Below are 71,842 nucleotides of genomic sequence, written 5' to 3' on the forward strand. Positions count from 1 at the left end.
GGGTGGGGCTTACCTGCGCGGCGCAGACCCCACCCCTATCCCCCAGTATTTTATTCAAGTTTGCACCCCGCTGCCAGAAATTCTTTTAAGATCTACTGACAGGGCAGTAATGCCACTTGTGTGTAGCATACGTAGGGACGGGCGAAATTTGTCCATTTCGGTTCATCTGAGTTTCCAGTATTAAATCATTTCTACATCTTCTTGAAGTGCTTCTAAATGGAATGTGTGTGTGTGTGTGTATACAAACAAAATTAATTTGTGCGCGTGTGTTTGTGCGCGTGTGTGCGCATTCCCACGTTACGCGCGTTTCAGTCTCGGCCAACACGTTTCGCTGCCGGGAGAGGGAGACTTTGAGGTTGTTGTTGTGTTTTTTTTTACCTAAGCCTGACTCTTTTTATCTTTACCGCGTTAGGCCCCGCCCCTCCATCTAGGTGGCCGACCGAGAGGCCCTATCGGCGCTTGTGGCAGCAGCAGCCGCCTCAGCAGCAGAAGGAACCGGAGCAGAGCGAACTACGACCGCCGCGCGAGAGGCGGACGCCCGGCTCCTATCGTAGCCGCTGCCGCCGCCGCAGCCGCCGCCAACAACATGGTGAAGATCTCTTTCCAGCCGCCCTTCGCCGGCAAAGACCAGTCCAAGAAGGAGGCGGCCGAGGTGCTGGTGGCCGACAAGGTGAGCGCGGGTCGAAGCTGCGACGTCGGCCCGTAACCGGCCGCCCTTTAATTTCCCTTCCCCCACCGGCGCCATTTTGTGGTGGCGGCGGCAGCGGAACGGGAATTAGAAGGGAAGTAAAAACACACGACGGAGAGTGCGGGGGGGGGGCGCGCATCGGGAGCGCTCCCTCCACCAGCACTAGCACCCCAATAACGCACCTTCGGGGAGCAAAATAATGGCGCCGCTGCCTTGGCGAAGGCCTCTTTAACCCCAAAGACATCCCCATTCCTAAGCCTCCCTTGGCCACTTCAGAGACCGGGTCCTGTCATCTCTAGCCGGACAGCTCTTTCGCCTTTTCAGACACACACCCATCTGCCCCCCCCTTATTTAAACCCATTTCGCAATCGGCAGGTGCCTTGGATCCATAGCTGTCAACTTTTCCCTTTTCTTGCGAGGAATCCTATTCAGAATAAGGTGATTTCCCTTTAAAAAAAAGGGAAACGTTGACAGCTATGCTTGGATCAGGCCGCGGACCCCTAGCTTTTCTAGCCCGCACCTGCATTAGGCGCGTATAACGTGTGTGATAATAATAATAATAATAATACACGACAGCCCCTGCCTGCAGACTCATACTCCCAAAAAAGACGACACCAAAAAAGAGAGAGGAAGTGATAGTAACAGTGGTGGTTTTAAGGGTAAGGGGAGAATTAATGCTGCTGCTGCTGCTTGTGATTTGGATTGCAAAGCTGCCTTGAGTGTATGTGAAATTTAAGTAATAGTTGCTGGGGTTTTTTAATAACAACAATAGCATTAAAACATATTTTCTCCTGCGTTTGACTGGGTGTAGTGTGCTGGTTTGTGACTCCCTTAGTCCAACACTTGCAACCCAGCAGTGGTTTAGTTGTGGAGTAGCCTGCTGCAAGCATCCCAGACATTGCACCTTATAAAAGGATGCTGGTGTTCCATAACACAATTGTATGGCAGATGCTTTGCATGAAGAGGCTGCCAGGTTTTAATCCCTTGCCTCTCCAGCTACATAAAGGATCTCTACTAGCATGTGCAAGACATTTGTCTGAGATCCCAGGACACTGTAGTTTAAGCTGACATTGATTCTAAGTCCACCGGTTAAAAGTGCAGAAGTAGGTCACACTCATGCATGTAAGGGGGGGGGGGGCGTTGCACCTGTTCATTATGGGGGTTTCTACTTTGCCTTTTAATCAGTGTGACTAACCAAAATATATACATCAGAGTACACATATGAGTAGTGTTGAATGAGCCCTAGGCAAGTGAGGGTAGGATTTCAGCATAAGTCTTCCACTTCTTTCAGGTTCTGGAGCCCTCTCAAATGCATTAGGGGACCACTTCTATTCTTCTTTTAAACCACCCTTGTCCCAATGTTTTCTATATGTTCCCTGAGAACTTTTCATAGCTCTATATAGGGGCTGGGAGTTGAACCTGGAACTCGCTGCATGCAAAGCAACAATGCAACTTTTTGCATTGATTTTCCTGGTATTATTATTAGTGCAAACCTGCATGGAAAGTGTGCAGTTTTCTTTAACACATTAATATCACTCTGCCTCTGTTCTGAGCCATCTTCCCTTAGTATCTCCAAGGACCTAAAGGTGGCATACATGTTATCCGACCCCCATTTTACCCTCACAACAACCCTGTGATAGAGGTTAGGCTGGGAGATGGTGACTACTCCATTGTCACCAAATGAACATCATGACTCGGGGGGATTGAAATCCAAGTTATCCTAGGTCCAACATTCTAACCACTACACAACACAGCTGAGGCTTAACACACAGGTAGTGCTTTGCCTGTTTCATAGTTGCCCTAAGTGTTGTGTTGGTGGGTTTTGCTTATTTACATTAGGATAGCTAGTGTCTGTCTTTTTCTGGCCAAATGCTCTTTTTTGTGTTTTCCTGCACAAAAGTTGTGACTCATTCTCAATTTAAAGAAGTGGCTGATTGACAGTGCATATGTTTGTGCATGATTGCATTTGGAAACGGTTGCAAACATGTACTGGGGAGCTGCAGGCAGTTGAAGAACACCACATTGTGACACAAATACTTGCTTCACGTGTGATAGCTGTGTGCCATCTCTTACTTTGTAGCACGTAAAGCAACCTTAATTGCTTCAGTGCCAATAGATCTCTGCTTTATCCTCATGTTGGAAATAGCTACACTGCCATTGCAGGATAGATCCAGGTAGTGGAAAGCTAGTTGATTGTAGCTCCCATGTGATCACTGAATATTTTAAATCCTTATTTTTCAGTAAAATCCACAATGCATTATAAACTAAATGTAAGCTCTTAATAACATAATTTTAAATTTGGCCTTCTATCCCTGCCCATTTTTACCTGGGAGAAAGCTCACTAAATGCAATGTGGCTTGTTTCTCATGAAAGATGTACATTTGATTGGTTTGCAGATATGTCTTGACTCTGATGGAGAGTTCATGCCTAAATTTGAGGCATGTGAAGGCCTAGTTCCAAAACTTTGAGTTTTGATTTATACAAAAGTGTCTCAAAATTACAGGTGATTCATATTTTATGGTTCTAAGCATATTTACATGGAAACAAAATCTACATAAGGCCCGGTATGTCCCTTAGCAAAACAAAATAAAGATAACCATCACATGCATCCTCCTCACCCAAGAGGAGTCTGATTAGACAGCCTTGCCTAGTTTCCTGTCTAGCAGTAAAAAAACCAGGTACGAGTGGTGCATAAATAGAATCCTTTCAAACATAAAATGGAAATGTTGCTTTGTTTTCACAGATGTTTCCTCTCTTCTTACTTTCATTTTAGGTGAAATAATTGAACTGAAATGTGCCTGAACCCTTATTTCCTACAAATTTCCAACAAGTGGCAGACCTGCTTTTTCTAGTGTTACAGTTCACTTTTGAGATTGTGCAAGTAAAAGCATTATGAGAAATTTGTTTTGCAATTCAGCATTTGTATTGGCATAATGATTCAGAGGGTGGAGGCTACTGATGACTAGCAAAGTTTATGCAACATTCCTGGTTTGATTCCTGATAACCAGCCAAAGAACCTCTTGGAGCAGAGAGTCTGGGAAAGATTTCTTTGTGAGCCTTTAGGAGATGCTGCTAGGCAGACATGATAGGTACAGACCTGTCTTCAAATGCTGGGTTACTATGTAATCTCTGTAAAGCAGTGGTACAATGTAATGTGCCAAAAGGATGCAATGTGCCAAAAGGTACTCTTAATCCTCTCCGCCCCCACATTCAATCCCTCAAAAGTTTCCCAGTCAGGTTATAGACTATGAATAACTAATTTTCATGTCTTTCTCTAATGATATAAATCACATATTCTACTCCCACCTCTAGACAGGACCGCAGCAGACATCCACTTGGTCTGGATCTGCCACTGATTTGTGTAGCTGAACCAATAGTCTGCTGAATAGACAATATTGGGCAAGTTATAAGGCAGCTTCATATGTTTAAACATGCAGCTATTAGTACTATAATGAAATTTTGCAGGTAGTTACTTGAAAAGAATGAATTGCTGTTTGCGATTGTGATATTAGCCAATTAATGTGCAGGCTCACTTGTTGTTAAGCATCAAGAAGACATGCATGACAGTTCTTTGGGCAGAAAGGAAATACTGTTGTGGCTGTTACATTCTAATACTAAGTTTGCTATTTACTGCAGAATACTATTTTATTATCTGCAGTCTTGCAAAACTTATACTTGAACATACAGTTTTAACATTTTGAACTGTCTATAACATTGCATAAGAGTCTAAGGTAGAGTTTATTGCTTTCTGAATTTTTTTCTGGTGGGCTAGAGGCGCAACTGTTTGTGTATTATCCTGTGTCTGGCACATTCGGAAGAATGTTTAGCTTTCCAGCTTCAGGGTTGTCCTCCACCCAGCAATTCACTGAGTTCCTTGCAAAAAGGGATGGGCTAAAAAGAGATGATTGTAAATATTTTGGCCTTGGTGTTCCTAATATTGGGATTTTCGGTAATACATGAAGTTGAATTAAACCAGGCTTTGACTGGACTAAAATATATATTTGTGCATGAAATTAAATTGTCTTGATCTTTGCAATAGTACATGAGTAGTTGTCCCAAAAGCTGATGTGGAAATAACCAGTGTTGCTAGTAATTCCTTGTGAACTGTGCAGGAGCTGTACATTTTATGATTGTACAGGTAGCACATTGGTGCCTGCTCTTTTCTTCATTTACACTGGCACAGTTAAAAGGCAGGTTACAACTTGACCACGGTGCCTGACTCTGGATTTTTGAAGATGCTTGGCTTCAACTAAATGACATAATTGAAGCTGGAAAAAGCATATTTAATTTTAACATGCTAGCATCAGATTTCAAGATGCTTGAGCAAACTAGTGAAGAAATCTTCCTGGCTTGTATATACACAGCTGAAGTTAACTAACTGTAGAGCAGAACTGAGATTATATTAGACAATTATATGGATTCTGAAACTTTAGAACCCAAGCTACTTGCTTACTAAAAGTGCAAATATGTTTTGGCTGTTAGTATTGCCCCCCCTTTTTTAAAAAAAGCCACATATCTAGCATTGTTAACTGGCAAAATTGCTTCAACAGCATATTAGGTTCTCAGAGAACTAGAATATTATTTGCATAGTAGAAGTTCAGAATCTGCTGATGCTTCTTTTTTGATAGTTTATAACTTGCTGTTCCTCTTCTAAATCTGAGGGTGGAGAGGTAAGGAGGAGGAATGTCTCATCGTGCCAACCCTTTGAATACTTTTATAGTCCTACTATACTGATGATTTGAGTGGACAAAGATCCTTGAAATCAATTTAACATCTGAATTTCCTGTTTTAAAACTCATTATTTTTTAAAAATGAGCTTAGCTGAATGTTAAAAGCAAATGCCACACTGAAACCTCTCAGCTGATAATGCTCTTGAACAAACAAGGCTAAATATGCATGTCATTGAGTCATACTGCTTTTGTTTTTAGAATTATGGAAATAATCTTCCTTTTGAAGTCACACACCTCATAAATATGATCTTGATGTTAGCAACTATGGATTGGAAGGTCATCACAATTTTGTGGTTTTGTGTATGTTTGCAGTTAACCACAACCCCTTTAAATGTTCTTTGCCATAAATATGAGCAAGGAGCAAATGCTGTTGAATAGATAAATTGATTTTTTATAACTTTAAAGAGTTATAGAAGTTATAACTGACAGATGCTGCTGAGAAACAGCTCCAATCACCCCTGACCATTGGCCATGATGTCAGGAACTGATGGGAATTGGAGTTCAACATTTAGAATGTCACAGGTTCCCCATCCCTGCCTAACACTTAAGGAAGGATTGTCTTGGGAGGGGAAGGGAACAATGAGCTGAATTATGTTAAGGGAAGTTTAAAATGTGAAACCTTTATTTTTGCAGCCTAGTAGGCAAAATTCACTGTAGCACCGTTATGTAATTTAACAGGAGGCACAAATCCATCTGTAGTTTTTTAAAGGCTATTCACTGTTTGTGTTTAAAGCAGATGCTATGGCATCCTTGTTTTAAACACAAACAAAGGGCTCAAAACACATTCCATTCTCCCATGAATGAAATATAGGTGTACTATGGCATCCTTGGGTCAAACATTTCTCAAGGGTGTTGTCTGGCACTGTTGGCTTTCACCTTGAAGTGTGGTATCATCCTGCTGAGTCAAGGTAAGGTGTAATTAGTTAAAGAAAATATTGTCTCCAAGACAACAAAGAACTTAAGTTCTCTCTCTCTCTCTCTCTCCTGAAGGATCCAGAAGTTGCAACACATGGGCACGAAAGTTCATCTGGAAGATGTCTGCTGATTCTTTTGGGTCTTGCGCTTATATTAGCAGGAGTGGTGGTTGGTGGAGCCTGCCTCTATAAGTACTTCATGCCAAGGGTAATGGAAATACAACTCTTCCCCCCCCTTTTTTTTCCTTTGCAGATAAAATTGACAAAGCAAATATAAACATACAAAATAAGCAAAATATTCCACACAGTGTAAGCATGATATGTAACTGAATTGGAATATGGGTCTAAACTTAGATCTGCACCTCAAAGCTGTGGCACTGAGGAAGCTAAGAACTTAAAAAGTGAATATTCCTGGATTCCTCTCATGTTTGTGACTGGGACAGCCAGAGTTATCTTGCTGAACTGAGGCCTCAGTCCTGGGAGCCGCCATCTTGGCTTTCCCTCTCCTTGTCCTTGTACTGTGACAGGCCCCATGTGGTCCTGTGAGATCCTTGCGTCTTGCAGGATCTCGGATGCATCCTTCCCTGAAGCTTCCATGTCTGCCTTAGTAGGACTGGCATTCTTGGCAGTTCTGCTGCTTGCCATGATTTGTGTGCCAGACTCTGCACTGAAGCATCCTGAGATGGTAAGCTGGTTTTGGACATCTTAGTGGTGTTGGGGACCAAGTCTTGTCTTCCTGCCCCCCACCAAAATATTTTTTTAAAAATATGCAGAAAAGTTCAGAACTTTTAACTGTGTGATTGTGGCAGATCTGCTATTTTCTTGAAGGACTTTGCAAACACAACTCAAACTGCTGTGAGCTTATACATTAACAGAATATATATTGGCCACATGTTCTGAACAAAGTTTAATAGACAAAACATTGAGTCAGGAGGAATTTGTGGAAATGTTTAATACAAGTATTTGTTACAACAGTACCATCACACAATTCACACATAGAAAGTCACCTTTTCCACTTGTCTGCACCAGTCTTGCACATATATTTTACAAGGGGTTAGGTACAATTGGAATGCCATTTATTACAGTTCTCTCATGCATCCAATGCAATGGAGAAATGCCTTCCTCTAATAAACTGAAAAGACTTAAACAAATGTGAAACAGTATCCTGTACATTTGTTCCACATTAACTTAAAAAATTACAGCATCTTTGCTGGAAAACAACAAACTTGGAAGTAATTTGTATTTCTTTGCATATACCTCTTACGCACCTCTGATTTTTTGTTGTTTTTGAACTGTAATTAAATGACTTTATTGCAACTAACAGAACCACAAAAACACTTGCCCTCATTAGATTTTTTTTTTTGCCCAATATTGATTTTATTTCAGGTGACACTACAGAAGTGGAAAGTCTGCTAAAATGCATTATGATTGTGGCAAAACAATGCTGGGTTATACCCAGCTAAGTTATACTTGGAGTAGACCCATTGCAATTAACAGACCCAAGTTAATAATTTTAAATGGGCCTGCTCTAAATAGCACTGGATAATCTGTTCCTAAAAGAAGTCTCATAATTGATTACTGTGATTTATTTTTAGCGTGCAATGATGCGTGGGCAAATGTGTTACGCGGGAGAGGATCAGCAAGAGCAGGCAGCTGAACCCTACTTCTTGCCCATTGCTGAAGAAGCTGACATTCGTGAGGATGATAATATTGCCATCATTCAGGTTCCTGTTCCAAAATTCTCTGACAGTGATCCTGCGGCTATTGTTCATGACTTTGAAAGGGTGAGTTGTGACATAGAATCATAGAATCATAGAATCATAGAATCATAGAGTTGGAAGAGACCACAAGGGCCATCGAGTCCAACTCCCTGCCAAGCAGGAAACACCATCAGAGCACTCCTGACATATGGTTGTCAAGCCTCTGCTTAAAGACCTCCAAAGAAGGAGACTCCACCACACTCCTTGGCAGCAAATTCCACTGTCGAACAGCTCTTACTGTCAGGAAGTTCTTCCTAATGTTTAGGTGGAATCTTCTTTCTTGTAGTTTGGATCCATTGCTCCGTGTCCGCTTCTCTGGAAGTCTAGAACTTTTTGAAAATTACATCATTTGTTAAGTTTTCATAACTGGCAACACAAAAAACAAACACCCTCATCCTTCTACATCAAATAACAGAAATGATGATAATAACAGCTAGCCTTGTTGCTTGCTTTAATTTTGGTTCACCTGGTGCAAGTTAGTACAAGCACATAATTCACAGCTTCAGCTTACTGGCCACTAGTCTTGCCTTAAAAAAATCAGAAATGTTTCTCCCTTTTTGAGTCCTAATTTTGTGTGTTAAATTGTCCATTATTAGTCCCCCGCCCCGTTTAAAATGCAGTCTCTTTACATTTCAGGTAGCAGCTCCTGAGTGTGTATACTTGTGTTAGGAAAAGTTGTGGTGGGCAGTTTGGGAGCTACCATTTCAAGGAAGAGGGAAACAAAAGACTGAGGTGGAGAGTGTGGGTCACATGTGGATGTATCACAGGCTGGCAGTTCCCACCCCTGCTGTAGACTGTCCACTGGTAGCAGTTATTCATTATCATGTATAGGTTTAAGAAAGTGCCTTAATCCAGGGTGAAAATAGGTTGAAACTTTGTGCTGAAAGACTGAATGCAATAGTAATGGTGATCCTGGAAACGGGCTGGTGCCTTACATTCCACAACAGTAGTGTTCTGGCTCTAACTGTGTTTTGAGATACATAGGTCTTGCCATGCTTTGCAGTCTATAATTCTATGTATTTTTTAAGAGTATGAATGTAACTATGCAAAGCTGCTATTTATAAAATTTTCCAATAAGGTTGGTATTCAACATAGACTTAACACATATTTTCAGATAATAAATCTCCTTTTTTATTCTTGATTCTGTTGTCACTGTGTCATCTTCTCTCTGCCACCTTAAACTTGTTACATGAGTTGTAAGTGATTTATGTGCAAATTGCTTATCTTCAAAATGGATGTCAATAATGTATTACTCTAAGACCTATGGTTAGAATGGCTGTTTTAAAAAGTTATTAGCATCTTTGCTTGCCAAAATAGATTCTCTTATTCCATTGGAAAGGACTCTTTCTCTGTGTTGGAAAGGAACCTTTTGATAAATCCCAATACTTGAAACTTTATTGCTTCTCTTCAAATCGGTTACATAATTTCATTGATTTAATTTGTAAAGCTCTTGGAACATTTTTATAAGAACTAATTTGAAAACAATGACTTGGGTCGTAAGATGACTTAAGGAAGTTAAGTGAAGGAAAGTTTTCTGCCCCCTCTTCCCACCTATACTCGCTCATTAAGACTCCTAAACTGCCTCTATAGAGGGTTGGGGAACCCTCTTGAAAAATGTGGAACTGATCACATGGAGCTGCTAGAAAAAGGAGGAGATGGAAAAATTTCCTTCTCTTGAGATTCCTTCCGTTATCTTAGAGACCAAGACAACGGGCGTATTAAAGTATGTATTCAGATTACTGAGATTTCTTGTTTCTTCTTGCAGCTCCTGACTGCCTACCTTGATCTGCAGCTGGGTAACTGCTATGTGATCCCTCTGAACACATCCATTGTTATGCCACCACGGAATCTGATGGACCTCTTTTCAAAATTAACGGTTTGCATTGTTATATTTCAGTGTAACATGGGGAAGAGTTTTCTTTTTCTATGAAGACAGTGAAATGTATTCTTGCTTATAGATGGTATCTTTTCTTCAGCGATATCTTTCTTTAGCTGGCACGTAGCTTGCTTACGAAAAGTCTGTTGATGGCCACTGTTGGTTGACTGATGGCTTATTGAGAGCATCTGTATCACTGATGCCGAAAGTATAAACACTGTTTTCAGTATGATGCACGTAATGTTTTTATTCGCGTCACTCAGAATTTATAGGCAGAGATAAGACAAGCCTAACTATGTCTAGACCTTTTTACTTGCATTTAGAAGCGGGCAGCTGGTGAAACTGAATAGATCTTTACTTAACTTTGTTACAAGCCCGGGCAGGGGCTGCTTCCTAAATCAAGCATACTTAAATAGTAAACTACATTAAAATGAGACTTCCAAGTGGATTGGTGCGGGGAGCCTTTTTCAGTCTAAGGTTCACATTCACTTCTGGGCAGCCTGGAAGCCAAATGCCAACAGGGGGTGGAGTAATGGATTTAACTACTACCTTTGTACAGGAGGCTACATTCTAGCCATGCAAAAGCCAGAGGTTTACACACACACACACACACCATACTAGGAAGCAAGAGAAATTATCATTATTCATGGACAAATCCTTTTTCAGAAATTTTTATCAAGTGCATTTGGTAAGAACTCCTAGAAACATGACCCCAAGGAATAACCTTTTGTGATCAAGGTCTGGGCACACTATCTGCAATAAATCTTGCTTTAATCATCTGAAGTTTTCACCTTTTCTCATAGATTCCACATGTATAGTTGCTCCCTTTATTTAAAGTTCCTTTGCAAATGTGAATCTTCTTCTTTGAGTATTGAAAAAAAAGAATTGCAAATATTCATATTGGTGATATTTGTGTTTTTCCACAGACTGGTTCCTATTTGCCTCAGACTTACCTTGTTCGTGAAGAAATGGTTGTGACAGAAAAGATTGATAATGTGTCGGATCTGGGCATTTTCATTTACCAGCTCTGTGTAGGGAAGGAAACTTTCAGGCTTCAGCACAGAGATAAGACCAATGGTGAGTATTTCAACTGAGAATGTAAACTTAGCTTTCTTATCTTAAGCAGAAAAAAATAAAATCTAAAAATCTTCTGTAAGCTTCCAGAAAGAGCTTTACTTGACAAATCTATCTAGTTTTTTCTTTTTTAATTTTCCTTTAATAGAAAAGGCTTTTTCTTTCTAAGGTTACATATGGGAAAGTGGAGGTACATGGTGAGACTAAATCATTAAATTAAACTGGTGAAAGGTCAATGTTAACACCTCTAGCAGTAGTTCAAGCATGAATATTCTGATAAAGTCAGAAATTTAAGATTTTGTTTAGAATCTAAAAATGTTTGAACAGTTAGCTGCATTGGTGTCTTGCTTGATGGTATTTTGGAAGTATTTGGTTCAGTATTTAGCTAGTGAAATGTGGGAAACTTCACACAGTGGCTCATTTCCAGGGTAGGAAAAGTGTTTGTACCCAACCTGCACATCACTATCCCTAACACTCCTTCCAGAATTGCATTTCCCTGGTTTTAAATCAAGATACATTCAGCTTGGCACATGCAGCCATAAACAGACTAACCAGGAAATAAATCTTCTATCTGAAATCTTCATATACTGTTTAGCATTAATTGTTGTGTTCTCTTATTTAGGCCTCCAGAAACGCTCAGCTGAAAAGTGTCATTCAATCCGGCACTTTGAAAACTTGTTTGTTGTGGAAACCAAGATCTGTCAGCAGTGAAAAGTACAGGGTAGAAAGTGACAATCACACATCTTCATTAAGAAGTCGAAGCTTTATATCTTTATTTTCAGAATTAAAACATGCAGTGATAATCAAAACCTTATGCTTTTTTGTGGGTTGCTTAAATTTAAAAACAAAAGAAGGAAATTCCAAATTTACCATGATTTTTTCTTTGTGTCCCTGGTGTGGCTAAATTTTCTAGCTTTCATTCGCACTTGCTAACACAAAAGTGAATACCCTATACCCACCTGATTATCTGTTTCACAGCATAGTCTTACACATCTACTTGGAAGTCTTATTTTGTTAAGAGACTTACTCCAAATTAAGTATGTAGGATTGCAGCCTCAAACTAATTTAAAAAAGGACTGCAAGTAGCAAATTCCTACATAGAAATGTAGTCCAGTCAACACCTGACTCTTTACAGAATGATGAAAGTAACACATTAATATCTGGTTTGCACATTTATATGTAGCTCTGTAGGATTGCTCTACGTTAAGTCTGGTAAGAAACTACATCAAGACTTCTAAGGTTTATTTGAACTTCATAGGAGAAGCATGTAAACTAACCTTGGTAATCATAAACATTTTTTTCCATTTTGTGCAATTACTGTATTGAACTTGTATGTATATTTGGAACCTTCCCTGAGTTGACTTTAGTACTTCTTTATTTTGGTTCTTTGGTGATATTTAGTTATATGTTCAGGAGCAGTTACTCTTTAAAAGCTTTTATGTTAGTATTTTGGCGCTGGACTGGTTTCAACATCTTTATTGCAAGCTTATGTAATTACAACCTGATTTGGCCCAATTGTCATTGTTTCTGTAGCTGTGAATTCCAACCTCCCAAGCCTATGTTTCAGAGAATAACTTCTTATAAGCACAGTAGCACTAAGACTGCAGTTGAAAGTATTATCTTTGCTTAAGACTGTGGTACACGATGGTAAAGGGATTGTTAGTGAGCTGCTAAGTTGAGTGTTTTGTATAAGGGACTTTATATTTCTCACAAATCCTGCAGCCCTCCAATAAATGTTTCTTTAAGACAATGGTGGTGGTTTCACTTTGTTGGCAATAAAAGTAATTGTGAGAGGGAATATTAATGCTGTCAAAATATTGGTAGCGTATCACTCCTGCGCTGAAACTGCTATAGTCAAGAACCATGTATTCTACAGTACTTCAGAATGTTATATTAGGTGCAGAATCTAGTTTCCTGAGAAGCTTAGGCTTTCAGGTTTGTGTTTTGCCATCATTGTTCTGAATTATAGGCAAAGATTTGTGTATCTCTAGAGCTAAAGGCGTGGAGGAATTGATCACAGGGTTTCCTTTTCTCTCACAGACTAACAAAGAATAAAGTATGTAACTTGTATATAGTTGGAGAATAAAGTATGCACCTGAGAGAGGCATAATTTAGCCTGCTGAATTCATTTATTCATGGGTGGGGTGGGAGGTGCTTGTGAATCCTGTTTACTGAAAACCTTCCCATACACCAAATAAAGAAGCTGTCAGATAGGCTACTTTGTCCTTCATCCTTTAATACAAATGCAAGTCCATCTTAAAATTTGATCTAGTGCACTGGACTTTTGCTGTCTGAAGTCTTGTGGTACTTTTCATTTAAATATGGAAAGTGGTGCTCTTTAGTTACCTTTTGCCATGCAAGACAAGTTAATAACTTACAGACCTTAGGTGATTCTGATAGGAGCTTTAATTATATATCCCAGCCTGCCTCAGAGAATAAACACTTTCTAGTTCCAGAAACAGGTCCACTTTTTATTTTTGCAGGCTTTAGTGTTACTATTTTTTAGTTTGTTATAGACTATGGGGGCCTTCCTTCTACCTGGTGGAGATAAGTACCCTTTCAAAAGCTGTTCATGGTTGTCACTGCCTGCCTATAGAATATTGGGTCATGGAGCCATTCTGTCTACAGGAACTACCTTTGTCTTTCCACAATCAGTAGGTGCTCAAGAAGTGCTGCGCTTTTTAATTACTTGATCCCCTTACCTACAACCTTTTCTTTAGGTGCTCCATGGTTGTGGGGGAGGAACAGGTATCTACTGCTACAAGTGGTGGCTTGTTGGTAAAAATTAGCTAACTATTTACTCTCTTTCCAAAAGCTGACATCTGCAAACAAATACACATGCTGGAACTGGAATGTTAACATTTGCACCTGTTGTATGTCAGGACTGTTCCTTGCAAAACACTCAAGGATGCATCCTTGAGTTAGTGCTTGTTATCCCTTACAAAATAGATATGTCACTTATCCACTAGATGGCGAAGTTGGCAAGCTAAAGGTATTTTTGTTTTAAGCCTTCTAGCCTTTTAATGTTCTTGATGAGAGCAGCATGCTTATGCTTCACACCAACTAATCTGGAAATAAGTTTGATACTCCAGGGAAGCAACATATGATTCAGAATCATGCCTTTTGGAAGGGCAGTGAAGGCTTATCACCTTCATAACATTTGGTGTAGATCCGGACATTTTACACCCATTTGTGCCCATTAATACTGGGAGGGCTACAGTTTACATGTAAACTTTTCAGACTGCCATCTGGAATGCTGCATGCCCAAGACAAGCCAGGCTCTTATGCACATTGTGGTGCACTTGGGCATACAGGAACTGGAGCAAACAACTTGCAGAGAATATTCCAAAAGCAGTCTGGATTTCTTCATGTTAGGTTCTTGCAGCAGGGAGGGGGAGTAGCCTTTTATACCAAATCCAATTAACTCATGTTCTGCACAGCCTTATCCCACCATGGGGTGCTCCAGCTGTTTTGAACTGCAACTTAAATCAACCAGCCACCAGGGCAAACGGGTTTGTGATCCAAAATACCTGAAGGGCACCCAGGCAGGTCTGACCTGACTGGCAGAGGCTCTCCAGCATTTTGTGCAGCACCCCATTGCCAGTCTTACCTGGAGAGGCCAGGGATTAAACCTGGGACCCTCTGTGTGCAAAGCATGTGCTCTACCACTGAGCTAATATGGCTCTTTCTAACACCACTTCCTTCAAAGCAATATCTCTTGGTTCTGTAGTTTGCTCATGAAACCATCACACACACACCCCTGGCCAGTTCAACTAGCCTTGCTGCAAACCATTTTGCCTGTCTGTTGCAAGTAGCTCATCAGACCTGCTCGAATGTGAGTTTAAATTTACTTGTCCTTTTTATACTTGTGGGGGATAAATCAGGCCACATCCCCCTATTTAAGGTTTCAAGTTAGCAGCTCTTGACTTTTGTAGGTAACACATTCAGCATTTATAAGAATTTCCTGAGTCACTGAGCTACTTCTATACTTCCTTTCTACCAACCACTGTACAAACACAATTTCCTCACCACTAAAAGTGATCTCTGCTGGGGAGGGGGGAGGACAGGAGTGCTTCATTGCAGGGGGTTGGGCCAGATTACCCTCAGCATCCTTTCCAAATCTACAATTATATGAAAATATCTCAGGCACTCTGGTGTTTAAGTAAAGAGAGTTAAAGTTGTTTCAAGGTATTCACACAATCCCTATAATTCTGTTTTTTTATAATAATATTTATTAACATTTCAAAAAATTACAAACATATGAGAAAAAACAAAAAACAAAAACAAAAAAATGATAAAACAAAAAATTACAATAAACTGAAAAATAGAAAAATTAAAAACAAATCAATTTTTCCATAGCTTATCTTTCATTTACTTGTTTCCTTGACCTCCTCACACCTTCCTTTTTTGTATTCTAGTTCAATACTTAATTCAGCAAATCCTTTCCATCTTTGTTTTTATCTTAATCATTTATCTTAATATGTTGTGACTTTACATTCTCACCTATTAACAACCCATTTTTACATACTCCTTTATAACATTACTGCTAAAACCACATAACTTCATTCCAGCATCCTTCTAACATTCCTTAATTTTGCAATGTTTCTGTAAATAGTCTTTAAACTTCTTCCAACCTTCATCTACCGATTCTTCTCCCTGGTCTTGGATTCTGCCAGTCATTTCCGCCAATTCCATGTAATCCATCACCTTCATCTGCCATTCTTCCTTGGTGGGTAAGTCTTGTGTCTTCCAATACTTTGCGTTGAGTATTCTTGCTGCTGCTGTAGCGTACATAAAGAAAGTTCTGTCCTCCTTTAACACCATTTGGCCGACCATGCCCAGGAGAAAGGCCTCTGGTTTCTTCAAAAAGGTATATTTAAATACCTTCTTCATTTCATTATAGATCATCTCCCAGAAAGCCTTAATCCTTGGGCACGTCCACCAAAGGTGAAAGAATGTACCATCAATCTCTTTACATTTCCAACATTCATTATCAGGCAAATGATATATTTTTGCAAGCTTGACTGGTGTCATGTACCACCTGTATATCATTTTCATAATATTCTTTCTTAAGGCATTACATGCCGTAAATTTCATACCTGTGGTCCATAACTGTTCCCAGTCAGCCAACATAATGTTATGTCCAAGATCTTGTGCCCATTTAATCATAGCAGATTTCACCGTTTCATCCTGAGTGTTCCATTTTAACAGCAAGTTATACATTCTTGATAAAATCTTAGTTTTGGGATCTAACAGTTCTGTTTCCAATTTTGATTTTTCCACCTGGAAGCCAATTTTCCTATCCAAATTGTAAGCCTCCATTATTTGATAATAATGAAGCCAATCTCGCACTTTATCTTTTAATTTCTCAAAGCTCTGCAATTTCAATTTGTCTCCTTCTTGTTCCAAAATTTCCCAATATTTCGGCCATTTGGCCTCCATATTGAGCTTTTTCTGAGCCTTCACTTCCATCGGTGACAACCACCTTGGGGTTTTGTTTTCAAGTAAGTCTTTATATCTTATCCAGACATTAAACAATGCTTTCCTGACAATATCGTTTTTAAATGCTTTATGTGCTTTGACCTTATCATACCACAAATATGCATGCCATCCAAATACATTGTTGAAGCCTTCTAAGTCCAAAAATGTCTGTGTTTTCAAGAAGCAGCCATTCTCTCAGCCAGCAAAATGCGGCTGATTCATAATAAAGTTTAAGGTCTGGCAGGGCAAATCCACCTCTTTCTTTTACATCAGTTAGTATTTTAAATTTTATTCTAGGCTTCTTGCCCTGCCAGACGAATCTAGAAATATCTCTCTGCCACTTCTTGAAGCAGTCCATTTTATCCAAAATTTGCAATGTTTGAAACAAAAACAACATTCTTGGCAATACATTCATTTTTATCACAGCAATACGGCCTAGCAATGAAAGCTTCAAATTTGACCATATTTCTAAGTCCTTTTTCACTTCCATCCAACATTTTTCATAATTATCTTTAAATAAATTCACATTCTTAGCAGTCATATTGACCCCCCGGGTATTTCACTTTTTTGACCAATGTTAATCATGTCTCCTTCTGAAACCTTTTTCTCTCAATCTCTGTTAGATTTTTCTCTAAAACCTTAGTTTTTATCTTATTCAACTTAAAACCCGCAACCTGACCAAATTCTTGAATCAGTTCCAATACTCTTTTAGTGCTAGATTCTGGCTCCTGTAATGTCAATACTAGGTCATCAGCAAATGCTTTCAATTTGTACTGTTTAGCTCTGACTTGTATTCCCTTAACCAATTGGTCCCTTCTAATCATATTTAAAAGAACCTCCAGGACCGATATAAAAAGCAATGGGGAAATTGGGCACCCTTGTCGTGTTCCTTTCTCTATCTTAAATTCCTCCGTCACTACATTGTTAACAATTAATTTAGCCTTTTGTTCTGAATATATTGCACCTATACCATTTCCAAAACCTTGACCAACCCCCATCCCCTGTAGGTTCTTCTTCATAAAACTCCAAGAAATATTGTCAAAAGCTTTCTCCGCGTCCATCACAAATAATCCCTATAATTCTGTGAGGGAGGGCAATGTCTGCAAAATGCTCTGTGATCTTGTGATGGAGGAATGTATATAAATCTAATAAATAATAATAATGTTACTGTACCTATTTTGCAGACAGAAGGCTCAAGGTTATAATGAAATGCTTTTTTAGTTTTTAAAATTCCTAACAATGGAGTTGCCTCCTACTTATGGATTTGGGCAACCTTTTTTTCTTTGCCATTCAGAATCTGAAATGTGAAATTTGGATTTCCAAGCTAAATTTTGAATGGGGTTTACTTCAAAAGTACATATGTATTTTTGGCATCTCTTTGAATTTGACAGGCACCAGTTCTCCTGTACTGTCCAATCTTAAATACTGTTGCGTGCCATCTATCAACCAATTGTCTATTTCAGAGGTTCGCAATCTGGTCCATGAAAAGGGTGTGGAATAGTGGAGATTATCAGTACTGAGAGAGAATTGCTGAATAAGCGATTTAGACTTCCTGCCATCACAAGTTACCTGCAGTTACACAACAAATAACCCCTTCATTGTGGTCTTTTGAGATGAGACCTTTTTTTTGCAGTAAACAGTTAACTCTAAAAGGAAATATTCTGCAGAAAGCAACACACTCATTATGAAATGGTCTCAGAAGGTGCACTAATCTATGTTAGTCCTAAGAAAACCCAGTATTGCATAATACATTTGGAGATCAAAATAGACTGGTTAAAAACAAAATAGAGAGCCCTGCCTAATCAGAGTGAAAAGCTTGTCTGCTTCAGCATCTACAACTATTCGCAATGGCCAACCAGATGCTTCTGGGAAGCCTACAAATGCAACTACCAGTTGAGAAGGAGACTTATGATCACATGTACTCTGGCTCACAAAGACTTGTTCCACACACAACTATTGCGAACAGGTTTAAGAAATCTGTTTGGACCAGTGTGCCATGTTTTATATAGAAGACATATAATATGTGCATGGAGTCACAAACTAATAAGAATCAAATAAATGTTCCATGAACAGGAATGGTAGGAGTGGCAAGTCACTGTCAAAGATCACTGAAATGGAGGCAAAGTGCCTTTCCACAGTCAATATCCTACAAATGTGAGATGTGTGCTCCAAACGTCAGAATAGGGTGCTCCAAGCGCGGCACCAGACAGTACAGTTCTTCCTCCTTTATCAGCTGGTTTAATTATGATGTTAGTATCATTAGACAAGTCATTAAGGCAGGCATGTTGGGACTTGGTTAAATTTTCCTGTGTCCTAGGGCCCCTCTTTTCGAGTTTGTCCAAATCACAGATCATCAACTGATGGAATGAAGTGATGGAAGGATTAGAACTGGGTGGGATAAAGGATTATTTAGGTCTAAAAAGCTATGTTTGTTGATCTCTGAAACCAAACATGTCACGTAACTTAATATTACGCACAAATTTATGTAAATCTACACTGGTGCAAAAAGTGTTACAGCGAGGCTTAGGAACAAAACCGAGTCCCAATTGTAGGACCTGCTTTTCCTCTGTATACCTTTTACAGGTGTGTAAGCAGGGCCATCCAACTATCAATCACCCAATGTCATAATGAGTTCAGGTGACTGATTAGGTGGGCGGTCCTGCCTGCCTGCTGAAGTTGACCCACAAGTATGGCAGTAAGGGGGTCTGTTTCACCAGCACACTCCACACCAGGAATGTGTTGGCACCCAGCAGGATTGAATTCCATGCTCATTAGCTGATGAGTGGAGGGTTCAGTTCTGCTCTCTGCAGGGGCAGAGGAAGTGGGGGTACGGTGGGTGCGGGCTGCTCTGGATGTCATCACTCAGGGGGGTGACAAAATGCCGGGCGGCACTCACCGCGGGGCCTACAGCACACCTAAGCCACGCGTCTCTCCTGGGAGAGACGCAGTGGCTTGGGCGCGTGCAGGCTCTGCGCTGTCCACACTGTCCACCCGCTGCCCACCCCCCAGCTGTAGGGCGGCAGACTCCGGAGGCCCCACGGTGCGCCCTACCCCTATGGGCAGCTCACCTCGCCCCTGGGTGCTGCCCCAGGCACCCAAGCGGCTTCCTCTGCTGCTGTCTGCAGGGGTTTGCTTCACTACAATAAAGCAGCACCAACAGCACCAGCTGATTGACAGGCAGGTGTGGTTTTGGAGAAACTGTACTGTGGGCCAAATTGAACTCTATGAAGGGCCAAGGGCAGAGGTTCCCCACCCCTGCTTTTAGGCATCACACGATGAGCTAATACAGCCACCTGTCAACTGTAACTGTAATTAGCACTGTAGTAAGCTCTTGACAACCCTGGGATAGCATATCTAGAAAGCTAGTGCTGACATGCGGACAAGCCCTCTTCAGAAGGACATGATCCATCTTCTCCTACTTGTGCACAGGGATATTATTGCTTGGCCTCCCCCTACATGCCCACTCAATTCCTTTGCAATATCTTCAGTCATTTCTTTTGACAAAGGAATTATTCCAAACATTACATATCTGGGGGCCTATCATGCAGGCTGAGAGAAGGGAGAGCCCAATCCACTACCTATGAGCAAACCCTGCTCATGGTAGGCACATGCAATGGGATCCCTAAAAGGTCTGAGCCTTGGGTTGTGCTGGTGGATTTAAAATACCTGCAACCAATGGCTAAAAAAAATCATCTGTGTAGCGAGCAGACTGGCTGGTGCCTTTGCTGGGTTGACTGCCTTTCTTTGTAATGCACAGCATCTATCACTTATCTGAGCCATCACAGTGTGCTCCATCTTGCCTCTTTCCCTTTTTTCATCTTCAGGTGGCACGTTTCATCTGAGCTTCCTGTAGCAGTGTTCCTTTTCACTTTTTCTTTCTTTCTTATTTCGCTGTGGTTTCCGCTCACTGTTACTGGGGCGGCAGCAGGGAGCTAGGTGTTGGCAGAATGAAGCGAGAGCTATTTGTGACATCATTGTGGCAGATTGAAACAGGTGTTTTTGGTCCGAGACTTAGGTGTTGTAGTAAGCTGGGGCAGGGAAACGTTGCTGAACAATTAATATACCTTCCAGTAGTGCTCACATTACAGTTTAAAAAACCCCAAATGGTTTAGCCTCAGACACCTGGAAGACCACAGAAAACCTCTCAGATACGAAGTCCAGCAGCCGTTCCTCCACTGTCAGAAATTTGAGGGGTGGCATCCCAGGAGAGGATTTTTTTTGCAGCAGCCCCTAAGCAGTAGAATTCCCTCCTCGCAGAGGTCCATCTGGCAGCTTCATTGTATAGCTTTCAACATATGCTGAAGCCCAGCTTTGACACCATATCTATCTATCTGTCTGTCTATCTATCTATCTATCTATCTATCTATCTATCTATCTATCTGAACCCACCGTATTCTTCTGAGTGTAGATTGTCTAAACTGGTTTTAACCTTGCATTTTCATACTGTAACCCACCCTGGAATCTTATGTTGAAGGGTAGGTAAGAAACAACAACAACATATCCACTTCTAGTCCTACTCAATACACTCATTGAAATTGATAGACATAACTAAGGTTCATGAGTAAAACTTAGTTGGATACAATATAATAATAATAATAATAATAATAATAATAATAATAATAATAATAGGTAATTATTATTGTGTTGGTTATTATTGTTGTTGTTGTTGTTGTTGTCGTCAGAAAAGGGCAATCCAAATGTTCAGTGGGATGGAGCAACTCCCCTATGAGGAAAGGATGCAGCATTTGGGACTTTTTAGAAAAAGCAGATCAGAGGGGGCATAATACAAGTTTACAAAATTATGCATGGCATGGAGAAAGTAGATAGCAGAAGGCTTTTTGCCCCCTCATAAAACACTGGAACCTGCAGACATCCAAAGAAGCTGAATGTTGGAAGATTCAGGACAGATAAAATACTTCTTCAAGCAGCGCAAAGTTAAACTATGGAACTCAATCCCTTAGAAGGCAGTGGTGGCTTCAAAACAAGACATACCCTCTAACATTTCTTCAGTGAAAATAGGGACATCCTAAGGAAAGTAGGACATTCTGGGATCAAACAGAAACCGGGGCAGCTTCTGTAAATCTAGGACTGTTCTGGAAAATAGGGACACTTGGAGAGTCTGGGAGGATTAGACAAAAGGCTATCAACAGCTACTAGCCGTGCTGGATTTATGTATAAGCTAAACAAGCTATAGCTCTCTTGGGGGCCCCCTAAAAATTAAAGGGGAAAAAACCTGGATGTACGTACATTTCCAAAATTCAACAATTACTTTGATAAAATACATATTTTGTTATGTGCAAATGGCTTTAGATACCTATTAGGTCCATAAATTACCATATAGCATATATTCAACACAAAAAACAGTGATAATTTGTTGTTGACAATGGACAGCTGGACATATAAAGAGCCCCATTACCTTCAGTAGCTTAGGGCCTCATTAAACCTAAATCCAGCCCTGGCTATTAGTCATATTGGCTCTGCCCTGCCTCCAAGTTTAGAGACGGTACGCTTCTAGATACCAGTTGCTGAAAACTGTGGAAGGGGTTATGCTCAGGTCCTGCATCTGTGCTTCTTGTGGGCTTCTGGTTGGCCACTGTGAGAACAGGATGCTGGACTAGATGTGCCCTTGGCCTGATCCAGCAGGCTCTATGTAACGGTGTTGTTCCTTAGTGAGCAATCGGGTAGCATATTGAGCTGCACACTTTCATTTTTTTTTAATCATTCACTTAAGACATTTCTATTCCACCTTGGAAACCAAACCCTATGAGGAAAGGTTTCGAGTGCTGGGTATGTTTATAGGCTGGAAAAGAGACCATGAGATGACATAATGGTACTCATCAAATATTTGAAGTGTTGTCACATGAAAGATTGTTCTCTGTTGCTCTTGTGGGCAGCCAGCCATCCAGAGGTCACATACCAGTGGTGGGTGGTGTTAGATGGAAAAGTGGATGGAAAATCGATGTGATGCTTACCTTTGTACTTTGCAAAAGTTGAAGGTTTCTACATGCACACCCACACACCAAGCATCTTTCCATCTTCCTTCCAGGCAAGCAAGAGTTCAAGGAGGCATTCCATGTAGACAAAAATGTTCAAGGAGGGCATGGCCTGTGGGAGGGGGTGTGGTCTGGGAATAGCCCTGAGAGCCAAACTGAGAACCCCAGAGGGCCATATTTGGCCCAAGGCCTAAGGTTCCAGATAGCCCCACCCCTCTCTCTGAAGACATTCTTTTAAAACTATATTTCACTGAGACTTTACAGCATTGCAGTACTACACAGATCAGATTTATTACAGTACAAAAAATAGATGCTTTTAAAAAATAAATTACTTCCACCAAACATATTAAATTAACAGTTCACAGTATTTTTCTGCTTGTACAAAAACAACAACAAAAAAACAACCTACCAACCCCTCAAGCAAATATGAAACTTCATTAGGGGAAGGTAGGAAGAGCATGTCCCCCTCTCCCACTTGCACCAGTGTTCCAGGACATACATGATTATTTTCAGGAACACCTATCCCTCTAACACAGCCTTTGCCAAGAGGGTCTGGGGTCCTCCAGATGTTTCAGAATAGAATCCCCACCAGCCCCAGCCTGATTCTATAGGCATCTGCTTAGCCACAGTGAGAAGTGTTTGTTGGACTCAGTGGGTTTTTGGCCTGATCGAGAAGGCCTCTTCTTATGTTCTTACATCTGATCCAGCACATGGGGATGCCACAAAGCCACCCTTGAGAGCTGAGGAATCATTGGCAACTTCGGATGTTGTTGGAACCCAGTTCCCCTCAGCCTCAGCCAGCACAGCCAGTGGCCAGGGATGATGGGAGCCGTAGTCTAACTAAACTTGGAGGACTGCAAGCTCCATATCCCATTGTTGTAAACAGTGAAATGGATCCACATCCTAAATCATGAATGCAGATGGAACTAATCTCTAATAAGCGTGTTGGTAATCTTGTTGTGTATCATAATAAAAAGTACCACAATCGCAAACAACAAAGGCTCTTAACATTATACTGCTGTGTGTACGGATTTACACGGATTGTTCCAGAGAACATAATGGAACTTATAACAACAACAACAACAACAACAACAACAACAATAACAACATATTGACTGTTTAGGGCTTTAAAGGCCCAACACTTTGAATTGTGCTCGGAAACATACTGGGAGCCAATGTAGGTCTTTCAAGACCGGTGCTATATGGTCTCGGTGGCCACTCCCAGTCATTAGTTTAGCTGCCGCATTCTGGATTAATTGTGGTTTCTGAGTCACCTTCAAAGGTAGCCCCACAGAGAGCACATTGCAGTAGTCCAAGTGGGAGAGAACCAGTGAGACAGTCTGTGGGCAGTTAGGGTCTCAGCCTGCGTACCAGATGGAGCTGGTAGACAGCCATCCTTGACACTGAATTAACCTGTGACTCCATGGATAGCTGTGAGTTTTAAAAGTACTTTGTAACATTCCTCAGCACTGCTTGCCAATGCAGGCAGCTAGTATTTCCTAGTGAATATCAGCAGTTCACTGCTATAGGACGTGAGGGTGGCCACTACCTTAGATGGCTTTTTAAAAAAGATTAAACCAGTTCATGGAGGAGAAGTCAGCCAGTGACTATTGGACATAATGGGGTTTAGGGTTGTATCTATCAAAGTTATGTAAGAATTAGCACTAGCACAATGCTATTTCCTCCTCCCCTCATGTGTACCCTATACCAAACCCAAATCTGCTCTGGAGGGATGGGAGGAAACCAAGAATAGATTTAGGGGGCATGCAGGGGAAGAAGAGGTGGATAGGGCTCCATTGCACAAGAATAAATCACTGAGCCAATGAAATGAGCTGCTGAACGCTATGTTGAATACAATCCCATATCTCCTTGCAAGACCCCAAGCACCAGCACTGTGTCACTTCTGGATAAGCAAAAATGTCTATTTAGTCAAATGCTAATGTTCCAGTATGCAATTAAATACAAGTGTTGGTATAATTTTGAATATTATTTAAAATCAGTAGTATCAGTGGAAGTGCAGGCAAAACACAAAAGTTCCATTGGTCAAAGCATGAAAGCCAACTAGTCCACAGATTGCAAAGGAGACCAGACCATTGCCTTGCCACGCCAGTAGAGTTTTAAGCCCATAGAGTCAGGTTAATCCACTTCAAACAGTATGACTTGGATTTTCTGCCACATACCCAAGTGAGGTCTGCTGCTCTGGGCCATTTGTATTTTCATAGCGTGTGTTATGGAGCTGAATGCTGTCCTGCAAATCTTGCCTTGAAAGCCGTCTTCGGAACTCATCTGTGGTAAAATAATAAATGACAGGGTCTGCACAAGAGTTTAAGCTGGCAAGGCACAAGGCCACCGTGTGGAATATCAAAATCACTTTTCGGGCATAGCAGTCTTTTATCTTGTTGGCTTTCACAAAGTAATCCAACGGGAAGCTGATGTGGTAAGGTGCAAAGCAAATCAGAAAGACCACGGCACAAGTCAGGATCATCTTCAGAGCTTTCCGTTTCTCTCCAAGGTCTTGGGAAATTGAATTTTTTTCTTTTAGAGATAAGATGGTCTTCCACGAACAATAGACGATGATCAGCAGAGGAGTTACAAATCCAACTAGTTCACCAAAGGACATCATTACTATAGAGATGGTACCATCAACAGCCTTCACTGGAAGATCCACAAAGCATTTATTACTAATGTGTGTCTCATTAGAGGTGAGTCGTAGAAGGGGGAAAGGCAAGCAGCCAACACAGACTAGAATCCACCCAGCAATGCAAACGTACACATCGTAGATGCGTTTGCAGTCGCTGAACCTAAAGGGATACATGAGGAATAAGAACCGCCTCACACTGATGCAAACCAAGAAGTAGATGCTTGCATACATGTTGACATATTTCAGGTAGAAGCAAAACATGCACAGCTCCTTCCCAAGGTGCCAGCTTTCTGACAGGTAGTAGAAAATCCTCAGCGGCAAAGACAAAACTTGTGCCAAGTCTGCAATTGCAAGGTTGATCATGAAAATCACAGCCCGCTTTGTTTCTTTCATGTACCCATAAAATACCCAGAGGGCTAAAATGTTCCCAATCAGCCCAGGAACCAAGATGATGGTGTACATGACTGCATAGAAACGCTTTGAGAAATCGTTCTCCCCATTGCAATCCGGGCCATCAGCCACCATGGTGCTTTTCAGGAGGGAGCAGAGATGCTGGTGCAAATGTAAGGTAACCACCTAAAGATTTACCCCCCTTGAAACCTTGTGAAAAGGAAATGAGGATATAAGGCAACTGGAGAAGCTGCAGAGGTGGAATCCATGAATTGTCTGTTTTCTTGGCATTCTCTCCAATGTAAAAAATGTATTCCAGAAATCTTACGAAGATTCTTTTGGAGGCTTGCTAGGATTTATTTCTCCAAATCTTAGAGATTTATGTATAGGGCCTTCTTCAGTTACTTTTATCATATTTTATGAGTTGGTCTTTTCATTGGCCATGGCATCCATTGGATTTTGATAGAAACAGATAACAAACTCATGTCCATGTCCTTTCTCAAATGAATTTTACATCAAGGGAGAGGGTGGTTTCCCATCTGGATACACCAAAGCTGTGCATGGTGACGAGTCAGACTGAAGCAAGTATCATCTGAAGTGTTGCAGCTACCGTAATGAAATGATCTTCTATTTGATTTTGAGTGACACCCTCAAAAGGCACCTCGTGGCCGGAGCTCTGCTGCAAATGATAACTCTACACCTACAGCTGAAGAAAACACAAAAAATGAATTACTCTATTGTTTGTTTGTTTTTTATTTCACTTAACAGTATCTATATATGTAACAACACCTCTAAGCTGTTTCCAAGAAATATTAAAATTATAAATGAAAACAGCTAAAAACAAGTAATTAAAATCAATTTTATAAACAGAACCTGCTGTAAAGAGATTTAAATCAGCATCTACATGGCTGGGAAGCTGTCCTAAAGAAAAAATGTTCTAAGCAGGCACTGGAAGGAATGCAGTGAAGGCACCTGCCTGCCCGATGTCAATAGGCAGGGAGTTCCAAAGTATAGGTGCTTTTCTTACAAGTGTGAACAAGTATCATGTGGCATCTGTAAAAGTGCCAGTTCTGCAGACTGAAGCAGTTGAGTGGGCACATATGGGGTGAGGTGATTCCTGTCCCAAGCCAGTTAGGGCTTTATATACCAATAAAAACACCTAGAACTTGGCCTGGAAACAAATCAGTAACCAGTGCAGATCTCCAAGCAGAAGTGTATTACACAGTCAATGCTGAAATGGTTATCCACTTCCAAAACTACAATGGGGTGAAGAACCTGTGGCCTGTGACCAAGAAGTCACCCTCTCGGTCTCTCTATTCAGCCCTTGGTACTCTTCCCACATTCCTTCTCCCCATGCATGCTACACTTTCACCAGCCTTGCTCTGCACTCTCCTCAAGTCCCTTTGCCTGGCTGAAATGTGTTATTGAACTGTGACAGTGTCTTTTGCTTTCATGGATGGAGAGATTTGGAGAGGCAGGGGATTGTTACCTGTTAGTGATTCAAACTGGCTTATAGAAACGTCTGTTGCGTGGCTGGAATGTAGCCACCTTGACAAACATAAGAGTCCTATCCAATGGTCCACCCATTTTTGCATTTGGCACCACCCACCAATGGCACGTGGTTCCTTTCATCCAATACAAAGAAGCACCACCAATCAAATGCGCCAACAACCACACGTTAAGTTAGTGACATGTGCTCATGATACTCATCGCTGAGCTCGGCCAAAGTCTTGTTGGCTTTCATGGGTCTTTCACAGCTCACTTTGTTCCTCAAGGAGATTCAGAAGAACAGGATTTCCTTCACCCCCCGCCCCCCCCCCGCGACGCTTATTGACTTTTCGTAAACTCCAGGAACATTTCAAATTAGTATAAGTGAAGGTACAGGATTTGGAGCGATGAAATGAAATACAGCTTACATAAATAGAACTGTGTCTTCCAGACACGGTAATGAAAATTCAGGGAAGCTTTGCCCTCCATCTGATCAATCCTGCACAGCGTAAATACAATCTGGCTGTATTTCTTATTCTGCTTTATTGCACAAGTCAGAATACATGATATATTGCTGCCTTAACAGCATGGAATGTTTTATAGTCCAGTGCTATTAGTAACAAAATGTATACACTTAACATGGATTTGATAGTGATGGATAAAGCACATTACTTAATGTTAAACCATGTTTTAAAAACAGCCTCTTGTCTCCTGCGATACACAGACTGCTAAGCAGAAATGAAGTCCAAGATGCCTTGTAGGGCCCTTCAGGCCTTGAATACTCATCACTGTTAAAACAAAAAAGAAATCTCCCAGCAAGCTGAAAAGCTATGACATCTGAGGGAAAGGGACTGGCTGTTGTGATGATTTTCTATTTACAGGAAAGCATTTTTGTTCATTTGTTGTTGTTAAATTTTTATACTGTCCTTTGTCTTAGGATCACAGCGTAGTTTACAATACATTAGAGAACATTCAAATATGTGAGTCTCCACCTGCTATGGTACATAGTCCATTCTGCCATTACAAAATTTTATGTACCTGTAGACCAGGCCTAAATTCTGTAACCACAGAATACTGGCAACATCTGGGAACTAGCCAACTGGCCAACCAGACCTGTAGAGATGGACCAGAACTTTGGCACAGATGGGTCAGATTTGATCAGGATGCAAGCCTTTAACATCACTGCCCCAGTCAATCCAGAGTTCGGCCCCATGGCTTTGCAGGAGGTGAGTACAGGTGACTCCCCACTTATGTGGGGGCTATATTCCTGGGAACTGCATATAGTGAGGAACACCATCTAATAAGCCAAACTCCTTTGTGGAAGGGGGTGTTGATCAAGGGGAGGGAAGTTAACAGAGTGAGTAGTGGTCACTCCAAAATCCAAATGCGTCCACAGACCTAAAAAAAGATCAGTGACCCTAAATTTAATCTTTAGCATGTATTTTTTTAAAAATCTATGCCTGTCTATGAGCATATGAACATTTCAATGCAAATCTGTGTCCCCTTTTTATTTGTGGGGGCGGCATGTGTCTCCTCTGTTTTGGCACCATGAATGTTCCACCCTGCTTAGGCTGACAGCACAAGGTCACCCAGTTTACTTCATAGCTGAGTGAGGGTTGGAACCTAGTCTCCCAGGCCCTAGTCCATGGGTAGGCAAACTAAGGCCCGGGGGCCAGATCCGGCCCAATCACCTTCTAAATTTGGCCCACAGATGGTCCAGGAATCAGCGTGTTTTTACATGAGTGGAATGTGTCCTTTAATTTAAAATGCATTTCTGGGTTATTTGTGGGGCCTGCCTGGTGTTTTTACATGAGTAGAATGTGTGCTTTTATTTAAAATGCATCTCTGGGTTATTTGTGGGGCATAGGAATTCATTCTTTTTTCTTCTTCAAAATATAGTCCAGCCCCCCACAAGGTCTGAAGGGCAGTGGACCAGCCCCCTGTTGAAAAAGTTTGCTGACCCCTGCCCTAGTCCAATACTCTAACCACTTCAGCACACTGTGAAGCAACCAACCAAAGTAGTAGTGTACCTCAGATTACATACGCTTCAGGTTACATACGGCACGGCGGCAGCAGGAGGCCCCATTAGCTAAAGTGGTGCTTCAGGTTAAGAACAGTTTCAGGTTAAGAACGGACCTCTGGAACGAATTACCGTAAGTATTTAACCTGCGGTACCACTGTAGTAGTAGTAGTAGTAGTAGTAGTAGTAATAATAATAATAATAATAATAATAATAATAATAATTACTTACACCTTGCCCATCTGGCTGGGTCTCCCCAGCCACTCTGGGCAGCTCCCAACAGAATATTAAAAACACGATAAAACATCAAACATTAAAAACTTCCCTAGACAGGGCTGCCTTCAGATATTTCCTAAAAGTCAGGTGCAGTGGTTCCTCAGGTTAACTTACTGTAATTCATTCTGGAGGTCCGTTCTTAACCTGAAATTGCGCCACTGCTGTGTGATTTCTGTTCTCATCCTGAAGCAAAGTTCTTAACCCGAGGTACTATTTCTGGGTTAGCAGAGTCTGTAACCTGAAGCGTCTGTAACCTGAAGCGTATGTAACCCAAGGTACCACTGTAGTTGTTTATTTCCTTGACATCTGATGGTCTAAGCTCACAAGTGTGAACCATCCCTATGTCTTATGAAGTCTGACTAACCATCTTCTTACCACTATACTTAACTGGCAGCCTGGAAATTTCAAGCAGTGTTGCCTGAAGTTAAAAATAAATGTGGGCATTTTAGTCTGCGAGACAATGGAAAAACCAGCAATGTGCTATAAAAAGTATGTAAGGGGGATTTTTATTTATGGGTTTCTTTCAAGTTCTACTTCCTGCACCCATTTGCTAAGAGTCTTCTACATAACCTCCCCCTCCTCCACTCTTTGCTTTCTACTTAAGCAGTAGTAGTCAAACCTCCACATATTTGCCACCAGGTATATATAATACCTGACTGTAATGCACATTTTTTGTGTATGCCATCTTGCCAAATGGGTATTGACATTTGCCTGTTAGAGTTTAACAGAAGCAGGGAGATGAGAGCAGTTTGGCCCTTAAAGAAAAAAAGAAAAAGAAAGAAAATAAGACAAACTCATAATTTATAGCTGCTTGTTCCATGAGTCACTAAAGGACGGTGGCTTAATAATTCATGGTTATTTCTCTCTTAACATACAGAGGTGAACCCAAGGTGAAGCCTCCTATGCAGGAACAAAGAGGCTTGAAGAGAGAGATGGGTTGCCTTTAACAAGTGCACAATAAGCAAGACAGTTTCTTCCAATATGGTGATTCTATGATATCCAGCTTTTAACCAGATTGTTTCTTTATTTTAAAAAGCACTCTGAAGCCTGTTCCTCATGACGTTTCTGCAGGTTAGAGCATTACTGAGGACGTGCCTGTCTTCATATTGCAACTTACACCTATTTCAAGCTTGCTTAATTGCCATGACTTTGCCCCCTAAGGATTGTAGGAACTTGTATTACTGTGAAGGAACTGGGACTAGCTAGAAAAATCGAAGACAATATATTCAGCATTCACACAAAATTCTGGGAATTATAATTTTGTGTGAATGCTGAATATACTTCATCTTCCCCCTGGATCTCAGGTGGCCTATCTGGCACACCAAAATCACATACAGAAATACCGTATGTGCAGATGATCTCAAAGCCTGCTGCTTGTAGAGCCTGTGTTTTCTGAATGATTCCTCATATTAACCCACACAATGCCTGGCAGCTTTTGTGACCCCCCCCCCAAGAACTGTGATGGGGTATTTAATTTTTTATTTCTATTTTAAAGACCCAGCACAAGAGAGTACTTTAAACATTTACAGCCCCTGTGAGGCAGCTATAAAGAAAACACAGGAAGATGTCCAATGCTAAGTCAGACCATCTCACAGCCCTACCTGGAAATGCTGAGACTGAACCTGAGACCTTCTGCATGTAAAGCAGATGCTCTACTGTTCAGCTACTCTTAGGAGACATAGGAACCAGGAAACTGCCTTATAGAAAGTCTAACTCAGTATTGCCAACACTGACTGTCTGCTGTTCCCCAGGGCTTCAGGGTCCTTTTCAAATACTACCCGGAGCTTTCAGGGATTGAGCCTGGGACCTTCTGCATGGAAAGCAACTGCTTTATCAGTGAGCTTCATTGAGCTTTGGCCCTTCTCAGTGGCAGCGCTCCACACAGCAGGGGGCACATGGAAATGTCTCTCTTTGCAACTGCTGAAATGCACACTGTTAACTTCAGGCTGGTAGTACACAGCTACAGTGACTACTGACACTGATGCAGAACTGAGGCTTGAGTGTGGTCTGGTATACACTGGTACCTCGGGTTACATACGCTTCAGGTTACGGACTCCGCTAACCCAGAAATAGTACCTCAGGTTAAGAACTTTGCTTCAGGATGAGAACAGAAATCAGGCTCTGGCGGCGCAGCGGCAGCAGGAGACCCCATTAGCTAAAGTGGTGCTTCAGGTTAAGAACAGTTTCAGGTTAAGAACGGACCTCCAGAACGAATTAAGTACTTAACCCGAGGTACCACTGTACTGCTTAGATCAGCAAAGCCTAGTTTAGGAACATAGGAAGCTGTTTAAGTCTCCATTGATCCATCTAGCTCAGTGCTGTTATCATTGGCTGGAAGTGGCTCTTCAAGGTTTCAGACAGGAAACACTCCCAACCATACTTGGGATATGCCTTAGATTGAACCTGGGGCATTCTACATGGAAAAAAAAGAAGCAGCTCAAAGGCCCTTCTTCGCATATCCCTTCTCAGTCATGAAGTTCACTGAAGCATTTTAGGTAAGTTACTACCTCTGTCCCTAACGTACTACACAGGGCCACTATGGTAATAAAAATCAGGTGGGTGGGTGAACTGCTTTGAGTTCCCTAGAGGAAAGATAGGCTATAAATGTAACTGATGAGCACATGAGGCAATATAAGGACCTTTTACACATCATGACTGCCACATGGATGCTTTCATGCAGCCACTGTCAGCCTCACGTCCTGCAGATTATTTTCTTTATTTTACAACATTATGCTTAATTGTAATAGAACTTCAAATTGGTTTACAGAGCTGGGGTTGATCAAAACGACAGTCCAAAACATCTACAGAGTACCACTTTAATGGACACGTGTGTCTCAATTGTGATCTCTGTGTGGAGGCTATGGTCTAAAGCTGTTGCCGAAATATTGTGTGCCCCTCTTTTCTTTTTATGCATGGTTTCCCTTCATTCAGAGCTGCTGTAGGAACAAAGGTAGCAATAATATTGCATCTAAAGCAGGCTGAGATCAAGGGTGGAAGCAGAAAATTCTAGCCAGGACAATAAAATAAAATGATTATCATAATTCTACATTCTTCCAAATGGGTAGGTTCTTTTCTAAGGGCAAATTGCTTTACCAAGTATCAGAAATCACTAAATTGGTATTGAAAAATCATAATATTGATGGAATTAAAACAGACAGTGTGGGTTTGATAATACAATTTTTCTAATCTTCACTTCAATATGAATCTGCTTTTGATCTCTCAGTACTTATCTGTTTATGTCATTTTGAAAATTTCTCTTGGTTTGTGAATATGTAAAATTCCTTTTTAAAAGGGACAACATTTAACACTCAGTTTTCCCTTTCTAAAGACTGTACATCTGCAGACATTGGAGCAAGCTGTATATATAATCCATTCCTCTACCCATTTATTCCATTTGCAAATATTTTAAATATTTTAAATAAAAACCAATAAACATTTTCTTTCATCTCCAGCGCAAAAGTTCTATAACAACGAACTTACAGTTAAGATCAAATTCATTGTCAACTTCTTATGAGAAAAGATCAGCAGCTAGATAACAAAAAACAATAGAAAGAATGAGAATCCTACCGTTGCAAATTGCCTCCTAACTTCAGATGAATTCTGCAGGTGCCTGATACTGTATACAAGTCACCCGACAAAGAAGGTTGCCGCCACTTTCTGGCCTCCAGCTTAATATAGAAAACAAAACTGGAAGTATGCAAGACGTTCAAAGAGCATTCGATTGAACAGAAGCCCCGGTATAACTCGCAATGTGCTTCCGAAAGGCATTTGCAAACATCGTGCAGTCAGCACATGGCGCATTGACTTTTTCCAGTAGGCAGCACACCTTGTGATTGATGTTGGGAGAAGGCTATTTCAGCAGAGAGCATCAAGCAGCATTTGAACAACCTTTGCCGTTCAGCTCATTCCTCACGGTGGAGGTGGAAAGTTACTGTTTCTATATATAGATTGGTGCTTTTCTTCTCAATTGTATTTTGAGTGGTCCTGAGTCAGGGCTGGTTTTGTGGTAGCAAACGGTGTCATTTTTTGTTTTTAATCTGTGCAGTTTGGTATGCCAGAAAGATAAGCAGATACACCCCATAGCAAGTGGGTACCTTTTACCCACAGTAGCATGTGGTAAGCATTTGAAAACAAAGCACTGACTAGCAGCTATGCCAGTTACACCTGCGTCCTCACATTCAGTTGAATGAGCATAGAAATTTGCCTTATACCAGAAACAGATCATTGGTCTATTTAGCTTAGTATTGTCTACACTGACTGGCAGCTGCTCTAAGGCATTTCAGAAAGACCTAATCCAGGTAGGTCTTTCTCAGCCCTACCTGGAGATGCCTGTGACCTTCTGTATGCAAAGCATGTGCTCTACCACAGAGCTATAACTATTTGCATATAAAGTGATGAAATGCTGACATAGTTGAATTTGTGATGGGCCAAAGTATTAAATCCAGCCAAATTTTGTTGGGTTTCTTTGTGGGGAAGTGGGGGACACCAGCCAAAATTGGCAAACTCTAGTGTTTTGTTGTCATCTTACATCTTTCATAAAATACCTGTCTGCATATGTGCCGCAACAGAATACAGCCCTAAAGATCATAAAGGTCCTTACGCAAATTATTCTGTGCTTTTGCTTCACTGTGCTCATGGTATATAGTGTGTCTCCTGTGTTCCCAATTTCAGCACTTGCTGCCCCTCCTCCCAGGTTACCCACCTCATACATCCCCTCACCTGCATAGGATTATCATATCACCATGTATGTATTAGGGGACATAATTTTTAATGTATTTTTAAGAGCTCTTTTCCTTTTTCAATAGACATTTTCCCCCATAATGCTGGAAGGGCCTCGAAGGCAAGAGACTGCGTACATACTTGAGGTGTGCCCCCTCTCCCTACTGTCTATTTTTGCTTCTTCTTTTTCTTTTTGAAGAAAGCTCTAGCACTTGGAGACTTAGTTAAACAGGAAAAATGTTTTATTTTCACAACAAAATTGGTAAAACAAAAGATGTGTCTGGAGATGGAATTCTTTCAAGAAATAGGTGTGCATGTGTGTGACACTAAACGTTGTCTTTTAACGTATCCCCCAGCTCAGAGACTTCTTTCTCTGGCTGTAGATCTTTTCTCAGGGTGAATTGCACACCCAGCTCAGAGGCTATCCTGCTATCCAGTTGAACGCCAGGAACTCAAACTCCTTTTTCTTTTTCCCTCCCAAAGTTCTGTCTCCTACCCACTCTGGCTAGCTATACCTGCAGCCAAGCAGAATGAGCCTATAGCTCAGCACTCTGTAAGCTACACCACTCTGGTGGAATTCCGTGGCACTGCACCACCAAGCTCTGGTCTACCTGGTTCGTTCAGGGTGCTTGTGCAGAGATGTGCTTTAAATGTATGGTGTGTACATACAGGCTCAGTTTTACCAAATTTTTCTCCCAGGGTAAACTGCCCAGGGGGTGAGTGTTTCAAAGATGGGCCTTCAGAAACCTGTCTTATTCCTGCACCCATTCCTGCATACCATTATTGATTTTTAATTGTATTTTTATTGCTTCTTTTATTTCTTATGTTGCATTTTTATTGCATCACAATTTGAATTCTCTGAAGTTCGGATTGTAATACCGTACAATAAAATATCTAGCACAATGATTTGCAACTGCTACGAGTCAGGCAAAAGAATCATTAAGTGATCCTCTAAGACCCCTGGCAATTTTCAAGTTCTTTATTCAAAGAGAATAAAGAACCACTGCCTTAAACTTCAAGCCAACTTCTCTATCTAAACAGCTCATCACCATGAGAAAATGCTAAAGCATCTTGTCTGCCTGCCCTGGAATCCAACCACATCCCTACCTTCTCTGCCTCTGGCCCTTAAGTCTACCTGAACTAAAACTGTAAATGAGCCTGACACCAAGTCACCCTTAAAAGAGCTCACACCAGCCAACATTGTTAATTCATGTTATTCTCAACCCTTGGTGTTAGGTTAAGCTGTGCAGTGCTCTTCATAGTAGTGGAAAAATTTGAACCTGGGTTTCTTCTCACATCCATACTCAGCCACTAGCTCTCTAATGGTATACTCTATACCAGGGATTAAACAAAAAATAATCAAATTAATACAGCTGAGTTTTGACTGGAAAGGAAAGCATTTTTCCCCATTCTACAGTGACGAGGGGTCTTGGGATAGTTTAGAAATCTTATGCTTCCTCTTTTGAGGGCACTATGCAGCTGGCTCTCATTATAGTGATCAACCTGGATAGAAGATTTATGTCTTTTCAAAGCTCAAATTCAACCATTTTGCACTGTGACGATACCTTCATTTTTTTATCAATAATTTTTTATTGATTTTCATTAAATATACATTCAGTATATATACAAATAAATTTCACAACTATCTTTGGCTCTGCCAAGCTTCAGACTTCCCTCCACCCCTTCAGTAAGTATCGTACATTTTCTTACATCACGTATTTTGTTTGTTTATCTGGTTAACCATATGCTGTTAGAGTTTATCTAACCCTGCCAGTGTCTTTAAGGTTTTACAGTTGTCTCTTATATACAGCAAATATTTACTCCAAGTTTCATGAAACTTCTGTTCGTCCTGATCTCATATTCTCTCTGATAATCTAGCCAGTTCTGCGTAATTCATCATTTTAACCTGCCAATCCGTAATAGTTGGTATTATATCTGTTTTCCAATTCTGAGCCAACATAGTTCTTGCAGCCGTTGTGGCATACAGAAAGAGGTTTTTATCTTTTTAATTTCCTTCCCTACCAATCCCAATAGAAGGGCTTGGGTTTTTTTGGAAAGGTATACTTAAAAACTTTTTAAAGTTCATTGTAAATTGATTCCCAAAAGCCCTTCACTTTGCCACAATTCCACCACATGTGGTAAAGGTCTCCTTCTGCCTCTCCACATTTCCAACATTTCTTATTTTTCATTCTGTACATCTTTGCCAGTTTTACCAGCGTAAGATGCCACCTATATATCATTTTCCATATATTCTCTTGCAATGCCGTACAGGCTGTAAATTTCAAATTTACATTCCACAATTCATGCCATGCTTCTAATTCAATGTTATGCCCAAAATCAATGGCCCACTTAATCATGGCTTCTTTTACCTCCTCATCTTTAGTATACCAGTTCAATAATAAATCATACATTTTTGACAGTAGTTTGTTTTTACCTTCTATAATGTCTATATGAAATTTTGATTTCTTGTCCTTAAATCCCAACCTCTTTTTATCTTCTTTTAGTATCTCATTAACTTGGTGGTACTGTAACCACCCTGTCAGTAAATTCTCTACTTCTTCATACATCTTAAGCTTTATACCTTGATCAGTTTTTCTAATAAGCTCTTTATATGTGGCTCTCTTTCCTTCCATGTTGACTTTCTTAATAATTAATACATCTGTTGGTGATATCCACCAAGGGGTTTTCCTTTCTAACAGATTTTTATTTCTTTCCCATACTTCATATAAAGGACCTCTAATTATATGATTTAAAAAACCCCTATGGACTTTCACTTTATTATACCACAGGTACAAGTGCCACCCGTACCTGTTGTCATATCCTTCTAAATCTAGAAGGTCCATATTTTCTAATTTTATCCAATCTCTTATCCAAATTAGGCACGCTGCTTCATAGTATATACCCATGTCTGGCAGGGCAAAGCCACCTCTTTCTTTTTTGTCAACCAAAATCTTCATTTTTATTCTTGGCCTCTTTCCCTGCCAGACAAAACTTGCCAATGTTTTCTGCCACTCTTCAAATTGTTTTTATCCTTTAATCACTGGAATTGTTTGGAACAAGAATAGCATTCTAGGTAAAACATTCATTTTAATCACTGATATTCTCCCTAAAAAGGATAGTCTCAGTCTGTCCCATATTTCTAGATCTTTCTTAATATCTCTCCACATGATTTCATAGTTGTCTTTATACAGGTTTATGTTTTTTGCCGTCAACCATATTCCTAGATATTTGACTTTCTTGATCGCTGTAATACCAGTCTCTTGTTGCAGTTCTTTTTTTTAAATAAATTTTTATTAATTTTCCAATATATTTATACATTTTTAACCAAATTATAACAAAGCATCTCTTTTGGACTTCCTTCAGCTTCACTGGCAATCATCCATGTTTCTCTCTTAATTACACATTCCCTTTACACATATTGCCATTTGTCTTCCCTCTCCCTTCTATTTCTTTTTGACAATATCTCTCAGTTTTTACAGAGCCTATCGAAACCCCACTAGCGTTGTTTGTATATCGCATACATTTTTCAGATACTCTACAAACTTTCCCCAGTCTTCGATGAACCTTTGGTCTCGGACATATCTGATTTTCCCAGTTAATTTATCCAGTTCCGCATAGTCTGTCAATTTCAATCTCCATTCTTCTATTGTCGGTAATTCCTCTTGTTTCCATTTTTGAGCCAATAAAATCTTTGCCGCTGTAACTGCATACTGAAAGAGTTTACAGTCTTTTCTTCTTATTTCTTTTCCTGTCATTCCTAAAAGAAAGGCTTCTGGTTTCTTCACAAAAGTAAATTTTAACATCTTTTTCAATTCATTATAAATCGCGTCCCAGAAACCTTTGACCTTCTTACATTCCCACCACATATGGTAAAATGTTCCTTCTTTTTCTTTACATTTCCAACACTTATTACATGTCTTATACATTTTTGCTAATTTTACCGGCGTGATATACCATCTGTAAAACATTTTCATAACATTTTCCTTCAACGCAGTACATGCAGTAAATTTCAAATTTTCTTTCCACAATTTTTCCCAATCATCAAATTGTATATTATAACCAAAGTCTTTGGCCCATTGTATCATTACCGATTTAACCTCTTCATCTTTCAAGTTCCATTCCAACAATATTTTATACATTTTTGACAGAATTTTACATTCATTATTTATTATATCTACTTGAAACTTTGAATCTTTTTCTCCATATCCACATTCTTTTATATCTTTTTTAAACATTTCATTAACCTGTAAATAATGCAACCAATCATATACATGTTCTTTGATTTGTTCGTATGGTTTTAACTTCCATTTTCCCTCCTCTTTAATCACCATTTCGCCATATGTTATCCAATTGCCTCTCATATTAATTTTCTTTACACTCATAACTTCTAACGGAGATAGCCAGTGTGGAACTTTTGGTTCCAGTAAATTTTTGTACCTGTCCCATACCTCTATCAACGAATTCCTGAAGATGTGGTTCCCAAAAACTTTGTGAATTTTCTTCTTATCACACCATAGGTAAGCATGCCATCCAAATCTGTTATCAAAACCTTCAAGATCTAATAATTCCTTATTATCTAATTTTATCCATTCTTTTAACCAGCAAAGACATGCTGCTTCATAATATAATTTCATATCTGGCAGGGCGAAGCCTCCTCTTTCTTTCATATCTGTTAATAACTTATATTTTATTCTTGGCTTCTTGCCCTGCCAGATATACCTTGAAATCACTTTTTGCCACTCTTTGAAAATCCCTATTCCCTTTATAATGGGGATAGTCTGAAATAAAAATAGCATCTTTGGAAGCACACTCATCTTTATCGTAGAAATTCTGCCCCAAAAGGACAGTTTCATTCTTCCCCACACCTCTAAATCTTTCCTTATTTCCTTCCAAACCGGTACATAATTATTCTGGAACAGGTCAATATTTTTGGGTGTTAACCAAATCCCCAAATATTTTACTTTTTTCACAACCTCTATCTCCGTCTGTTGTTGCATTATTTCTATCTTATTTTGTTCCATATTTTTTAACAATTATTTTAGTCTTTTTCTTATTCAGTCTAAATCCTGCCATTTTTCCAAATTGTTCTATTTCTTCCAAAACTTCTTTTACACTTTCCAGTGGTTCTTCAATTGTTATAACCAGATCATTGTTGCAGTTCTTCTATCTCTTCTTTACTTATGTTTTTGACTAACATTTTAGTTTTGTTCTGATTGAGTTTGAACCCTGCTACTTTGCCGAATTCTTCTATTCTTTGTAAAGCTTCTTGTATACTTTTCTTTGGATCTTCTAGGGTTAAGACTATATCGTCCGCAAATGCTTTTATTTTAAATTCTTTGTATCCAACCTTGATACCTTTCACCTTTGAGGCTTCTCTCAATGTCTTATTAAGAACCTCCAGTACAGATATAAACAACAGGGGTTATAGAGGACACCCCTGTCTGGTCCCCTTAGAGATATCAAATGTTTCCGATACGTTGTTGTTTATGATGAGTTTGGCTGTTTGATTTTGATATATGGCTTCTATACCCTTTATAAACCCTTCTCCAATTCCCATTGTTTTTAAATTCTCTTTCATAAATCGCCAGGAGAAATTATCAAACGCTTTCTCCGCATCAATGAAAATCAAAGCCGCTTGTTTATCAATTCTACTTTCTAAATATTCAATAATATCTACTACAATATCTGACGATACCTTCAGGCACAAACATTCCATGTAGTTTTGCCCCAGTAAGGTCCCAGTTAAGAATGTCCTACTGCATATTTGTAGCATTGCTGCCGTTATGATACCATCACACATCACCCCAATCTCTGAGAGGTGAGAGATTCCAGGGGTTCCAGGTGCTTACCTAGGGTTCAGTTTCCTTAGCATGCGGGACAGTAGAGACTGTAGTGTCTTTAGGATACAGTCGTATCTTGGAAGCCAAACAGAATCTGTTCCAGAAGTCCATTTGACTTCCAAAATGTTCAGAAATCAAGGTGCAGTTCCGATTGGCTACAGGAAGCTCCTGCAGCCAATTGGAAGTTGCGCTGGACGTTCGGGTTCCAAAGAACGTTTGCAAACCGGAACACTCACTTCCAGGTTTGCAGCGTTCAGGAGCCAAAATGTTCAACTTGCAAGGCGTTCGTCAACCAAGGTATGACTGTATATTGTTTATTGACACATATATACAACCTGAGCCTATAATGGAGGGGCTCAAGGCATCAACACCACAAAAGTCCTCCTTAGTATAGTGGTAAGTATCCCCGCATGTCACGCGGGAGACCGGGGTTTGATTCCCCGATGGGGAGAAGCACACATTTGTGTAATCTCACTGTATACAAGTTGTACAAGTGACAATAAAGTATTTCAAAAGGGCCTTGCTTCTCCCATAGACACAGCCCTGGAATCTTGTCGCTTTCTCTCTAGCTGCTTCCTGCTTCCAGCTCACACAACACCTCTCTCTTTTTGTCTTTCTCACTACCAGCCAGGTGAGGGAGAGGGTCCACCCATTTGCCCTCTGGCACAGAGCAAGCTGTTTTGTTATACTAAGTACTTAGGGACATTAATTCACCAAGAAAGATGCCCAGCTATTTCAGTAATGGAATGCTCCATGAGATTGCTGGAGCCAGGACCTCAGAAATTAGAAGGGACTCAGGCAACATACAGACCAGCCTGCCAAACTCACAACAACAATCCCCGTAAGGGGCACCTGCATATTCCTGCATTACAGTGGGTTGGACTAGATGATCCTCAGGGTCCCTTCTGCGGAATGAAAGCACCCAAAATACTAAGTAAATGGTTAATGCTTACAAGAGCTGTAGAGCTCTGTGATGTTTCCCATCTGACAGCAGTGGCAGTTATGATCAGTCTTAACAGTTAGAGCAGCAGCTATGTTTTGTTGTGCTGCTGCTGTCTGCCTCAGAGTACTAGTCTGTAGCAGTTTTGTCTTAGGTACGAATCTATGTAAGATGTATTAGCAACGTAAGGTAAAGGACCCCTGGATGGTTAAGTCCAGTCAAATTTGACTATGAGGTGTGGCACTCATCTCCACTTTCAGGCCGAGGGAACCAGCGTTTGTCCACAGACAGCTTTCTGGGTCATGTGGCCAGCATGACTAAACAGCTTCTGGCAGGACACTGTGACAGAAGCCAAAGTGTATAGAAACACCATTTACCTTCCTCCCACAGCAGTACCTATTTATCTACCTGCACTGGTATGCTTTCCAACTGCTAGGTTGGCAGGAGGTTGGGACAGTAACACCAACCTGAATTATATATTTTCACTTGCAAATCGCAAGCACACTAAATAAAAGTCACATTATTTTAACTTTAAAAGAGAGTGAATTACTTTGTTCTTATAGGAGGGAAAAGGGAACTAATTAAAGAGTTGAATGACTAGGGTTCTCTTCCACATAACTCTTTAAATGGAAACTAGAGTTTAATTCCCACACCTTCCAAATCTACAGTTCTATAATTCTATAACATCTTCATAACATGACTTTCCAGGAAAGGGGCCTCCTTAAATATTAGAAACATTTGTGAAAATTCTGGGCACAGTAGTTGTGGAGTCTGTGAGGTGTGTATTTGGTAGGGGGAGGAGAAATGGCCATGTTCGATAAGGGTCTGGGGTTCTTGAGGAAACTGGACTGTTTGATTCACTTTTCACAGCCATAAGAAATGAGCCTGACTGCCCATTGAAAACAGATCCTTCCCCATTTGTTATTCCCAGCAACTGGAATTCAGTGTTGCTGTGGCTCTTGTACTGGAGGGTATACTGTATAGCCATCATGATATAGCCCTTGATATCTTTCTTGATAACATTAATACCCCCCATTAACTTTTGTAATCCCCTTTTAAAGCCCTAGCTAGCATGGCCAATGGTCAGGGGTAATGGTATTTGCAGTCCAACATCACTGTGCACAGGTTGTTGTCTACACTTTTTACCTACTAATAGTAAACTTGCTCTCTGAGTGTGGATGCATATGTAGCCATCTTTACACAAGAGCAGTTATCAATAGGGATGGGAAAACCCCAAGGCTTGCCGAAGTACATATGTATGTATGTATGTATGTATGTATGTATGTATCGGTGCTAAAGGGGTAATAACGGCTCAATGAGCATGGAATGCTGACTGATGTAAAGGGGGAAACTAAAAAACTAGAGGGAAGGTAATGGATTGGAGTATTCTGATAAGGGTGCATGGTTGGCAGGCCGTCCTCACTGCAGCACTGGGCAGGATTCACCTAATCTACTCCATAACTTAAAGCCTGCTCAAGAACTTCCTCCTGAACAAATGGGGTTTCCCCCTCTCTCCCCCCCACCCCATTACACAATTGGCCCTGTGTGGCTCAGGAAAACCTCCCCTACACCAGCACAGTGTGCAGAGGAAGGAGAGAGATAATCATTCTGCCTGGCAAGATTAAATGCTTGCACAAACAAGGGGATGTTGAATTCCTTCCCTGGTTTGAAGGTCTCACTTAATTCTGCTTAAAAAAACCCCACAGAGTCTAGGAGAGGAGGTACAAATGCTGTTATTTTGAGATGACCTAAGAGATTGTGGGTGGAGGGGAGAGAGACATTCGAGGAGCTATGCTTGCAAGTAACATAATGGCTCTTTCTCATCCTTTGTGGTTTGTGCCTGCTGATTACTTAATACACCTTAATCAGAGTCTTGAGACTGAAGGAACTGGGGCTTTTAACATCTTGGCATGTCTGATAATCCCGCTTATTCCTGCTGGCCTTTGAAAGGCCTTCTTTCTACATATAAACACTAAAAGCCTGCTTTTACTCCCTCTTTCCAAATTGCTTTAAATTGTTGATGGTGTTATGAGTTTTTTTGGGGGAGGGAAGGCTGAATGCCTGGGCTTGATTGGGGCTTGATTGGGGCTCTCCCTCCTGCTTTTCTAACTTACCTGGGGTGTGTTGTGCTATATCCTGACCCAAATCTCAAGGCCCCAGAAAGCTAGTGCTTCTTCTCCATCAGGAAGGTGGTCTTCTACCTGTCCCTTGGAGGTGTCTTTTCCCCAAGCTTTCACCTCCCTCCTCCCTTAAGAATGTAACAAAAGGAGCCAAGGATCAGCTTGATCAGGCCACAGGGGGCCCATCTAGTTCAGCTTCCTTTTCTGACAGTGGCTGACAAGCAGAATTGGAGCTTCTTCCTCTTCTTCTCTAGCAATCACTCGTAGCCGAGTCTTCCATGAACATGATCTTAACAGTGAGTCCGTTAATGACTGTGGAGGCCAATTCTGGATGCACACATCCTTCCACCATGGGGACATAGGTTTCCAGGCAGCAGTTGATTGATGCGAAGGTTTGCCAAATGTGTCTTCTAGCTCATTTAGCTCATTTCTCCCTTTTGTCCTGAGTTCAAGAGTCTTCAAAGTCCATGACACCTTTAGTAAAGGCTGTTCTCCCATTGGAGCGCTTGCAGGCCATTGTTTCCTAGTTGTCAGTGTTTATACTACATTTTTAAAGATTTGCCTTGAGACAGACTTTAAGCCTCTTTTGTTGACCACCAGCATTTCCATTTTTAAGTTCGGAATAGAGTAGTTGCTTTGGGAGGCGATAATCAGGCATCCAAACAACATGACCAGTCCAATGAAGTTGATGTTGTAGAATCATTGCTTCAATACTAGTGATCTTTGCTTCTTCCAGTACACTAGTATTAGTTCGCCTGCCTTCCCATTTTTGGGAGACATCATTGATGGAATCTTTCAAGGAGCTGGAGATGGTGTTTATTAGTGGTCCATGTTTCACACGCATACAGTAAGGTTGGTAGTACAATAGCTTTGTAAACAAGCATTTTGGTTTCCCTCTGAATGTCCTGGTCCTCAAACACTCTGCACTTCAATCAGGAGAAAGCTGCACTCGCAGAGCTCAGGCGATGCTGGATTTTGGCATCTATGTCAGCCCTTGTGGAAAGATAACTGCCCAGGTAGAAGTGATTGGCACTTTTCAATGTAACACCATTGAGTTGGATTTGTGGCACGGCAGAGGGGTTGTTTTGTGTTTGTTGGTGCAGCACTTTGGTTTTTTGGGTGTTGAGTGATAGGCTATGCTTTTCATAAGCTTCTGCGAAGATATTTAGGATAGTTTGGAGGTTATCCTCTCAGTGTGTACACACTATGTTGTCATCAGCATACTGAAGCTCTATGATGGAAGTTATGGTAACCTTACTCTTTGCTTTCAGCCTGCTCAGATTAAAGAGCTTTTCATCTGTTTGATATATGATTTCTACTCTGGTGGAGAGTTTCCCTTCAACAAAGTGTAGGATCATGGCGATGAAAATAATAAATTGAATTTAACACCTGTTGGAGCACAACAGCACCAGCCCTCTCCCCACCTGCAGTTGTCTTGAACAGGTGCTGTTCAGAGGTATTTTGCTGCTTCTGCCCCAAGAGGGGGAAACTTCTCTCCTGGGCTTTGTCTGACTTTCTGCCCGCCACCTCTCCTTCCCAGGAAGCCAAGAGCAGCCCTCAGTGACACCTGAAATGTACCCCTTTGGCAGAGAGACAGTGGCTGATAAAGCGCCCTCAGCTGCTGAAGAAGATTATCAAACACACTATCTATCTATCTATCATCTATCTATCTATCTATCTATCTATCTATCTATCTATCATCTATCATCTGTGCATCTGAGTAGGAACATAAGAAGAAGCTGCTGGATGAGGCCAATGGCCCATCTAGTCCAGTGTGCTGTTCTCACAGTGGCCAAAGAGAAATCTATGAGAAAAGTGGAACTGGGCTGCACGTGTTGGGGAGCTGAATTTCCATTACTTAAAGGTTGTGATGCTTTGTAACTGAATTGTCTAAATGTTGCGATATTGTGAGATGTGTTGATTAGCGGGGCTTCCTATGGAAAGTCAGCACAGAAATGATGATGGGGATGATGACTGTGTGTGTGTGTGTGTGTGTGTGTGTGTGTAAACTCACCCACCCATTGCCATTAGCACCTTGTACCTGCCATTAGCAGGGACGCGGGTGGCGCTGTGGGTAAAAGCCTCAGCACCTAGGACTTGCCGATTGAAAGGTTGGCGGTTCGAATCCCCGCGGCGGGGTGCGCTCCCGTCGCTCGGACCCAGCGCCTGCCAACCTAGCAGTTCGAAAGCACCCCCGGGTGCAAGTAGATAAATAGGGACCGCTTACCAGCGGGAAGGTAAACGGCGTTCCGTGTGCTGCGCTGGCTCGCCAGATGCAGCTTCGTCACGCTGGCCACGTGACCCGGAAGTGTCTGCGGACAGCGCTGGCTCCCGGCCTCTAGAGTGAGATGAGCGCACAACCCTAGAGTCTGTCAAGACTGGCCCATACGGGCAGGGGTACCTTTACCTTTACCTACCTGCCATTAGCACCTTGTACCCACCTAGCAGTTCGAAAGCACCCTTAAGTGCAAGTAGATAAATAGGTACCGCTTTATAGCGGGAAGGTAAACGGTGTTTCCGTGTGCTGCGCTGGTGCTGGCTCGCCAGAGCAGCTTCGTCACGCTGGCCACGTGACCCGGAAGTGTCTCCGGACAGCGCTGGCCCCCGGCCTCTTAAGTGAGATGGGCGCACAACCCTAGAGTCGGACACGACTGGCCCGTACGGGCAGGGGTACCTTTACCTTTACCTTTACCTGTAGGGAACAAGTCTTTCTTCTTCAATAGTCAGCTTTCATATTAAAAAACAAGGGTCACTTTGCATTCATTACTACTGCTCAAAATGGTATATTGGGTGCCGTTTTGTTTCGAAATGCATTGTGGTTTCTGGTTTGTGTCGCCTGTGGGGCTTGTAGTCGGGGCTGCTACAACAAACAGCTGTGCAAGCCTTTGGGAGGCAGAGGCCTGAGAGGGCATCAGAGGAGGGAGGGAAGGAAAGAGGGACAGAGGCCAGTGTTGCCCACAGCACCCCTGACTATCATTCAAGGCACCCCAGGGTGCCAGGCACACTATTAGTTGAAAACCACTGCAATAGAATGTTAAGAGATACATTGTAGCAAGACTCACAGCACGGAGTGGTTTCTATTGCTTATAAAAACTGAATACTTTAACTTTACTGTTAAACTAATTAAAGCTTGTATTTCTCAACGAAGCCTTGTATAACACCATCTGCTATTGTACAAATCTTGTTTTTTGAACATGTAAGTAGTTTGTGCCCAATGCATTATGAGAAAACTAATATTGGCCATGATTCCACAAGCATGAGACCACATAGGCTGCTACCCCTCAGGGGAAGCACCTGAAGGGTTTTTCTTAGATGCTATGGGCACAAACCAGTATATGTATTGATAAAGTCTCACAAATAACCCCACAAAAATTGCAAGCCTACCTGCTTGTCTGCATGTGGCAGTATAAGTAACATCAACAGCCAGAGAAAACAAAGAACTAGCCTTGATGTTGCTGGTAAACTGCTGATAACAATAATTACTATTTAGAATGTATAGTAGAACAGGTTTTTGAAATTGTATATGTTAAGCATGGTTGAGGGATAATATTGGTTTGATTTTGTAATGCGTATGAATAAGAAAATGAATAGTATAATGCTGTCATCTCACTGTGTTGCTTTGTGGTACTTATAGGTGCTTTGGTTTGGTTTTTTTGCTGTAGTAACATTAAGAATAACAACAACATTTGTTATCTTTCTACTGCATTTTGTAGATTATTTTCTTGTTTGACATCTGCTGTGCCTATTGGTCTCTGAGTTTTATCTATGCTTTAAATAATTTTCAGAATTCTATTTATGTTTCCAGTTCATTTCTTTGCCTGTTTCCATGAAATACACACATACACACAAAGCATGCATAGGACTGCACCCCTCATATGGCAGGATTGTTTCACTTCTCTTTCCTAAGGAATATTTGGCTGCAACCTTACACTCTTTGGAATAAGTCCCATCAAACACAGTGAGCTTGCTCCATCCAAAAGGCTGCTCTGAAAGTTTTTTGGTCTAGTGATTTCATTTGCCCTTTGAGACATTTTCAGGGGGAGGGGGGGCTATTCCTCAGTGTCAGAGCACCTGCTTTGCATGCAGAAGGTCCCAGGTTCAACTTTTGGCTTCTCCACTTTGTTTTCTTTTAAAAAAAGCAGGAAGGAGGTGATAGAGAAAACCTCTGCCTGAGAATCTTAGTGAGATGCTGCCAAGCAGAGTGAAGAGAACCAAGCTAGATGCTCATATAACCTGCAGTATCTTCATCTAAAGCAGCTTTTTTGTTCTCGTCTGAGGTATCTACCTAGATTCCTTTTCACAAATATTGGAATATTGGAACAGAGTAGTTCACTAACCTTAGTTGTCCAAAAGATCTTGTCCAGTTCTCTGCGTGGGGGTCAGCATAAGCCCGCAGCCAGTGCCGTTGTTGCTGTTCTTATCTTAACTCAGAGCCAAAGAGCATCCTTTTCAAGATGTCACGTGGTGCTTTTATTCATTCCGTAGAACAGAAGCAAACCACATGAGGATGATGGAGAGAGAAGCAGCAGCAAGTTGAGTGATCACGTTTGAAACTATCTTGTTACAGGCCCAGCAGTTAGCCTGATTCGGGTTCTCTGTAAATGAAGTGAGCAGACGGCAGACACTGGCTCAACATTAGCTGACTCCACTTTGATTAACAGATTCCATTACTGCAGATATGGAATCTGAGGACACATGCTATTGAATGTCTAGAGATGCTGCTGCGTTCATCTTCCCATTTTGCTTTGCCTGCCTCAAACACAGGTTGCACACTGAACTTCCAGGTATGGAGACCTATTTCTGTTCAGCCCACTCTTGGCCATTGTGCTCTCCAGTCAATAAGCATCAAGCTGGTCAGTTGGATACCCCAGGAAGGCAGATGGTACTGTCTCAATGTTGGGCCCAGCCCAAGCCACCACAAATCACACTGCCCTAAATGCTCTGTGTCCTCCTTCTCCCTAACACCACACCATGGGCAAATAAATATTATTGCCAGAGTGCATGGATCTGAGGACAAGGCACTTTCCTCCAGAGCAGATTTCAGAAAGATTTTTTAGGAACTTAGAATTGTGGGATATGTGAGGGTTGGACAAGACAGAGTTATTATTCTAATTCTTATTACATTTATTTATTACCCGCCCTTCATCCTAAAGTCCCAGTTAAACCTGCTGGCCAGGCCTGACCTAGCACATCATTGGAGCATGCTTCCTGGAAGGATGGTTTTATTTATTCACTAGGAAAATTGTAGATCCCTGTTATGTACTGAGTTGAATAGGATCCAAAATGCACCAGTCTGATTGGTCCTAGAACAATAGGATTCAGAATGCAGCAGTCTGATTGGTCCACAGGAGCCACCCAATCCAGCTCCAGGTGGAAGTGAATCCACAACCTGATTGGCCTACAGGAGAATCCCGGAATTAGCCAATCATGTGGGGCCCATTGTGTAACTAATGTATATAAAGCAGACATTCTGGGGGAACTCCCATTCCTCCTCACCACTATGAGCTGAATAAAGAGCATGAAATCCACTCTTGACTCCGAGTATATTTCAGTCCCAAAATTTGCAGGTCACACTCAGCCTGTGTGTGTGTGTGAAAGAGAGAGGGATCTCCTCACCCTGCTTAGGGTGGAAAAGCTTCACCAATGGACCCTGATTTGCATTAAAAATGCAGGTGCTAATTGATATATATAGATGTAAATTTAGAAATAATTGCTATAATTTAAAGAGAAATCCAAGGATTTCTCCCTAGTGGGGAAGACTGAGGGTAGGTGAACTTGTGAGCCTGTTAATATGCTGATCAGGTGTTCAGGGTTGATGGGGAACTTCAAGGCCTCTGCTCTTGATGTTTAAACTTGCGGCTCTTGATGTTTAAACTGGACTATGACCAGACAGTCCGTGAGAAAGTGGTGGCTGGTGCCCACTGGTGGGGCAGAAAGCAGGAAGACCAATACCTGGAGGAGCCGGAGCCAATGGCAGCAGGAGTCAACAGATGCTAGCCCCCCCCCGCATCCTCTTCCCTATTGGGTTCTTCAGTGCCAACACTTAGAGTAAGTAAGAGGAGGAAGGCGAGAGCTGGTGCCACCAATGGACCAATGTAAGAAAGAAAGGAGGCAGGTGGGGTCTGATTGCAGATAGAACAAGGTATTGTGGATGTAACGACCAAAATCTGCATTTTATTTTATCTTTTGAGGTGTGTATGCTTGCATGTAATTTTCACTTAATTGCATAGTTTTCGGTTTTCAGCTTTGTTTTTGTATGTCATCAAATTCATAGAAATAAGTTTTTCTGCATCAGCTGAAAATGGTATCTATATTGATATTATTATGAACATAAGAGGCTGTAAAAGTAATCTACCTTCCCCTCATGGGCTGCAACCTATCACCAAATCCAGAATTAGCATAATCAATGAGGATGCTGTGGCGTTCGTATGGAGCCCCCGGTCGTCTCACGGACTATTGACCCGTACACCACTAATCCACTGCCACCAACCAGGTCCTCCCTGGTAAAATTACTTCAGTCTCAGTCAGCTTCTCAATTAATAAAGAAGAGTGTATTTTATTTCAGACACAAACAAGACTTTTACAGCATTCCAAACGTTGTTGCTCTTTACTTTCTTAGTCTTATTTTCCTCTCTCTATATCTTCTACCTCCCCTACACTCATGAACCCACTGCCCTAACTGTCTCTCTATTACCAACTGCCTTTCCCAACCAGCCAACCCACTAAAACCAACCAACTTCCCACCAACAACTCCCAACCAACTCCTCTCAGAACTCCTCCCAGAACTGGTTTTATAGACCCACTGACTCCACCCCCCTGGGTCCTGTCTGTGCAACCTAGTTAACTATTTCCCCTCCAGCACTCTCTCATATACGTTAACATCACAGATGCTACTCACCCCTCTCCTATTCCCTAAACCCTCTCACCAGTTGGTTAGAGCATGGTGCTGATAATGTCAAGGTTCAGGTTCAATCCCCATATGGGACAGCTGCATGTTCATGCATTGCACGGAGTTGGACACGATGATCCTCAGAGTCCCTTCCAACTCTATCCAACTTGGAAATGGAAATTTCATTTATTACGGCCATAGGCCCATACAGGTAAAAACAACACATAAATAACAGCTTGTGCCGTAGGGGAAAAAAAAGCAATCGCTAAAACACCACTATAACAATAAAATACTATAAAATGGAAAGGCATACTACGCCTTAATTTGCTTGTAGTGCTCCTTGGCGTCGCTTTTGGGAAAGGACAGCAACTAGGAACCTAGCCACCTTCAGGGTCGTGTGGGTATCCTTGTCCTGCAAGATTTGGGCAAGGTGGAATTTTGGTGGGGTACCCTCTAGTTTCTGTATGATTGATCCCAACAAATTTGCCCGTGGCACATTAAACAAGGGGCAAGTGAACATAATGTGCTGGAGCGACTCCAGCGTCACCTTATCACATTCGCACACGGCGGGGGCTTGGCCCTTTGAGAACCTATGTCTCAGGACATTGGAGGGAAAAACGTTAAACCTCGCTTTGGTGAAGGCCAGTCTATGGGCAACAGTCGAAAGGGAGGAGAGGTATGATGGAACGCAGTAAGTTAAAGTGATACCAATGTTCTGGGGCGAACAAACACCTCCCCCCAGCGTATAATTTCGCTGTAAATCAATGTCATCCAGTCTTTGGCGGATCAGTCTTTGAGCAGTGATTTGGTCTAGTTTTAGGGAATCTGAGGGAGAGATTCCATAACTCAGGAGTTTGGCATGAATTCTACTAGTCCAAAGGCTAGAGAATTCATCTCACCATAAGCATTGGACAAGGTAATGGTTTGGTAATCTATGCCACAATGATAACCAGTAATTGAAGACTTGCTTCCACAGGCAAGTTTCTAAGGATGCGACCTTCAATTCTAGTCGCATGGCTGCGTTGCTTACGCACAGGGGGAGCATTAGGAGCCGACGTAGGAATTGGCTTTGCAGAGTCTCAAGGGGAGCAAGATCTGTCATCACGGCCCAGAGCGGGGCAGCATAAGCAAGCACGGCAACCACTTTTGCCTTGAACACCTTTAGGGCCGAGGGAACATGCAAAGCTCCGTCCGAAAAGAAGAATCGGAGGAGCGCATATGACAAGGTTTTGGCCTTATTAAGTAGGTGTTGAATTTGAGCTTTCCATCCCAAATTGTATTGAAAAATAACTCCTAGGTATTGAAATTTTAGGACTTGCTCTATTTTTGCTCCACCAAGCTTCCATTTGTATAATCTCCGGCTTCTGGAGAAAATCAGAATCTTGGACTCGACATGGTTGATGGTTAATTGATTGAGTTGACAATACGTGGCAAAGATCTTCAGAGCTCTGGTTAGTCCAACACGTGTATAAGATAGAATTACCGCGTCGTCCGCATATAAAAGGAGTGGGCAGCGGTAATCCGCTAGTCTAGGCGCGTGTGTACTTGGAGATGAGTTGACTAGGGGTGCTCGCATGTCACTGATGAATAGGTTGAATAGGCAGGGAGCCAATATACATCCTTGGCGCACTCCCTTGTTTATTGGTATCGAATTTGTAAGGTCGCCCGCTGGAGTGAATCTCACTCTGGCAAGGGTACCTTCGTGGAGCTGGCTTATGAGCCATAAGAGTCTTCTATCAATGCCCTGTTTCACAAGTTTCTCCCAAAGAATATTTCTAGGAACGCTGTCAAAGGCTGCCTTTAGATCTAAGAAGGCAGCACAGAGGTAGCCCCGGGGGGGGGGGGGAGGAGTACTTCCGTGCCAGATGATAAAGAACTATCGCATGATCGGTTGTAGAGTGTTTAGTTCTGAACCCTGCTTGTTCATGGCCAATCTGGTTAGTCTCATCTACCCATCGCAATAATTTAGTCGCTCTCCAACTTCAAGTATCTCAAGGGCTGCCACATGGAAGATGGAGCAGGCTTGTTTTCTCCTGCTCTGGAGAGTAAGACCTGAACCAATGGATTCAAGTTACAAGAAAGGAGATTCTGACTCAACACCGGGAAGAACTTTCTGACAGTAAGAACTGTTTGACAGTGGAATGAATTCCTTCAGAAGGTGATGGACTCTCCTTCACTGGAGATTTTAAAGCAGAGGTTCTATGGACATCTGTCATGGATGCTTTAGTTGAGCTTCCAGCATTTCATGGGGTTGGACTAGATGACCCACAGGATCCCTTCCAACTCATAGTTCAATGATTGATTCCTCTTTTCCTTCTCTCTCTTGAACCATGTAAAACAGAACCACCACTACTATATTCATCCAATGTAACAGTTATGCTTTTCCATGTTGTCTGTTAAAAAGCTCAGTAAAAATATTTGGGGGCAGGGAGGGAAGTAATGTGTTTCTACTGACATGGATCAGCTTTTGGAGTCATTCTTTGCTTTCATTTAATGCATTTCCCCAGAACTGGAACGGCTTATTCTGCCCTATCATCTGTAATGAATTATTTTATGTGATTTCTTTTGAACTGTTGATGATTGCTCTCAAGGGCTATTAGAGGTTCATTTGGCTAATAAGTGTAATTCTATTTGCATCTACTCCGAAGTAAAGCACATTGTTCTCAATGGCGCCTGCTCCCAAATAAGTGAGTATTGGATTACAGCCTAAGATGTTTTGATTAGAGGTGTTTCAAACGTTCCAGCTGAAATCTCTTTGGGCAATATAGTGGAGTCTGGGACTGATGTAAAGGGGAGGGTGCGGCGAGAAAGATGCCATGGGTTTCTGTGGTCCAGATAAATTATTCCAGATTTTGAGTGCTGTTGTGCTCCACTCTTCTTTCTGGCTTCCCATGGGGAACTGGTTTGCCACAGGAACACAGGAAGCTGTCTTATACCGAGTCAGACCATTGGCCTATCTATCTCAGTCTTGTTTACACTGACTGGCAGTTTACACTGACTGGCTGGCTCTGTCCCTGTCCCAAAGAGTTCTTACCTTTCACCTGATGTACAGTAGTAGGGCTTTATTTGTGTTTACTTCTTGTCCACTTGGAGGCCATTCTTTCCATTGTGTGGAAAGATTCTGCAGATCATCTTGGGTCCTGATCCAAGCCTCCAATGAAGAAACAAATCTCCCAGAGCGAGGAGAAATCTTGGAAACAGATGGAGCCCCCAACTCAGGCATTTACCTGAAATATCTTAATATCCAGGGAGAAATCTCACCTTTCCTGGTGAGAGTAAGGAAGGAGAGTAAGGAAGAGCTCTTTATTGAGGAAGAGAATGTAGTATGTTAGCACCCAAACTGCACATGTAAAGGGTGAATTGAAAGAGCTGTGGAACTCTGTGATGTCATACGCCTGAGGCTGTTATAGCAGTTGGTACAGTCACGGCAGTTAGTTGAACAGTCTTAACAGTTAGAGAAGCAGGTATGAACTGTTGAGCTGCTGTCAGTTTCACCTCTGGAAGATGTTTTAGCAACTTAAGCATCGCCTCCCTGCATTATTTATTTAATCTGCAACTGCAAGTTCACTAAGTAAAAGTCATATGTTATTTAAACTTTAAAAGAAAGTGTCTTGCGTAGTTTTTTATAGGAGGGAAGAGAGACCCAATTAAAGTGTCAAAAGACCCAGGGTTGTCTTCTGCACCACCTTGTGAGCCAGTGTGGTCTAGTGGTTAAGAGTAATAGACTCGTAATCTGGGGAAACAGGTTCGCGTCTCCGCTCCTCCACATGCAGCTGCTGGGTGACCTTGGGCCAGTCACACTTCTTTGAAGTCTCTCAGCCCCACTCACCTCACAGAGTGTTTGTTGTGGGGGAGGAAGGGAAAGGAGAATGTTAGCCACTTTGAGACTCCTTAAGGGGATGGAAAGGCGGGATATCAAATCCAAACTCATCTTTTTCTTCTTCTGCATTCTCTGCAAATGGGAACTAGAGTCATACTTCCCACAGAGAAGAGATACAGGTTCAACAATAGGTAAAGAGTCACTGCAGCTGCTATGATCAGACGGCAGGCTAAGAAGCAGCAGTCCAAGTTAAAGGAGTTTAAGATCAGGCCAAGGAGTTCAGAACTGCACCCATCCGGTTACCTGAAATACATGGAATTCAGAATTTCTGAAAAATGAAGGCAGCACATTTTGGCCAGAGAATGGAGTTCTGAAGGTAGAGAGGCACTTCTGGTTCAATACTTTAATAGTGCTACTGCTTCATGGTAATGCTGCATCCTTCGACTAGAATCTAGATGTCTCTGTTTGGTTGTATTAGGGCTAATGCTGAAGCCCTCATGCACGAATAGTTAGCAAATGATTCTGTTGCAGCACCTAGTGGCAGGACAGAGCACTGCCTTGAAAAGGGTATTTAGAACTTCATCGTGAAGAATAGAAAAAGAAAGCATTATTATTGAGAGGATGCACTTTGAAACAAACAATTCTGTGTAGTCGCATGCAGTATTGGGGTATCTACTGCATACACTGGCTGTGTAAATGGACACTTAGAGCTTTTCCATATGTGAATGTGCAAAACCGCCAACAACTGTAAGCAACTGCTTCAACAGAGCCAGGAGTAAATACCGGTAATTTCTCAAAGCTTATCTACATTGGGAAGGCAGCACAATGGTTGGAGGGTGTGTGTGGAATACCCTCCAACATCCTGGGGACCAAAATCAGGCACTTTCAGTCTTGCGGGACCTAAAAATAAGCGAATTTTGCTCTGGTAAGCCCTAGCTGACTATCAAAAGAATGACTATCTTTTGGTTCAGTGCTCTGGTGAGAGCCAGCTGTCTCACACCAGAGCACTGGAACAAAAAATGGGACATTCTGGGATCCAATCAGAAGCCAGGACTGCCTTCTGTAATTCCAGGATGTCCAGCTTAAAACAGAACAATTGAGGGGGTATGGGGGGCATTAAATTTTGACCTCACTCCCCTGCACCATGAAACAAGGCAGTATGTGACCCACACCTCTGCACTGAAGTACTCTTGGTATGAAAAGTTGGGTTGCCCTGAACAAGTACATGAAGCAAATAGAAACAACAATGCATATAGCTGTATAAAATACTTATGTACTGCATGTAGCTTGTCTCTTTCATATATATTACATGTACAATATTTGCAAAGTTTGCACATAATTTGCATGTATTTAGTATGAATTAAAAAATAGTAATCTCACATTGCACAAACAGCTCCGACATATATGAGCACTGTATGCCAGAGGCAGCGTGAGAAAATCTCAATCAGGTCAGCAGCACCGGATTCCATGTATAAAACAGATTCCTCCTCCATCTTTAATTTGCATTCTGTGGCGTTCGTATGGAGCCCCCAGTCGTCTCACGGACTATTGACCCGTACACCACCAATCTGCTGCAACCAACCAGATTCTCCCAGGTAAAAAAACTTAGTCTCAGTCGGGTTCTCAAGTTAATAACGAAGATTGTAGTTTATTGCAAACACAAATAAACTTTAAATGCATTGGAAACGCTGTTACCCTTTACCCTCCTAGTCTTATTTTATCCTGTCTCTAACTCTTCTACCTCCCCTCACACAAGAACCAACTGCACTGACTGTCTCTCTGTTTTCATCTGTCTTCCAACTGCTTTCCCAACTGCTTTTTCCCAACTGTCTAAACCTCTGGCTAAGCCTTTTAAAAACAGGTAGGCTCCGCCTCTGGCTTTTCTATTGGTCTACATATTAACCCTTTCTCTCCCCCTGTACAGACATTTCCACTAGAACACGCAAATGCCACATATTCCTCCTTCATTGGGAGTGAGGCTTCTTGGCAGTGGCTCTTTTATTTCCCCATCATTCTCCAGACAGCACATCATTCTGGAGAGGAAAAAAGGCAGCTGCTGTTTTGTTTGTGGACGCGATCCATAAGTCTTATCCTGACCTGGAAGCAATAATGCTTCTAAATACTGGTTGCTGGAAATCATGGTGGGTGGGTTGAGAGTGCTCTTGTGCTTGGATCCTGCTTGTGTGTTTCCTACACGCATCTGGTTGGGCACTGTGAGGATCCTGGAATAGATGGGCCATTGGCCTGATCCAGCAGGGCTCTTATTATGTTATTATGTCTCTATCTACTCTTTGAGGTTGGGTAAACCAATGGCTGCCCTGAATGGGTGGAGTTAATGCAGAACACTTTCACCTCCTCGAGTCTGCTGCACTTTATAACCCCAGTGGCAGCGGCACACAGATTCTTTGTCCCAATTCTGGCAGGTTCTAAAAATGACTGGTTAATATTTATATCATATGACTGCTCTCAAGCCATCAGTGATTAATTATCAGAGACAGAACTTTCATGTCACTCAGCAACAACTCAGATGCAATACTTTTTCAGTGTTGCCTGTTCACACATTCAGCTGAGTGTCAAGTGCTGAGTCCCTAAGAGAAGCAAGTGAAGTAAGACCCATGTGTGAACCATCCCTTCGCTAACAAGAGAGAGGAGATTCCATGCCATCGTGTGGCCTAAGAGTCCAAAAGTATGCCATCAAGACATTTTTATTTTTGTTATCTGCCTTGCTTTTCAGCTCAACGTCAGAGATTCTGCTGCTGCTGCTGTCAAGACTGTTGAGGCAGCTCAAGGGGCAAGCACTGCTGCACTTGAACCTTTCCCGGAACTCTGATGTCATGAAGTAGTAGAGAATTGGATCAAGACAACAATTGAGGCTTGCGAGGCACAAAGAAATGGGATGGAAATATAAAGCTCTACGCCGTACAGAACAGTTTGTGACCATGTTTTGTTTCACCATCATAAATATAGGGAAATTCACATGATACGGTGTAAAACATATGAAAAACACAGCTGCGCACCCTAAGATCATGTGCCAAGCTTTCTGCTTCTCATTGGTGTGCTGCAAAGGACTGTGGGGCTCCTGCAGGGATTGCCTCATTTTCCAAGTGCAGTAAATGACTATCACAACAGGGGCCACAAATGCACAGAATTCAGCTACAATCACCAGAGTGATTGAGGCTCCCATAGACAACCGTTGAACTTCAAGATCAGCAAAGCAGATGTTGGTATTGTTTGATAAGCGAGGACTCCTCAGGATTGGGAGAGGTAAGCAAGCAGCCCCAACCACAGTCCATATGGCAGCACTTATGGCCACATCATACCTGCACTTCCAGTCCTTGGCTTTGAAAGGGTGAAGTAGGAAGAGGTACCTTTGGATGCTGATGCAGGTGAGAAAGCAGATACTGGCATACATGTTAAGGTATTTGAGGTAGAAGCAGAGCTGGCAAAGGAAGCCCCCAAAAGGCCAGCTATGGTTGATGTAGTAATACATCCGTAAGGGCAAAGAGACGACGTGGGTCAGGTCAGCTACAGCCAAATTTATCATGAAAACTACCGCTTTGCTCCTCTTCTTGATGAAGTGGCACAAAACCCAAAGGGCGATGCTGTTTCCTAGGAGACCCGGAACGAAGATGATGATGTAGATGACTGCATACAAAGAGGCCTGGAAATGCATTGGAGGGTCAGGACAATTTTCTGATGATTGGTTGTTCAACATCTTGATCAGGTCAGTGGCCATACAGGCTAATCAGAAGATACCTGTTAAGAAGATGATTGTTTTTTGAGAAAGAGATTTATGCTGCAGCATTAAAAACACACACACTCAGAACTAGATCAAGACATTTTGGCAGCCGAAGAACAATAGTCAAATGACATCCTCACGCAGATTCACTAGGCATGCACTTTCACCAACTGACATGGAAGTGCAGTTTCCTGAGACCTTCACATCAGCAAGCTGCATTGACAGAATCACCAGAAAGAGAACAACCAATTTAGAAGGAGGAACTAAAAGCTATAAGTATTTTCATCAAAGCAACTAAATTCTCTTAATGTCAAGGGTGTGGTGGTGGCACTGGCTACAGACATTTTATAATATACTTCTTCAAATGTGCCTGCCTTAAATAATCTCCCTTCCTGTCTGATGACTCTAAGATTGTGTCATCATTCTCCACCCTGAGTTATAATATTCAGAAAGCACTGGGAAAGCACATACAGTAGCAGGAAACTGAGAGCATGAGACTCTTGATCTCAGGGCTGTGGGTTTGAGCCCCACATTGAATGAAAGCTTCCTGAATTGCAGGGGGGTGGACTAGATAATCCTTGTGGTTCCTTCCAACTCTACAATTCTATGATTCCATGATTCAAGTTGGGCGAAGGGTAGGGGCAATTCTGTCAGTTCTAGTTTCTCTCAGTAGCTTATTTTTCCAATCTTAAGTTCAGTTCTCCACAAACTCCACGTCAGTTTGTTGTTGTTTTTATTATTACTGTTATTATTAAAAATACTCTTGAGAATGTATCCCAGTGATAAAGAATCTTTTTCCACCCAAGAACTGCATTCCAAAACATCTGGAGGGAACTAGTTCAGGGAAGAGGGAACTAGTTCAGGGAAGGTTAGGAAAAAGTACAAATGAGAGCATGTTAATGAAAGCATGGGAACATACTTAGATCAGAGGTGGCTAATTTGTGATCCTCCATAAGTTGTTGGACTATAAGTTCCATTATCCCTAGCCATTGGCTATGCTGGCTGGGGTTGAAGGCAGTTGTAGTCCAAAGCATTGGGAAGCCAAGAGGTTGGGAAAGACTGCAGTTGGGCATGGGATCTAAGGGTCAAAGGTTTCAGAGAGTATCTGAGTAGGCAGTACATGACAAGAGCATTGTATCCTCCAAAACCTGAGGCTCCCACAGTCACCTGAATCATCTGCCCCTAACTCAGGCCCTGGAAAGACTTCCTTCTCGTAATCTCTGTTCATGGACAGTACGATTGAGGTTGTTGCTACAAAACACATGAAGAAGCAAGGTTTTGTAAATACGCCCTAAGAAGGAAACTATTTTCTAAAAGATAGAGTATTTTGGTCTCTGATTCTGGTGGTGGCTACTTTTCTGTTTGTAGTTTCTGTTTCGTTTCCTCCTTGAAAATGTTTGCAGAATTAAAGATCACAGATAGTGGTTAAAGGCAGTTCATGCAGTGGTGCATGTGCATGTGCTCAATATACAAGAGGAAGCCTCAAGCTTCATATGGTTTGTATGGAACAAATTGTAGCTTTGCATGCAGAAGGTCCCAGGTTCAATTCCCAGCATCTCCAGCTAGAGATAGGATAAAACTGCTTGCCCCAAACTTTGAAGAGCTACTGCAAACCAGTGGAGATAATACTGAGGTTAACGGTCTGAATTATTACAAGGCATTCCAACCCCCTCCCCCTTTGCAATATCCTGTACATTTAAAGCAGTGTTAGACCACTTTAACAGGCATTGCGTCCCCCAAATAATCCTGGGAACAGGTGCTAAGAGTTGTTTTGAGGCCCCAATTTGTCTTGCAGAGCTACAATTCTCAGCGTTTCTTGGGAAGAGGGATGACTGTTAAATCACTCCATAGCCAACATTGCAAGAAAGTGGCATTTGAGAGTATAGATGGATGAGACTGTGAATTTCAGTATCTTTGTGGTCCCTGTGACCCTAAAGAACCAGTAACAGAAATAGTTGTAATAACCAACTAGGAATAGGTGAGAAATTAAATTCAGTTTACACTTAAAGATGAATCTCCCTCATTTGCACTTTCCAAAGTGATATGTTTGGAATCCAAACTGAAATGCATTCTTCCTTCAAAATTAGTGCTTCTCTGCATTTCACAATGCAGTTCCCCTGCCAAGTAATGCTAACTCAAAGTGTGAATAAAAATGCATATATTCCTGAGAATAAAATAAAAATGCATTATATTAAGTGAAATCTCTTTGCAAAAATGGTTATATTAGGCAAAATCACATACAACCCTTATATTAGGGGAAACTCCTTTGTTAAAAAATGCCCACAACCATGTGCATATTAGGAGAAATTCAATGATGAATATTCATAAGCATTAAAAAAAAATCACAAAGTGATGTGTAAATGTGGAAAACTGAAGACTGCAAAATGAGAAACTGACAGATTTGCCCATCCCTATGGTAAATAAAAACCAACAAGGATATTTCTCTCTCCTCTTCCTGTTCCGCCCCCCTTGTTCCTCTTGGGCACACTCTTCATTTTTCATTCCTGTGGGTTTTTGTGTGGTTAAAAACTTTCCTCTTCACAGCAATATGAACTCCGAAGCTTCAGCGTTTTGATCCTTTTAACAACACATGGAAACATGTGTCATCGTGTCCCCACACCCATCCACAGTTCATTTTCCAGACCCTAGCCACACCAAACTGAAGGCTACTTGTAACTAGAGATGGGTGTCTGGGGAGACTAGCAGTGCCAAGAATCATATGCATCCTTCAAGAGGGAGCAGGCAGCAATAATAATGGCTGAGGGCTTTCTCAGAGTATCATTTCCTAAAGCTTTTGAGTGAAGAGGATCAAATGGGGGAGGTTGGGGTTGGGTTTTTTGGTATGCATGGTAATTATTATTACTTCCCAAACCTCTGCAAGTCCTTGCTCAGCAACAATAGGAAGCTATCTTATACCATGAGACCATCAGTCTATCCAGTTCAGTATTGTCCACATGGACTGGCAAAGACTTTGGGAAAGTCTTTCAGACAGCGGAACATTCCTAGGCTTACAAGGACATGCTAGGGATTGAACCTGGGACCTTCTGTATGCAAAGATGGTGGTCTGCCACTAAACAAAGCCCCCCTTCCCAGAGATTGCTGGGACATGGCCCCATAGATGTGTGCCTAAGACTGTAACTATAGACTTTAAATAATGCCATTGGCAGGAAAATATCAAACCAAAATTAAAAGTAATCATTTCAGTATAATGTGCTATGCTCCTCTGATACAAAATAAACAACATGAGAATCATTTATTGTCTCCAATTCAAATAGCTGTTGTAAAAGCATCTTTCTAAAAAATGTGCCTATTTATTATTCTATAAAGTTACATTTACCCTTCAAAGTATCTGCTATGTTAAGTAAGTCTTAAATGCTTCTGGCTTATCCATATCTTTAAAACAAGAAAGTTTTAGGAAATGGCAAAGCATCTGATCAACAAAAAATCATCGTAAGGCCACATTGATCAGTAAGATTTGCTCAACCAAGCATGTGGTTGGTAATTTAGATTTCTGTACTGTATGGCATAATTTTGTATCCCACACCAATGAAAAGGACTATCAACACCTTTATGAACCTTTTATTCAACTCTAAAGCAAGTCTAAGTTATGCAAAGTGTTGGACAACAATCTTGAACTGTACAGAGGTGATGTACTCAGGATTGGGAAGACAAATAAATATTTATACAAGGCTTTATACATTTATACAAGTCTATTGCTAGACCTTACTGTGTCTAAGCTATGCTTTGTACCTCTCTATGGTTATTGTTTAAATATTATTATGTATGTAGTGCTTGTTGCTTAATAATAAAAAAAGTTCTTAAATCATTTTTTCCTAGGCTGAAATCATTTTCCCTTTAAAAAGCATGCAGTCAATCCATCAACACTATGGCTTACAGCAGATCCAGAACAACTCCGCTGAATTTGATAAAACTTCATTCTTGGAAAATATGCCTTAGTCTGCAGTTTCATGTGCTGACCCCAAGCCATGTGTACATAAATGCAAGGACCATTAGTTTCCAGGGGATTTGATTTGGCTGCAAGTTAAGTATGCCCAGGACTGTAGCCTTAGCTTTGCCAAAGGAAACATGCTTTTAAAAGACCCTCCCTTACCTCACTGCAGTTTCCATTCATTCTTTGACACGGTAGCAACCACAAGAAGAAAAGCGAGCGTCTTTTGGGTTTCTTTTGAGCAGATGCATCTTTTGAGCTTTACAGCAGCGCCATTTCCACCACGATCCAGATTTCTTTACACGATCACGAGTTCTAAAACCGTCTTGAGGAATTGGGTAGAAGTGCTAGTGGTGTTCGGAGACGGGAGCTATGACTGTACTAAAGGAAATCCTGTATTTTGTTTCTCCTCCTCACTTAAAAAAAGACGCTCACACAACACAGCTTTTGGAGTCGAAACAAATCAACAGATGACATCACAGTGATATGTTTGCCAGTAGAGGAGTAGTTTAGCATGCTGGCTTTCTATCCATTCCTACTTCTTTGCATTCACATCCAATTCTACATACTGCTTCTATTTTACTGTTATGAGCTTAGTGTGGTGTAGTTGCCAAGCAGAGGTTGTATCCTATGTTAGTCATACTTGGATCAGACCCACACTAAAATTAATTCAGACACATTAATTCCAGTGAGTCCACTCAGAGTAGAATTTAGCTGGACAGACCCAAGGGGAGCTATTTTTGTTCGTTTGTTTTAAATTCCATGGTCGTACCCTGCCCTGATGCCACGTGGTAATGAAGAACGGATGAAAGATATTGTGTTTGTTGAAGGAGCTTATTTGTATCATATAATCATAGAGTTTTAAGGGACCACAAGGCTTCTCTTATCCATCCTCCTGCTATGCAGGATATTTTTCCCCAGTGTGGAACTCAAACCCACGATCCTGAGATTAAGAGTCTCAGGCTCTACCGACTGAGCCATGTCATTTCTGTTTTGCTCATTGTTTATGTTTTTTCTTTGATCAATAAAGCCTTTGAAGGAAAAAAGAAGTGGTTAATGGTGTTTTTTTAAATAAATAAATAAATAAATAAATAAATAATAAATACCTTAATAAATAAATGACCAGTAAGTTTAAATTTCAACAAGTCCAAGCTTTAGCTATCCTTAAGACAGTGTTCCTTCAGCCTATTTTTCATTTCCCAATCAGTATTATTAGAACAGAGAATAATAATCAATAAGTGATGCCTCTGAAAGGGTTTGTATTAATGGTAGCTAAAAATGTGTGAAGGGAGTCAGCATTTTATGTTTGAAATGTGCTGGAGGAGTGTGACAATTAGTCATTAGTGTGAGTTGAGTCATACTGCTGCTGGGTCATTTTTCAACAGTAGTACTTTATAGGCTGATGGTTCACACCAGTGCTACCATATCAAGCAGTTTTACAGCAGCTGGATCCCATTAATGTACACACCACTTTCATGCAGTAATTAATTGCTACATCATCAAAGGAACATTGCAAAAAATGCCTTATACCGAAACTGACTATTGGCCCACCCAGCTCAGTATTACTGTCCACAATGACAGGTGGGAGGTGTCCAGGGGTTCAGACTGGGGTCTCCCCCAGCCCTACCTGGAGATGCCAGGGATTGAACTGGTGGGTGCTGTTACCCTACCACCAAGCTATGGTTCTCCCCATCATCAACATATTCATCATCTCAAGGACATGGGGATTTGCTTACCAGATTCTTTTTTATTAAGAGAGAAGCAGTTCCCAGCACATCTGGAGAGTCTTGAGTTATATATTGTTCTTCAAAATGATATGAGTATGGATTTTTCTGCTGCATAGTAAGTGTGGACAGGAGTTTGGTCTTCAGGACCCACCCTCTTTATGGTAATGTGTATTACCTCATTTCCTGTGTGGTAAATTGGGCCAGTATTCCATTATCCACTCCACAACATCCAAAAGACAGCATGTCGTCCATTAGCATGTTCAGTCGTAACTAGGCTGTTTTTGACTCTCTTCCACCAATTTTTATTTATTTATTTATTTTTGTACTCCTGCAAAGCTTATGCTTCCCCCAAACTTACTAATACCTCCCTCTAATGTGTAGATGCCCTGACTCCCTCTACATTCCTGGTTGCTATTTATTCTTCTTATTTATTTGATTTATATACCACCCTTATTAAAAGATCCCAAAGTGGTGTACAACATTAAGAACACATTTTATGGAGCATAATAATAAAAACACAACACAAAGCACAATAAAAGACAGTATATTAATACATTAATCATAATAATAGTTGTAGGGTTTGATCTTTGCTTTGAGAATTAAGAAGAGCTGGCAGATGTTGGAGTCAGCAGTGTGAAAATGCAGGCTAGCCTTGTTTTTATGGACCAGGGTATTGCTGGGAGGTGAGCTATTAAGGGGAACAAAGGCTGGTGATGGCCAGCCATCAGCTCATGAGGACGTCATCAACAGGGCTAAGCCTGTGCGAGACAGGGAGGGGCAGGGCTCACTCTCCAGTGGTGTGTGTTACTGGGCAGGGAAAGAAAGGTTTTAGGGCAGGGGTCAGCAAACTTTTTCAAGAGGGGGCCGGTCCACTGTCCCTCAGACCTTGTGGGGGGCCAGACCCACCCTCTCCTGAAAGCACCCCCCAAAAGGACCCTCCCTCTCCTGAAAGGACTCTGACGACGCCACTCACGCCGCAGCCACTGATGCCACCTCATCTTTGGCAGCGTCGTTGTTGTCCTCTGCCCCGTCCAGGGGTCTGTAGGGCGCAGAGCCCATGCCGCTGGCCTGGGCAGTGGAGGCAGCCTCCCTGCCGCTGCTGCTTCCTCCTGCTCGGCTCTTGGCCATATGCGGCTGCCTCAGCGGGAAGGGGCATCGTCCAGAGGCGTCCGCAGTCTCAGAATGGTCACAGGAGCTTTCTGCAGCCAATCCAAAGCCACGCCAGCATCGCAGAAGTCAGTCCCTGCATGGCGAGGCCTCTGCGCCATGCTGGTTTAGTGCGGGGACTGACCAAGTGGGTGGCAGGGTCTGCAAGGTTCGCGGGCCAGACTGATGAGGCCGGTGGGCCACATCCAGCCCCCAGGCCTTAGTTTGCTGACCCCTGGTTTAGGGCAGTGGTTTTCAACCAGTGTGCCATGGCACCTGGGGTGCCTTGAATGATGGTCAGGGGTGCCGTGGGCAACACTGGCCTCCAGCTCTCTTTCCTTCCCTCCCTCCTCTGATGCCCTCTTGCGTCTCTGCCTCCCAAAGGCTTGCACAGCTGTTTGTTGCAGCAGCCCTGGCTACAAGCTCCCCAGGTGAATGGTGCCTCTGCGGCTGGCTAGGGGGTCCTTCCCAGGCCCCTGTGGGGCAGTGTGAGGAGGCACCTCGCTTTGGGGCAGGAGAGGAGAAGCTCAGACACCAGGGACGACAGCAGCAACTGCCTGGAGGACTTCCAAGGAGAGGGGAGAGGAGAGAGGAGAGGAGAGGAGAGGAGGCTGAGGGAACACTCCATAAGGGAGTGTGTTCAAAAATGGGTGAGAGGCTGCCAGCTCTGCAGGCAAGGGGTGACATAACTGGGCTGCTGAGTCCCACAGGAGTGCCGCAGAAAGAATGTCATTGGTCAAGGGAGCCATGGACTCAAAAAGGTTGAAAACCTCTGGTTTAACAACAGATTTGGATGGCATGCGTATTTATGGTATAATAAAGGGAAGGTATATAAAGGGTTTCATAACCACATAATTAGGAAATCACTCTTAAAAGTATGGGGAAAATATAAAGATTTATTAGAACAAAAGACCCCATGTTGGGTATCTCCATTAGAAGTAATTTCAATTAAAAAGATAAACAGGGAAAGAGAATGGCCTATATATAGGGACGTATTAGAAGAGAGAGAAGGGAAATTAAAGCTCAAGGAGTTAACGAAATAAAAGATTATGTTTACGATTGGCTGCAACACCGTCAAATAAATGAGGTTTTTAAAGAAGATAACAAGAAAGGATTTAGTTATACCATATCTAGATTCCAAAAAGAAATTATAGATGAGAATACTAAACTTCTAAAGAAAATGTATAATCTATTATTAGAATGGGAAACTAAAGATGAGGAGGTGAAAAGTGTAATGATTAAGCGGGCACAATACATAGGACACAATATACAAATGGGAAAGACTGGGAAAAGTTATGGAAAGTGAATCTGAAATTCACTGACTGTATACTGCTAAAAGAGAATTATATGAAAATGATGTATAGATAGTAGATTACACCTGTAAAGATGGCAAAAATGTTTAAAACAGGTTCCAATAAGTGTTGTAAATGTAAAGAAAAAGAGGGTACATTCTTTCATATGTGGTGGAATTGTAAAGCAATTAAAAAGTACTGGGAAATGATTTACTGTATAATGAATTGAAGAAAATGTTTAAGTTAACTTTTGTGAAAAACCCAGAAGCTTTCTTGCTAGGCATTTCAGCTCAAGATTTGCCGAAAGAGAAGAAAAACTTTTTATGTATGCTACAACTGCGGCTAGGATTTTGCTAGCACAAAGATGGAAAGAGTGTTGAAATACCAGCTAGGAAGAATGGCAAGAATTGATGGGATGCACTGAAATGGCAAAATTAATGGAAAGACTTCGAGACAAGGAAAATAGAGACTTTAAGAAAGACTGGGAACCAATTATGTTATATCTATAGAATCAATGTAAAGAAATGGACTCACTTGCAGGGTTTGATTAAACACTTGCAACTAACAAAACTAATAAAACAAATGCAGAGATGGAAATACAAGGTTATGGAAATACAATGATAAGAGAAGAATAATAATTATGTTTTAAAAATCTTAAAGAATAAGAAATAACCAATAAGCAGGGAGAGACAACATGCCAAAAAGCTCAGAAAAGATAGTTGAGGGAAGTCATGGGGGTTTTTTTTGTTTTTTGGGGGGGCGGGATTTATACTCTATTTTGCTTTCTTACTTGAAATAATGATTGTGATGATGATAACATTGTAAAACTCAATAAAATAATTTAAATAAAAAGAAAACCTCTGGTTTAGGGTTTCAGCTTGGATGATGTTGGCTAAAGGAAAGTTGTGGCATTTTGCAAGAGGCTTGGAAAGTGGTGGAGAAGAGTGGTTGGCAGAACTACTGGAGGGCTGGCTGCAGTGGTGGACTTTGGGCTCTCAGATTTTGGCGGTGTCCTGTGTGACGCTAAAAGTTGGCACACACACACACACACACACACACACACACACACACTTCTTGTGGTCCATTCTGCAACATCGTGACATATCCTGCAGCAGACTGCCCAGTTTAGCTGCACCATTCATGCTACCCTAAAACCACCTTTCTTGGCTGGAGCAGGCAGCAACAAAGGGACAGGCAACATGGCTGGTTCCTTTGTTTGAAACCTAATCCTGCTGCTCCTAAGAGAGGGGCAAAGACTCATCTTGAGATGTGAATGCTCTGAACCTTCTCTTCACTGTAGACACAGGTTGTATGTATTCGTAAACAAACCATAGATCCTAAAGTCACCATATATCTGCCGTGCCCAGAAACATGAACCCTGGGTAAGCGCCAAGACTCTGAAATCTCACACTACTCGGAGTCTGAAGAGGCATTTTACAATTTCAAAATAAGAGGCCTATGGGAACACTCAGTAACAAAGGGGGGGTTGGGTCCCCACAAAACTTCATTGGAGACCCAAGACCCCAGCAAGGGTTCCTGCCCTTGCTGTAAACAAAACTGAGCTGGAAGCATAAGGCAGGTTCTTATTATCGGTTGTTTTAACCAAGTGTTCCTAGCTAGAAGCATTTTAAATGTGTGAGTATCTGTATCAGAATGTGAATGTGAGGCATCTGATCAAGGCCTGTATTTTAAAATGAGCTTAAAGATTTGCAAATGTTTCATGCCAGGCAGAAAACCAGCTGGCTAAGGATTTAGGCAGACGTTTATCCTCCTGGACAAGGGCCCCCCTGATTTATAGCAGGAGCCAAAATTCTCAAAGTTGTAAAAGGGAATTACAGGCTGGGAGCAAAGGTTACATTGACCCTACATATTACAGAATACAATCAAGCTGCAAAAACACAATTAAGAGTTAGTAAATAGTAGGATTTATTGTTTAACAGAAAATAATACCATGTGCCTCCCGTTAGAGACTAGCCATATTTTCCTAAGGTCAAAGGGCAAGAGCTAATGGGAAAAGCAGCTGGCCGGGAAAGGAGGGTGTAAACTGAAGAGGTTTCTTTTGAAGCTGTCTTTACTGAGTTCCTTTTTTACTTTGCAAAGGCCTTTTCTTCTAAAAAGCTATGTTAATGTATGAGATTTGTTGGCTTAAATGTAATTATGCAAAGGATTTAGAAAGTAAGAAATGTTAGATTCTTATGTTAGATTCTTATTTCATTGATGGTGTGTGAGAATGTGAACCCAAGATCTTTGTTTAAGACAAAATGTAAGACCATGAGCCATCTGTTTTAGCCATCTGTTTTGGAATGGAGGGGAAAAGTGGCAAAAGGTGATCTGGTAATTAAGGTGCCTTGGAGGCAAATGTAAGATATATGGCTACTTGTCTGCCATTTATGGATAGAAGGAAATATAGCTCTTTGTCTCCCATAAAAGGTAATAGGAAATGGGTGTATCTTTTATGATTGGTTCTAGCAAACAGCCAATAGGAATTTCAACCAGGCTGATTGGACAGAGGCAGCCAAAGGAGGAGCAAGGGGGCTGGGTTGAGGAAATATAAGTGCTGGCCATCAGGGCTGGAGGTTGGGCAGAGCTTTGGTAACCATATACCACTGTGCCTATCATTTATTTGTCTGACAAATAAATTATTATTTTAATTTCTCTATTGCTGCATTGAATATTTCATTCCAGCTAAGCGTTAACCACAAGCAGGGTGCTACAAATGCTCCCTCTCATTTTGCACTTCCTTTCCAGTAAAACATGTGCAGCCTCAGTGAGTTTCATTTCTGTCCCCGTACATTGTAATTACGCAAGTGAATTGCTGGTGTTGTTTCCCACACAACAGATTCAAGGAACCTGTTTTTTTCTCAACTATTTTCTGCAATGTGGGGAGGTTAACAAAATTATTGTTGGACACATGGCTGATGCTTTCAGCTAACTTACACAGGGATTCCAGAATTGTTTTAAGGGAGGGTGGTGCAGGCCAATATTAAATTACGAAGGGTGGGGGCTTTGTCCTCTGCTCACTCCACTTGTCCATTGCCCCCCAACTCCCTAGAGGTCCTCCTTCCTATCCCTCACAACTACTAACTTCACCTTTCACCCCTCTAACTCTATTTTTAAGCCACTCGCTTTTTTATTATTATTCTGCAGCCCTGTTTTGCACCCATTTTCACCTTCATCCCCATGTCCATGCTTTCTCTTCCTTTTTTGAACTGCACTTGCACACAAACCACCCTCCATGGTAACCTCCTGCACCTTTCTCTTCTCACCCATTGCAGCTATGCAACCATTTCACTTTCCATCCAATTATAGTCATCCTACGACTCCCATATTGCATTGCCATTTTTACCTCCACTTTCATCTTCACCCCATTTCCACAAGTACCACTCTCTCCTTACTTTTGGTAACCCACTTTTGCAACTCTCATTTTCATTTTCGCCCCATTTCCCCCACCTTTCTCCTGCTTTCATTTTTCAACTCCCTCTTGCACAAATCATCCCCACTTTCTTTTTTTTTTATATAATATTTATTGAAATTTTCAAAAAATATAAAGAAAACAAAACAAAAACAAAACAAAAAAACACACACATAATTACAATCCTTTCTTTCAGTAACATTATTTCCTTGACTTCCCCACATCTCCCCTTCTTGTATTCCAATTCAATTTTTTAATTCAGCAAGTTCCTATCCCCAAATAAATCACCCCCACTTTCATGCCACCTGCTCTCGTATTCTGCAGCCCACCTTTGAACACACACTATGTTATCACCTTTGTCCCTTTTCCCTCCCTTCCCCCTCCGTTTTCCAACTTTCTTTGTGCACAGACCACCTCAATGCTGTCTCCTATTTTGCGGTCCCCTTTGCATGCGCGCACACGCACACGCACACGCACACACACACACACACTATGATGATGTATGTTGTTGCATTTTTAGGATTAATAGAATCTTAAGACCAGGGCTGTTAGTTGGCTTGTTCAATTATGAAAGGTTAATTTCAGTTAATGGATGCTGTACATATAAGGGTCTTTGCTTGTTAATTAAATATTTGTTCTAAATTACTACATTCAGTGTGGAACTTCATATTGAAGAGAACGCATGGTACCAGGAGTGAAATGCATAATGTGAAATATAATGTGGAAGCTGTGCTATTTTTCTAGAAAAAGAGGTGCCGGAGCTCACCACAACTTTCTCCCTTGTTCTCTTAGAATGGCAATGGCGCCCAACTGAGAGGTGCCGGAACTGAGCTCCAGCAAGTTCCAGCTGGAAAAAAGCCCTGTGTGGATGGCACCATGAAATATTTCAGGACTCCACATCCTTTACTACTCTCACATGAGGCAGCTGAGGAACAGAAGAGGGAGAGTTTCTTTTTTGTGCCCATCTCTCCTATTTCTCCTTGTTAAACCTTTTTTAAAAAAACAAACCAATCTGAGTGTCTCTCGATCCCTCCTTTATTCAGACATCTACCATTGTTTAAAACAACCACTTTTGCCCTCTCAGTGGGGAAGCTGTCACACCCAGAGGGAGATCCTCCCCCCCCGGCCCCCTTCAAGGCCTTTCCTACCCCCTCAAGTTATTTCCTACAGATATGAGTTCCCTCCTTTTTGTTCCTGTCCCACACCCATTAGTACCTTGGGAAACAACCAATGAAAGCAGCACAGTGACAGACCGGTGTAAACATTGCGCAAAGAGAGAAAAATCTAGTGTATTTCCATAAGACATAGTTCATGACTAGTACAAAATAGTAGGGGGGAAAAGCCCTAGAATCTCACTGTTCAGGGCTCAGCTTCACCCGCAACCTCACCCATGTCTCCCTCTTTTCATATCTCTCCATACATTATTTCTCAACTCACCTTGGCTTTCCCTTCCACAGATAAGATATGCTCCATGTTTGCTGAATTGTACCTTTTCCTCAATTAGCTTTGACTACAGCAGTAGGGCTGTTGTGTTTGCCTGATCTTCTCAGGAGGGTGCTTACTTCTCTCTAAGTTCTCTCCAAATGAGGGCTGTAGCCACCTCTGCCCTCCCATTCCAGGGTCTCTTAGCTTATGTGTTGCATGTGAACCAAATTAGACATGAGGATGGTTGACATGTGTTTCTTGTTATGTGTCTTCCCTGGTGAGTACTTGACTAGCAAAAGCAATGAGGGCTAACACCAAACCCTCTCAGTTCCATGTGCAGTTGTTTTATGTGGTGGACCACTGGACCACTACAGTTTGCACCATGTTACTGGGTAGTGAAGTATTCTTACTGTGGACTGGAATCACCCACCTAGGCCAAATCCTGTCCATCCATGGCCTATCTATCTAGACAGGAATGCCATAAAGAGCTTCCTGTTTGGCTAGGATTTGGCCAAATCAACATCGGTCTTTCTGGCACTGGTGGGTTTCTTGGCTTTCATTCATTGGTTCACATCCTGGATCATCTCTGGCAACCTTGTGTGGTTCAACCAACACCAACAATGGAAGAGATGTACTGGTCCATCTCTCCCCCCCCCCCGTACCTTACCTGTTCTCACTTGATTTCTCCATCCATGTTACTCCATTCCCAGCTTGCTTCTGGTGTTTGGAAGGGAGCCAACTTTGGGGAAGGAAAGCCATCCATATCTGTCCCCTTAAAGGCAAGCTTACCTAATTTGCACTTTCTGAAACAATATGTAAACTGAAACAGAGCCTTCCCTCAAAATTTACACTTCTCCAAATTTTGCAATCTGGTTCTCCATTCAAGTGATATGTGACAAAATGTCTTTATTGGGGCAAAGTGTGCATAAACATGCATATATGGGGGAGGGAATAAAAATTAGAAAAGTCATTGCATTAGGTGAAATTGCTTTGCAAATTTATACATATTAGGCAAAGTTGCATACATAGGAAATTCACACTAAAATACTGATGAATTTTCATTAATACTCTTTTGGGAGGGGGGTGCAATCTGATGAAGAAATATGGAGAACTTAACTGAAACTGAGAGAAATCCAAACCAACAGATTCAACTTTCTCTTGCCTTCCCTCTTTGGATATTCCAACTCTTGTGTGTTTTGGATAGGGGATACTACCAGCGCTACCTGGAGATGCCAGTGATTGAACCTTTTGCATGTGAAGCAGATGTTCTACCACTGAACTCAGTATGGCTCTTCCCTTGTATCTGATGGAAAAACAGTTACACAGATTAGCTTTTCTTTTGTTCAGTCTGAATGTTGCACCTGTATTAGGTACTTAGGACATAATATATTGGCAATATATAAATGTGCAAATTTGCATGGGCACATTGCCCAGAACTGTGTACCACATACCACTAGATGGCAGGAGCTTTGTTAGGGCAGCAACAATATTAT

At 41.6% G+C, this 71,842-nt stretch overlaps 3 protein-coding genes and 2 long non-coding RNA genes across 6 annotated transcripts in view; 2 read left to right on the forward strand and 3 right to left on the reverse strand.

The window, feature by feature from the left end:
* The first annotated feature begins 299 nt into the window (after nt 1–299).
* ITM2A (integral membrane protein 2A) lies at nt 300–12,792 on the forward strand. The gene is made up of 6 exons (XM_083596126.1): nt 300–670; nt 6,409–6,540; nt 7,928–8,116; nt 9,858–9,968; nt 10,895–11,045; nt 11,665–12,792. Exons 1-6 carry the CDS (start codon nt 587–589, stop codon nt 11,751–11,753), a joined length of 756 nt encoding a protein of 251 aa, XP_083452252.1. The 5' UTR covers nt 300–586; the 3' UTR covers nt 11,754–12,792.
* Nucleotides 12,793–22,782: 9,990 nt separating this feature from the next.
* On the reverse strand, nt 22,783–43,710 carry GPR174 (G protein-coupled receptor 174). Of its 2 annotated transcripts, none has more exons than XM_083596091.1 (2): nt 42,945–43,710; nt 22,783–26,253 (listed from the first exon to the last, which is right to left on the reverse strand). In XM_083596091.1, the coding sequence occupies exon 2, from the start codon at nt 25,680–25,682 to the stop codon at nt 24,663–24,665; it is 1,020 nt and encodes a 339-aa protein (XP_083452217.1). In that variant the 5' UTR covers nt 25,683–26,253; nt 42,945–43,710; the 3' UTR covers nt 22,783–24,662. The 2 variants fall into 2 exon arrangements, with proteins under 2 accessions (XP_083452217.1, XP_083452216.1); XM_083596090.1 differs by lacking the exon at nt 42,945–43,710 and adding an exon at nt 32,899–33,835.
* Nucleotides 43,711–49,479: 5,769 nt separating this feature from the next.
* Nucleotides 49,480–71,842, reverse strand: part of LOC310754412 — a 156,154-nt gene continuing 133,791 nt past the window's right edge. Inside the window, exon 2 of the long non-coding RNA XR_014543815.1 lies at nt 49,480–49,672. This is a non-coding gene — a long non-coding RNA (uncharacterized lncRNA). The remainder of the gene's footprint in view (nt 49,673–71,842) is intronic.
* LOC310754409 lies at nt 53,779–56,586 on the forward strand. The gene is made up of 2 exons (XR_014543812.1): nt 53,779–53,857; nt 56,407–56,586. It is a non-coding gene; the product is annotated as an uncharacterized lncRNA (long non-coding RNA).
* On the reverse strand, nt 55,280–62,396 carry LOC310754280 (putative P2Y purinoceptor 10). The gene is made up of 2 exons (XM_083596074.1): nt 61,510–62,396; nt 55,280–57,415 (listed from the first exon to the last, which is right to left on the reverse strand). Exon 2 carries the CDS (start codon nt 57,393–57,395, stop codon nt 56,295–56,297), a length of 1,101 nt encoding a protein of 366 aa, XP_083452200.1. The 5' UTR covers nt 57,396–57,415; nt 61,510–62,396; the 3' UTR covers nt 55,280–56,294.

This window comes from Podarcis filfolensis (genome assembly GCF_964270895.1).
Source record: "Podarcis filfolensis genome assembly, chromosome: Z".
In the NCBI taxonomy this organism is placed as follows: Eukaryota; Metazoa; Chordata; class Lepidosauria; order Squamata; family Lacertidae; genus Podarcis; species Podarcis filfolensis.

Bases quoted from the DNA above. Each gene is read 5' to 3' on its own strand.
- ITM2A (XM_083596126.1), top strand. From the start codon at position 587: ATGGTGAAGATCTCTTTCCAGCCGCCCTTCGCCGGCAAAGACCAGTCC. The intron at 6,541-7,927 runs GTAATGGAAATA...ATTTATTTTTAG, and splicing joins ATAAGTACTTCATGCCAAGG to CGTGCAATGATGCGTGGGCA. The intron at 11,046-11,664 runs GTGAGTATTTCA...TCTCTTATTTAG, and splicing joins GCACAGAGATAAGACCAATG to GCCTCCAGAAACGCTCAGCT.
- LOC310754280 (XM_083596074.1), bottom strand. From the start codon at position 57,395: ATGGCCACTGACCTGATCAAGATGTTGAACAACCAATCATCAGAAAAT.
- GPR174 (XM_083596091.1), bottom strand. From the start codon at position 25,682: ATGGTGGCTGATGGCCCGGATTGCAATGGGGAGAACGATTTCTCAAAG.